General features: G+C 30.1%; 5 protein-coding genes and 1 pseudogene across 7 annotated transcripts; 3 read left to right on the forward strand and 3 right to left on the reverse strand.

Moving 5' to 3' along the window:
- Positions 1-12,634: 12,634 nt before the first annotated feature.
- Positions 12,635-15,333, forward strand: LOC118046296 (loganic acid O-methyltransferase-like; annotated as a pseudogene).
- A 3,173-nt stretch (positions 15,334-18,506) lies between these two features.
- LOC118046297 (uncharacterized) lies at positions 18,507-20,899 on the forward strand. 2 transcript variants are annotated; one of them, XM_035055134.2, is made up of 4 exons: positions 18,507-18,922; positions 19,145-19,327; positions 19,404-19,460; positions 20,373-20,899. In XM_035055134.2, the coding sequence occupies exons 1-4, from the start codon at positions 18,632-18,634 to the stop codon at positions 20,658-20,660; spliced, it is 819 nt and encodes a 272-aa protein (XP_034911025.1). In that variant the 5' UTR covers positions 18,507-18,631; the 3' UTR covers positions 20,661-20,899. The 2 variants fall into 2 exon arrangements, with proteins under 2 accessions (XP_034911025.1, XP_034911024.1); XM_035055133.2 differs by having other exon boundaries at positions 18,515-18,922; positions 19,401-19,460.
- A 2,148-nt stretch (positions 20,900-23,047) lies between these two features.
- LOC118046298 (probable glutathione S-transferase) lies at positions 23,048-24,597 on the reverse strand. The gene is made up of 2 exons (XM_035055135.2): positions 24,036-24,597; positions 23,048-23,811 (listed from the first exon to the last, which is right to left on the reverse strand). Exons 1-2 carry the CDS (start codon positions 24,354-24,356, stop codon positions 23,443-23,445), a joined length of 690 nt encoding a protein of 229 aa, XP_034911026.1. The 5' UTR covers positions 24,357-24,597; the 3' UTR covers positions 23,048-23,442.
- A 5,337-nt stretch (positions 24,598-29,934) lies between these two features.
- LOC118046299 (cyclin-dependent kinase D-3) lies at positions 29,935-35,589 on the forward strand. The gene is made up of 7 exons (XM_035055136.2): positions 29,935-30,273; positions 30,569-30,867; positions 30,953-31,061; positions 31,529-31,654; positions 33,309-33,544; positions 33,619-33,936; positions 35,038-35,589. Exons 1-7 carry the CDS (start codon positions 30,169-30,171, stop codon positions 35,093-35,095), a joined length of 1,251 nt encoding a protein of 416 aa, XP_034911027.1. The 5' UTR covers positions 29,935-30,168; the 3' UTR covers positions 35,096-35,589.
- Positions 35,590-37,739: 2,150 nt separating this feature from the next.
- Positions 37,740-40,433, reverse strand: LOC118046300 (AP-1 complex subunit sigma-1). The gene is made up of 7 exons (XM_035055137.2): positions 40,183-40,433; positions 39,035-39,121; positions 38,708-38,799; positions 38,489-38,597; positions 38,335-38,370; positions 38,028-38,114; positions 37,740-37,944 (listed from the first exon to the last, which is right to left on the reverse strand). Exons 1-7 carry the CDS (start codon positions 40,183-40,185, stop codon positions 37,873-37,875), a joined length of 486 nt encoding a protein of 161 aa, XP_034911028.1. The 5' UTR covers positions 40,186-40,433; the 3' UTR covers positions 37,740-37,872.
- A 6,474-nt stretch (positions 40,434-46,907) lies between these two features.
- On the reverse strand, positions 46,908-51,462 carry LOC118046301 (protein DETOXIFICATION 16). Of its 2 annotated transcripts, XM_073412884.1 has the most exons (9): positions 51,334-51,462; positions 50,868-51,198; positions 48,427-48,971; positions 48,235-48,321; positions 48,064-48,120; positions 47,714-47,952; positions 47,488-47,606; positions 47,286-47,372; positions 46,908-47,146 (listed from the first exon to the last, which is right to left on the reverse strand). In XM_073412884.1, the coding sequence occupies exons 2-9, from the start codon at positions 51,150-51,152 to the stop codon at positions 47,087-47,089; spliced, it is 1,479 nt and encodes a 492-aa protein (XP_073268985.1). In that variant the 5' UTR covers positions 51,153-51,198; positions 51,334-51,462; the 3' UTR covers positions 46,908-47,086. The 2 variants fall into 2 exon arrangements, with proteins under 2 accessions (XP_073268985.1, XP_034911029.1); XM_035055138.2 differs by lacking the exon at positions 51,334-51,462 and having other exon boundaries at positions 50,868-51,237.
- Between the last annotated feature and the right edge of the window lie 10,949 nt (positions 51,463-62,411).

A 62,411-nucleotide genomic window follows, 5' to 3' on the forward strand; every position in this document is an offset into this window, starting at 1 on the left:
AGCATATAAAATATTTAAAAAAATAATACAATTCCACGAGCTGTGAGTCTCAGATACAACTTGTGATTCTCATATTATATTCACAACACGCAAATTTCATGCAAAAGATGTGAATTCAAATGATTTTTAACATTATTTCTATTTAAGTATTTTAGGGTTCTTTTCACAAGTATGAATGAAAATATGTATTCATGTATTTTAAGCTCATGAAGATATATAATAGAATATAAATCCCTTATAAAGATAAAATATGTGTTGAATGAGAATGGTGTTTGGACTCCTAAGGATAATAGAGAAGCACAAGTTGAGGAAGAGCATGATGTTAATGAATAAGAATATGATGTTGATGAGGAACATAATATTAGTAGTGACGATGAGTTTAAAGCGATATTTGAGACACCACCAACAGCTTCCTCACCGAAAAAGGTTGTTACGAGTATTTGGACATCTAGGATGAAAAACCTCAAAACACTAATTGAGATGAATGTGCATCATCTTATAAATACTCAATTTTATATATTAGCTATTCAAAAGGAAATGGTAGGTGACTTAAAGGACATCAAAAGCATGATGGATAATTTTTCTCTCATTATCCACCATCCTAGATTGTATACTAGAGCATATGCATTGTGTTTTTATGTTTTATCCTTTTTTTAAAATTTTCTTCTTGCAATGGATAATGTATTATTTTAAAGATTATACAATGAACTTCTTATTATTTTTTATTTTCATTACCTCTCCATTATATGTTTCTTTTATATAACAAAGAGGGAGAGAAATGTAACTTGCATGTGTGCATTCCGTTGCAAAAAAAGGAAGAAGGAAATTAAATTTTTAAAAAATACATTTACAACCACGTTTCCAAATGTTCAATTTTTGGTACCAATATATACTATTACCCAAACCATTTCTTTTGCTATTATTATCATTATTATTTTGTCATTTCTATAACCAATTTTATAACCATTATTGCTATTTATTGTTTAACCAAAAAAAAATAGTAATATATATTTGAAGTTTGTGCATGTATTAAATGATAAAATTATAAATATATATGTTTGTGTGTTTTATATCAATATTGAAATATGTATATATTATACTGAATTAAAAAAATATAAATATTCTACATGTATATTTATACAATATAAATATATATCTCAAAATTAGGGTTGGGTTGAATTTCGGGTTGTATTTAATAATATTTATATAATATTCATTATTCATTGAATAAAACAGTTATAACTATCCATTAAAAAAAAAAAAACCTATCAATATTTCAGGTTGGTTCAGATTAATTTTATCAAGTTCAAAATAAATTAACATTCTAAATTGCAATCATTTTAAAGCTATTAATAGAAAATAGCTTATGTTACGGAAATTATTCATCTTTAACACATTATAATAATAAAATTAACTATTTGTTATTTAAAAATGCAGTAATTAGGAATTAAAATAAAAGGATCCTTGATACCTGAAAGTTGGGACGGAATACATCTAATTAATTTAACCCCTAAAAAATATTATCTGACTTCACGTATTAGGTCATTCGTTAGAATTGTTCAGTCATCCAAGGTGATATTCCTCCTCTTCTTCTTCTTCTTCTTCTTTCTTTTCAACGAGTAAAATCTAGATCCAATACATTGAATCATTAGTGGTTGCCTTTGTTAAAAAGAAATAGAAAGCTAATTATGAAAACCAATTATGAACACAATTTCAATAGAAACATAAAATAATAAAAAAAGAAATAGAAAGCTAATTACAAACTCAATTTCAAAGTTAAAATTTCCTTCTAATTTTTTTAAAATAAAAAAAATATTATTTTGATATATTTCTAAGTGAAAAATACTTTGAAAAAATATCCGCAACCATACTTCCAAACAGACTTTAGAACATGTTGCAGTTACTTTTCAAAATATTTTTTACTTAGAAATATATTAAATTATTTTTTTTTATTTTTTTTAAAATCAACGCATCAGAAATGATCTAAAAACACCCAAAATATTAATTTGAAGTAAAGAAAACAAATATAAAATTTTTAATTTTTTTAAAAATACGTTTTTAAAACACAAAAATAAACAGGAACATAACCAACACAAATTATTGGTTATGGAACTCCGTATATGCATATCTTTCCAGTTAAAAATATTAAAAACTTGATTGATATTATAGTAGTAGTTATTTTTTATTTAAAAATAATATATATATATATATATTAATTTTTTTTAAATTTATTTTTAATATCAATACATTAAAATAATTTTAAAAACAAAAAAATAATTCAAAACAATTTTTATTTTATTTAAAAAAAAACATTTTTCAACCACAAATGACCTAAATCTAATATTTAATTCCATGCTCTTGTAATTAATATTAACGTGATCACGGTAGAATATTTTTCACTTATCAATCCTTTTACTCTTGAATTGTTAAAATATCATTCTCCTTCCACCATAATTGACAACTATGGTAACGTGTTTTTATTTTGCTGCAAACAGAGGATGGGCCTGTTAAATAATAAAAGAATTGTTTTAAAAATGAAGACAACAACAAAACACTAAAATAAAAAGAAATTAGAAAATATTAAAAAAATATATCAAATGAGCGTTCTATTTAAGTTTTTTTTTAATGATTTTAATGCATTGATATATCATAAATTTTAAAAAATTTAAAAATTATTTTAATATATTTTTAATTAATTTTTTTTAAAAAAAAAACTTTACACAATAAGTTTTAGACCCGACCCAGTTCAAGGCCCAGGTTCTAGGTTTTGACTAGATCATTCGGATCAATTTTTTTTTTTTAAATCAAAATGATGTCGTTCTAGTAAAAAAATAAAAATTTACAAGTTTTAACTGGATTTTTAACCGAGTCTTATCGGGTCAACCCGTCAGGTCAGCCAGGTTATACCAAATATTTACTTCCCTTATTTTTTTTTCAACCCAACGTAATTTTAGCTACAGATTAGCCTGATCCCGGATTAATATGCTGGCTAGACAGTTTTCAAAATTATGCTTTACACTGTATTAATACATGCAGCATCATTGTGCAAAATGTAAAATTAATGTCCATGTTATGTTAGGTATCACAACTTCAAAAATTCTTTCTGTCTCACTTTTCTCTCTCTTTTTAGAAAAGGGAAGATGAGATCTTATTTTTATTTTTATTATTGTAATTTTGATGTATTTGATTTTCAATAAGATTCTATTTGATCAGCTAAAGTTAAATGGGATTTTTTTTTCAATATTTTTATTTTCTTTCACCCAATACAATATTTATTATTAGAAATATATGGTGCTACTTTTCTTATGTTGACAATTGTCTTGATTATATGGAAAATCAACATCATGTACCACTCTCTTAATGATTCAAGAGTGCTATGATGAATCATGAATTAAAAATGGGGGGACCATATTATAAGAAATACAGCCACTAAATTTTCAATTTACAAAAGGTAGTTATAACTTCTAGAAGATGACGATAGTAGGAATATGAATAACATATTTTTTATATTATTTTATTTTATGTTAAAAAATTATTTTAAAAATAAAATTACTTTATATTTTTATTTTTTCAATTATATATATATATATATATATTTAAATTTATCTCGTTGACATAAACTATATTAAAGTATATATATGTGGTAATGCATTGCATACTATTTTTATAAAAATATTTTTTAATTAAAAATATATTAAAATAATATTTATTTTTAAAATTTTAACATTAACCCATCAAAACATTTAAAAAATACTTAAAAAATTAATTTAATAATTTTTTAAAAATAAAATAAATAACATTTTTTAAGACAGATTTAATTTAACTGTAAGAACGAACGCACCGGTAACATTATATTCCACACGATATTCAACAAAGAAGCGCGAGTGAGAATTGCCGAGATAGTGGGTTTGGTTCGTTCAACGACCTGGAACAGAAGATGGGCGATATTCAATGGTATTGGCCACGTGTCGGTTAAAAGTGAATGAATGGTAGGTGTTGAAAGCAGGATTTTGATTAGACAAAAGGGACGTTGATGTGACGGAAAAGAGACTGGGGTCCACCACCCATCATATCCTCAGTCCCACGCTAACCTACCCTACCTAGCTGGCTTGGCGCTGCGCCCGTGCCTTTGCTAACGTGCGCTTACTGTTCATGTGGTGGTGATCTTATGGAGTCGATCGTATTGCATTATAGTGCGTCAGCTAGCAGTTTATTTGCCACGTGATTTTGGTTATTAGTCAAAGAAAACATTCAAATACACGAGAATAGTCAGTCAATTAACAAAATTTCTAATGGGTGGAAAAATGAACTCAAAAGTGGGTCTGTGTTCCAACGGCTTTATAGAAATTTGATTTTATTTTTTTTTAATTTATTGATATTAAAAATAATTTTTTTAAAATATAAATATTATTTTAATGTATTTTTGAAAAAAAAAACTTTGACAAAATAATGGTGTCAAAAAATATTTTCAAATCATAACTTAAATTTTTAGATAAAGTTTCAGTATATGAGTTATATATTTTTTAACACATCCCTTTAAGTAAAAGCCATTTAAACTTGAAACTTGTATAAACCCATATTATTTTGTGTTTAATTTTTATTAAATAAATAGAGATGGTGAGATTCAAACTTATGACTGCTTAATTATCAAGATTCTGATATTATATCAAAGAACTAATCCAACCCAAAAAATTTAAGCTAGATCAAGATATAATTTATATTATTTTTTAACAACTAAAACCACATTTGAAAATGCTCTTTCTTCTCCCCTTTATTGTTTTGAAAACAAGGATAAAGAACATATTGATCCCTCAATTATTATGAGATTATCAACTAGGTCACCAAACAAAAAAAAAAATCCAATTGAATATCCTACCATTAGACCTTTTATAAATATCTCACATAATTAAATTAATCATCAAAACGATACCGTTTTTTCTTTTTAAGATAAATGGTCCTTATTTATTATGATTTCAGGGAAAAAAAAAATCCCAAGGAGAATTTTAATTAGGATATCAATGTTATTTTCTTGCTTGTTGGGTAAATGGATTTTTACAAAGTAACCTAGGGCTTCCAATTTAAAATATAAGGCGCTTGAGCAGCCATATGTAATTGGAGAAAAAAACTTTTTATTGTTAAAAGATTTTTATTTTACATAAAATAAGGATTTTCTTAATTATGATTAAGACTAAATAACTTTAAAACGCATATTTACCGAATATAAAATGTCTTTACATAAAACGCATCCTAAAACGGAAAAGAAAAGGGGAAAGAAACGAAAGGCAAAGTAACTGAGGCCTAAAGGAAGGTAGAGGAACGGAGTCTCAAAATCTAGGCTAGATCTTAATTTGTACAGAGGATATGATCTCTTGTCTCCGAGTGCCTTATCTAAGAATAATTAGGCAGACAAAACAAAAGTCAGGAGGCCACGCGATTGGGTAATAATCGTCTAAGGCCCGCACTATAGTATGCATCGGGTAAAAATAAATTTTATATAATAAAACGAATGTACACTGGTTGTTAATATTTAGTAATGCTAAAATATATTTTGCCGTAACGTGAAACTATACAAAATTTATGAACAGTGGAGTCATTTTCTGCTACTCTGGCCGGATCGGGTCTAATTCAAAATTAAATGTATTGAATCAGATCTAATTCAATTAAAAAAAAAATTTAATTTTAATTTTTAATTATATTTTATTCGAAAAATTAGAAGGAGATCGCTTGATGATGTAGCATTCGCAGAATTTAATCGTAATCTCAATTTTGTTCATGATGATATTTTACCTAATGTTGTTGTCCACATAAGAAACCAAGAAAACTGTAGTCCTTGTCGGATGGATTTCATACATGATGAAATTATTGATAATTTAATTAAATAATAAAAAATATTTCATACAAGTATTATTTATTTCATGATATATTAGTAGTAGTTTAATTTACCACCACCATAAGAGATGAAATATTTTTTTACCATGAACTCATCAAAGTGTAATGTTTTAACATAATAAATTAGGATTAAAGATATTAATTAATGGTGATGATATTTTTTTAATATAAACTAAAAATTAAGTTAAGAAATTAAAAAAAGAATGCAGATTAATATCTTTTATTTTTGTCTTTAATTATATAAAAATATATTTTTTTTAAATACCAATTTAAATTTCATTAAAACAAAATGATTGGTTAGAGTAATTTCTTCTTTCCTTTTTTTTTTTTTAAAAAAAATATTACTCTTTCTATGTTTTTTATTTAATAAAAATCAAAAAGTAATTAAATAAATCTTGATGATTTCAAATGGGGGTAAGAAAAAAAAAATCTAATTAAAACCATTTTACCTAACTTACGCAATACATTTTTCGCTTGGTATTTTTCTTGCCATAATATATGTTTTTTATATAAATTTTAACAAGATAAAAATGAAGTTCATATGGCTTGTTTGAGGTATTATTGATAGTCATTTTTTATTTGTATTTATGTTTATAAATATAGTGATGAGGTTTGGAATGTTTTAAAAGTAGTGCTGTATTTTTTCTTTTCTTGTTATGATTTTATGATTTGATGTTGCTTCTGAAGTATTTTTTGGATATATTTAATGTTTTTGATCTAATAAAAACTTTCTAATTAGAATGTTTTTGATATATTTTTTTTTTTAGTTTTTTGTTAGTTTAGTTAATGCATTGTGAAGTACTATTATTAATCCTGAGTTTACAAGATTTATTCATGACTAATATATGTTTAAAAAATCAATTTTGAATCCAAATTACATAAGTATATAGGCCGCTAGGTTTTGGAAGATTTTAAAGTTTAAATATCTAGCATGATTTTGATGGTTTGATATTATTTGTTATTTTTTTAATTTAAATATATTTATTTATGGTAGTGTGACTTGTTGGAATGAAGAAAACATGTTTTAGATGTCGTAAATGCCAGTTTGGAGAACTTGACAACGTGTTGGGTACCAAGAATTTTATAGGTCGTTAGGCACTAATCTTTGTTTTTTGAGAAAAAAAATTGTCTTGGCTCTATAATTTGAACAAGTTTTGATTCATTTATTTGCACTGGACACTTTGTTAGACTTGATTGGTGAATAATTTAAGGTTTATTTGCATTAATAACAAGTTTTTAATGAGTTTTAATCTTAGGGTTTCGGTTTTGAACTAAAACCTATTTTGACCAAATCATGTTGAGTCTTTGATAATTGAAGTGAATGGGCGCCAAATTATTGATTATTGCATAATTTCCAATGTGTATGTGTCCTTGGTTTGATTGTATCTGGCCTGGGTTAGGGTTCACGTTGTTGGGTTTGGGGTTAAATGTTCTTCGTGTTTTTTTTTTGTGTCCGATCCATTTTGACCAAGAAAAGTTGTGTTTTTGTGTTTTTTTTTTGGCAAGTTTAATATGTTTGTGGCATTGGTTTTATTTTTGGAATCTTTGGTTTGATTTATGGTCAAAATAAAAAATTTCATGTCAATCTGGTCAGGTTCAAATCGGGTCAAAGGGTTAAGACTTGTTTCACTTGCAATCCTTTTGCAAAAGGGTTTTTTGGTTTAAGAGTGTGTTTGAGAAACATGCCTTTAGGCTATGTTTTGACAGTTTTATTTAAAGAAAAAAAATGAGTTTTTAACCAAACAAAGCCTAAAAAATAATACAAAATATTTTTTTTTCTTGCATATGGAAAAAAATCCTAAAATTATTTAAGAAATTTTTTTAGGACAAAAAAAATCTAAAATGCTTTAGTATGTTTTAAAAAAGATATTGCTTGGATACAACAAGTTTGTAAAAATTTCAAAGAATTGTGGCCTATATTTAAAAATTATTAAAAAAATGTTTTTACCAAGAAAATAAATCATTCACTTTTATTATAAGCATAAAAACTTTAAAAATGATTAATATCCAAAATATTTTCAAAGATAATAACATTGTATGACTCACTTTAATATAAGAATAAAAATACTATAAGGATAATATTCAAAATATTATTGGGAATAATAAAACTCATTCATTTCTAATATAAGGATATAAACCGCAAGAAATCTTATCTGAAATATTATTTGGAATGACACGGTAGCTAAAATTTCAAATTTATCCTGAAATAAGCCTCAACGATAATTGATGACATTTCACCATTCTAGACCAAGTTCTTGACCTAGAAAAGCAGAGTTCGTTTACCATAGAAAACATGTCATAGTAGGCTGATAAAAATAGAAATGCTATCAAACCATAGTAAACAAAGAAAAACAATGCAACTTGCCTCAAGTAAGGCATATGAGAGGTGGTAATATATTTTCTTTACGCAACCAATCATTTACTTAAAATCTCTAAACGACCAATTGGAATTTCTAATAACCATAATTTTAGGTGCCAACTTCTTAACCAATCAAAAACCTTTTTGAACACATTCAGAAAGAACCGCTGCAACGTTGTGCTTATGTGAGGGGGGTACGATATTTAAAATCAAATATTATCAAAAACTTAGTTTCTTTAATTATTTTGTAAATTATAATTCAAATATTGTCAAAAACTTTAAATTCTATTTAATCCTAAACAAAACATAAATAGTGTGTAAATTGTTGAACTTAAATGACTAGTAGGATGTAAAATGAAAAAAAAAAAGATAAAAAAGAGATCAAAGGTTTATATCTAAAACCTAATTGTAAAAAAGAAAAGAAAAAAGAGAGTCATGAATACAATAAAATTAAATTGCATCTTTTCCTTAATAGTTAGGTTTCATTTCATTGTTTCGAGGGTTATAAAGTAAGACAAAAAATAAAAGTTATTAGTTAGAAAAACAAACAAAAAGGGAAAGTCTTGCCTTTTAGAAGTCTTCAAACCTAATTTTGCACAGACAAAATCATAATTCACTTTTTTTTAGAGGGGCTTAGTGCTCGTTTAGCACTGTGACAGCAGCAGGAAGCAAACACTGAATTAAAGTATTTGGTTAATGCAAACTACATTTTTTTTCACATGGATCCCACCTAAAAACTAAGTGATTGTTTGGTATTGTGGTTGGAACTGTGTTTTGTTCCAACCACAAAAAATAGTTGTTTGGTAAATATTTTGAACACAGATTTTGGAGATGGGTCCCACCAAAAATTGAGTTTGTGCCGCTAGTTTTGATGAAGCAGAAAATTACTGCTTTTCACTTTTCATTACCGGTATGTTGCCATATGTTGCACTGTTTACTTCTTAAGCTTTCTTTCCTCTACAAAATAGTTTCTTTTCTTAACAACATCACAACAAGAACACTTCAAATCCTCCTTTCACCATTTTCATTTAGCTTACCACCCCTTAAATCTTGAAGGTCACGGAGTTGCTTCATCCAAGGAAAAAAAGCAAACTTGTTCAAGGATTCACAATGAGATGAGGAGGGGCAGTCCTCACACATATCTTGCGATTCAGCTAGTTTTCTATGATTCGACCAATACGCTAGTTTGGAAATCTCTTTAGCATAATCATCACACACAAGAGATCTATAAGAATTCTGGAAATTTGTAGGCTCAAAGAAGAGATCAAGCCTAGAACACCAAAGACAAGGTCTCTTAAGGCCAAGGTAAGCAACAAATTTGATGATTAACTAAGAAAAATGAGAATTTAAGAGCAGTAGAATGATTAGAATCCATTCAAGGATTGCATAGACTAGGATAAAAGTGATCTTGTTCTTGCTATGTACAAGGAAAGAGCTGGAGTTGGGTAAAATATCAAAATATAATTTATCAAAGGTGAAGCTAAATGGCTTTAAGACAGAGAAAAGAAGGACATTGAATGTTAATTCACTTGGCACTGTTCACATGAACAGTGCCACTTGAATTAATTCACGGGTCACTGTTCATGTGAACAATAACTCTACTGTTCATTGAATTGAGTTCAACCTGAAAAAAAAAATTTAGTTTTTTTTTTTAATTGTGTTTTACTCAAAAACTAGTATTTAATATTATTTAATAACACTACATAAATTAAAAAAAGATCGCTTGATGACGTAGCATTTGCAGAATTTAATCGCATTTCCAATTTTATTCCTGATGATATTTTACCTGATGTTGTTGCGCGCTTAAGAAACCAAAGAAACTGTTAAATATTATTTATTTCATGATGTAATAACAGTAGTTAAATCTATAATATTTAAATTTAAAACCATCAATATATATATATAACCTCAATTTGAAAATCATTTTTAACCAAACAAATTAAATTACTTTTTGTTCAACCACAGTTTTAACCAAACATATATTTTTCCAAACCAACCTCAACTAAAAGTACTTTTTATAAAAAATAACTTTTTTCAAACTACAAAAGCTACCATAATACCAAACACACTTACTAAACCTCAGTTTATGAGAAGTAATTTTTATCTGCTTCTCCTGTGTTCTTCTCCTGTGGAGAGTGAACTCTCCACTTAGGTGAAAAGTGGAGAGTTTCTCTACTGTTCACTTGAACAGTGGAGAATGAACCCGGTCCAAAGCTATAAAAATATATTGAACCAGGTATGACCCAAAAAAAAATATTTTTTTATTTTTAATTGTGTTTTATTTGGAAAATTAGTGTTTCACATTATTCAATAACACTATATAAATTAGAAGGAGATCGCTTGATAACGTAACATTTGTAGAATTTGGTCGCAATCCTAATTTTATTTCTGATGATATTTTACCTAATGTTGTTGCATGATTACAAAACCAATGAAACTGTAGTCTTTTTAGATGTATTTCATACGTGATGAAATTGTAGATAGTTTAATGAAACAATAAAAAAATATTTTATATTAAGTATTATTCATTTCATGATGTAATAGCAGTAGTTAAATCTATAATATTTAAATTAAAAACTATTAATACATATACATACATATATATATATATATATAATAAATTATTTTATAACCTCAATTTGAAAAGCATTCTTAACAAAAACACATTAAACTATTTTTTGTTCGATTTCAATTTCAACGTACTACAATTTTAACCAAACATATATTTTTCCAAACCAACCTAAACTAAAAGTATTTTTTATAAAAACAACTTTTTTAAAATTACAACCATAATAGTTATCACAATACCAAACACACTTAGCTAGTGTCCTTTTATCATTTTTTAAAATTTGAAATAGTTTTTTTTTTAATTCCTTTTTAATTCTCAAAAATAAAATAACAATTTTTTTTTTAAATAAGACACGGATTCCAATTTTGATTGTATATCCAGGAAACTCTGACCAATAATGTCTCTCAAAAGTATCTCAAATGAAAAATAATAATTAAAAAAAAAACATTTGACAAAACTGTCGGCAAAAACCAGCTCAATTAATATTGTTTGCCCAAAAGAACTGCAAGATCTACCACATCAAAGGCTTGTTACTACCTTGCACAGTGCCTGGGAGCTCGCTTATTCCCCTAAGCCGACACTTCTCCTTTGTTGTCCAAACACATTAGAAAGGAAAGATCAACACTAATTAAGTCCATCTTATATAAATATCCTTTTTAAAATTTCTAGTCATTATCAATTTAACAAAATTACAAATATCTCGTGGTTCCCATCATATATATGGAAGAAAAAACTATTTTTTGGTAACGTATTTATCACAAAAACAATTAAAAAAACTTTCAAATGTAATTATTTTGGGGAACCATCACATATACGAAGAAGAAATAGTTCTTTTTTGCATTTGAGGTCTTGGCCCAGCGGTTAAAGGGATTTGTTCCCTTCCTCTGCATTATGGGTTCAAACCTCACCGTGCACGCCTGTCACCCCCGCGGTGTCTTACATGCTCACTGGGTTTGCAGGATGTTCAGTGAGCCGTGGGATTAGTCGTGGTGCGCGCAAGCTGGCCCGGACACCCACGTAAATAATAATAAAAAAAGAAATAGTTCTTTCTTGTAAGCATATATGTCAAAACAATTATAAAAAATACCAGCTGAAAATGTATTTTGAGGGGACCATCACACATGAAAAGTGATATAACTATTTTTTTTTGTGACATATATAACATCACAACAATAAAAGAAGTTTTTAAGTTTTTGGGACCATTTATAATTGCCTCCATTCACAAGCAAGGGCAAGGTTCTTATTTGTCATCGACAAAATGCCTTGGCTCAGCTGCTGGTCCATGAAACATTCAAAGGGTACAGCAGATTGGTTGAGTATTAGCTCATTTGTTTTTATAAAAAAAATGATTGGGTTGAGAATTAATGTAATTTACTCGTGTCACAACCAGGAAATGAGAAAAAAAATAAATAAATACTAATGGAGCCAATCTTACTACTCAAATTTTCTGGTCTAGGCATGAAACACAATTGTTGTTGTCATATAATTTATTTATTTTTATGAATTAAAAAGGTACGTAGCTCCTGGGTTTTTCCCATAGGAGAACTAGCCATTGTAAGACCAAGAGACATTATATGCATCTAAAGTTTCCAGAAATAAACTACAATTTTCTTCGAAAATATAATTCAGTATAGCCCCATCTGAGTCTTCGGTCTTTTATTTTCTTATTTTAAGGTGAAGCAAATTAATCTTTATTTTTGTATTTTATAATTTTGCTGATCGAGCTATGGTTACCAATGATGTATATAAAGGACCGTATTGTACACGGATGTTATAGTAAGATAAACCGTTGCGAAGAGACAGAGAGATCTTGAGAGATGGCCGGAGCTGTGCAGAGTGGTAATTTTTCCAAGGCACTTCCGATGAACGGCGGGCATGGCCTGTACAGCTATAGCAAGAACTCCACCTACCAGGTATTATAAACTCTTAATTTTGATACTTTGACATTAATCACAGTGATCAGAGCACCCTTTTCATGTTGAGAAAGAAAAGGATTAAAAAACAAATTTGATCCAGCAGGATCTTGTTTCACAATGCGTGCCTTGTTTATCAACCTTGAAATATTTACATGCTGTCCGAACATGCGAGCGATAATTGTTCGATTCACAGGCACTTTTGGCTTGAGTGTTCAAATTCTTTTGCCTCGAGCTGAGAATATTTGTGGCTAGATATTATACTTTGGTCATGATTTTGATAAGAGATATTGAGGTTTGGAAGTGTGAAGAGAGAGAGGAGGGTGAAAGAACAAGCCAAATTAAGAATATGTATACACAATCCAATTTCACCCCCCACCCCCCCAAAAAAAAAAAAAAAAATTGTAATTAATTCTAAGGTAAAAAACCTTCAAGCTCATTGGAGAAACCTTCCGTAAGTGTGAATGGAAAGTTGGGAGGATAGGGGAATGCTCAAGAATGACACAGAGGGAGTAAATTAAGAAAGTGTTTCGCACTGTATTTTAAAAATGTTTTTAAAAAAAATTAAAATTTTTTTATCTTAAATTAATATGTTTTTTATGTTTTTAAATCATTTTAATATGTTGATCTTAAAAAATAATTTTTTAAAAAATAAAAAAAAATTTATTGACATATATTTTAAGTGAAATCACTTTAAAAAATAACCATAATCACATTTACAAACACGCATTAAGGATACAAAAAAATGAGAATTTTCTCTCATTACTAAAATTTAAGACCATGATAAGATTACATATATATAAAAAAAACTTTATATGATGCGGATATGTAAAAGTAAATGTTTTTACTAGTTTTATATATGTGTTGTGGTGGGTGTGTTGGCGGGGGTGGGTTAAAAAAATAAATATGTTTCTTAAGAATTTTGAAGTAAGTTTTTTATGTTTTAAAAACTTGTTAATTTGTTAAAGAGATAGACACAAAATAAATCTATTTTCAGATAATTTTGTTAATATAGTAATTTTAAATTGAATTTCTATACTTACACAATAAATCTATTTCTAGATAATTTTGGAGTAAATTTTTAAAATATAAAATATAAAAAGGCTTGTACTATTTATCTTTACCATCCTCATTTTTTATCTCAAAATAATAATAAAATATTATATTTGCATGCATATCATGAAATTTGATGTGAAATATTCACATCGTTTTTTTTTAAGGTAATAAAAATATATTGTCATTCCTATAAAGGATTCTACTAAATGGTAGTTTTGTATGTGATTCTATTCTTTAATTTTCTTAGCACTAGCGCGTGCATTTCACCTTTCTATTCACAAACATTACCAAATATACATGCAACTTTCATTGAAGACGAGTAATTAAAATTTTGATTTACAGAAACAGGTTATAGTTGCAGTCAAGGATCTTATCACTGAGGCAATTGCTGAGAAGCTCGACATCTGTGTCCTATCTTCATAGAACACCATTTGTGTCTCAGACATGGGATGTTCTGTTGGACCTAACACCTTTGTTGCAGTTCAAAACATAGTTGAAGCGGTGCTGAACAAGTATCAAAGCCAAGAACATGATCATTCTAGCCTGCCGGAGCTCCAAGTTTTCCTCAACGATCACGCTTTGAATGATTTTAACACGCTCTTCAAGTCCCTTCCTCCCAACAGGAACTACTACGTCGCCGGCATGCCGGGTTCCTTCCACGGTCGTTTATTCCCGACTGACTCTCTTCACATTGTACACACCTCCTATGCTCTCCAATGGCTTTCTCAGGTGCCAAAGGAGGTCGAGGACGTAAGCTCTCCTGCTTGGAACAAGGGAAGGATACATTATTCCAGTTCTGCAGATCAAACTGTCAAGGCTTACGCTGACCAATTCGCCGGGGACTTGGATTGCTTCTTGCATGCCAGGGCACAAGAGGTTGTCCGCGGAGGGTTGATCATACTCATGGTCCCAGGCCGCACGGATTCAAGCCCTCATACTCGAGTTTTTTTCCAACATTTCATATGACATCTTGGGATCTTGCCTTGTGGACTTGGCTAAGTTGGTATGGATTCTCAAACCACCATGAAAAAACATTATTAAACTTTGGAATTGCTTAACTTTCTTCTTCATTGTGTATATATATGTATATATATATAACTGATGAATTTTCCGGGGCAGGGAATCATAAGTGAAGAGAAAGTGGACTCCTTCAACATACCTATATATTTCTCCTCCCCGCAAGAAGTAGAGGCGACTGTAGAACGAAATGGTTATTTTAACCTAGAAAGAATAGAGTGCCTCCCCCTGGAAAAGAGTCAAGACACTATTCCACAGAAATCAAGAGCAGTATCATATCACATCAGAGCTGGTTTGGAGTACCTTTTGAAGGAGCACTTTGGACATGAGATCCTGGATGAGCTTTTCGACTCGTTCAATAAAAAGCTCGAAAAATCTCAAGTCTTTCAGCTGGGGCTAACATATAGTTTGCTTGCAGTACTTAAACGCAAGGAAACATGATTGGCGTTGGAAGATAAACTTGTATTTTAATAATGGTTAATGAAAACTTTTAATTGAGTTCATGCATTAGCCGCCTCATCATTTTATATTTGGTTCAGTGTTTGTATTATAAGTTATCATTGTAAGGGTTGTGCTTGTATCAAGATTTCTATGAATATTTATATAATTAATGTTTGTTCTTGTAGGTTTTTTTTTTTTTTTTTTTTTAATCATAGAATATGCCAATTTTCGAAAACTTATTGGCTATGAAAACTAGAATTCAACAAATAAGAATAGATTAAACAAAAAATATAATCTTCTAGAATCTTTTGGTTGATGTCAAATAGAAACCTCTAATCTTTCCCGGGCTTTTAATTACTCTCTTACTTCTTGTTGTAGGGGTTTGATAAGCTTTGAGGTTGGCTTCTATCTACTAAGAGGATTATCTTTCTCTTAATACAGATATTAGCTATCAACTTTCGTTGAAAAACTAATTTATGACTTTCAAAACAATTGAAACTAGCTTATGAATTCATATAAAAAAAATAGATGGACTAACTTGTAATTCACTCTCTATAAACTTCAAAGCTCGTGATAATATTTTTTTTTTTAAAAAAAAACCCTCATAGCTTGTTATTTTTGCACGGCCTGTCAATGGCTGATCTCCAAAAATAATAATTGAATTAACTCTTAATATGGATAGGAATAAAATGAAATAATATATATGGCTTGTTTGTTTTTGGGTTTCAAAATTGTTTTTGAAAAATTTGAAAATTTTATTTTTTTCTTTACTTCAAATTAATATTTTTTTTAATTTTTTAAAATTATTTTGATATACTGATATCAAAAATAATTTTTTAAAAATAAAAAAAATATTATTTTGATATATTTATAAATAAAAAATATTTTAAAAACAATCACAATTATATTTCTACTCGCATGATACACCAAATCATTTTTTTTTTGATAGTACAGTTGTTCCTTATAAACAATAAAATCATTGCTGATATTTTCTAAGTCAAACAAAAACCAAATCTATACGAATCGCTATAATATATAATATAGACATAAAAAAGATAAACATTAGATAGCCACAAAAGCATACAATTGAAAATTGTGAGGTTAGCAAATATATCCGAATCATGAGATCATTTGGACATTGCCATTTTGCTCTTTTTAATTTAATCAATTCTTGATCACCTAATGTGTCTTTCTGCTTATTGAATTATTCCAGATTTCGGATTATGTATAAAATTAAGTATACAATTCTTTATTTTATTGATTTATTTTTGACAGAATCCACTTTAGCCTTTTTCAACAGCATCCCGTGAGTTTGTCCATGACTACCTAGATTTATCTGTATTTTGTTTTTCTTAATTTATATTGTTTTTTCTGCAATAATTTTTACTATAATTAATTTTTAGTACATTCCTTATTAAAAAAATAATTCTTTAGTTTCAAATTTAGGATTTTTATCCAACAATCATGTTGTTATGTAACATAATAAAGAATTTTAGCCTGCAAATTTTGATATTAAATTTTTTGGATTTTTTTTTTACTCCCGAAAGAATTTATATTTGAAACACAAAATTATCATACCATTGGAATACGTATAACCAAAATTGTTCATTTGGTTGCTAATATTCCATTATTATTTTTCACTCTTATAATAAATCTATAATTAACATGATTGGTTGGTCTTTATAAAAAAACCAAAAGAGAAATGAAAAACTTAATAATCTCTTAACATCACACATATCAGCTCAGTCTATTAAAGGAGATAATGAATCTTTTTTATTTTTAACAAATTAACTCAGTTGATTTTTTTAAATAGATAATAAAGGAAATATAAGTATTTTTTTAATATTTAATATACAAAATTTATATATTCAATTACTCAAAATTCAGTTATAATAAAAACCATTACTCTAATTCTCACAAATAATATACAATCTCGCAATGATATATATAAAAACTTAAAGTTATGCTAAAATCTCCCTACGGCTTTCTTGGTTTTCTAGATTTTGGTGTTGTTTTCAAGGTTTTCTAGGTTTTGGTGTTTTTTCATAGATGCTAGGTGCTAGGAGGTGTTATTGCTCGCTAATCCGGAATTTTGTTTTGTTGCCTTGTCTCCTGCAACTTCTTGGTTGTTCAGGAGTTTCTTAAAAACCTTTTCGATTTATCAAAACTTAAATTAAATAAAAAATATAAAAATATAAAATTCTTACGATTCCTGGATTTCTATCTAGATAGTCTATTTTTACCAGGAGGTTGATTTAGTCTCTAATACGTTACCTTGTTTCTAATTGTGTCCATCATTTCTTTATATAATATCAAATTCTTCAACATATTTCTCCCTCAGATTTTGCAATCTAAGTTGACATAATTATATATTTTATATCGAGAACGCCCTTGCAGTTTTCAATTATAAAACAATAAAAAAATTTAAATTAATCAGAATTTAAATTTTTTAATTTTTCAAAATTTTAATGGTTGAGTAATTTTTTAAAGTTTTTATTTTTTAAAAAAATTTAAAGCAATTTTATAAATATTCTCTACACTTCAGTTTTCAAGACCGATTATTTCAATAACTTGTAGGTAAATAGTTTTAGTTTGATTTTATTTTTATAAAAAAAAATAATTAAATTGTTTTTTTTTTAAATTAGAACCGATTCAAATCGACTGGTTTTGGTTCGATTTAGTTATAACAAAAACCAGTTCAAACTGATTGGTTCTAATTTAACTCGGTTATTTTTATTTGACTCAACTTTTTTTTGATTTGGCTTGTTTTATTTTTTTATTTGGCATTAAAAAATTTAAAAAGAATATTTCTCTAAATTGACATTAAAAAATTATGTTGTAATTAAAAGTTAAAGTTGAAAAAAATCGTAATTTTTACAAGAGAATTTAGAGGTAGAAGTAGAACACTTTTCCAATGTCAATAAGCAAATTGCGGACGGGCAACGAAGGACACATGGGCCTTGGAAGAAGATAATTGTCATTGTGAAGAGGATTTATATTATGAGAGCGGAGCTATGCAAACTTCCAGAGATTTTTGCCATATGCCTTAGGCAAATCACGGTTAGTGATAAGCTGTGGCCAATGAAACAGTTTGGTTTTGCCGGTGTCTTGACAAAATAAGCTGAGTCGAACTGAAAATAATCGGTTTGAATGAATTTCTAGTTTGCTTCGGTTCGATTCTAATTCTAGAAAAAGTAATTTAGTTATTTTTTTAAATGAAAATCAAACTGAAAACGCTCACCCTGCTTCCTAGATCCCATTTTATGTGGATACAATTCGTTCTTGAATATAGAGGATTTTTCTTAATCTACAGTATCTTTCAAGAGAGGGAGAAAATCAGAAAATGGGCATCTTCAAGATGAAAACTCATCAAAAGAAGCATAAGCAATGGGCTCACAAGTAGCAGCAGCTTCCTATTTATCTTGCATAAACCGGGTGGCTCTGAATTCGTCTCAGATATCATCCTTGAACCCTTCGTTTCTCCCTCTCAAAACCGAAACCTGTCACTTTCCTCTTCATTCTGATATAAAGCAGGACGCCTCTTCTCTCAGATACCCAAACCTTCATCTCCTTAAACTCCGAAATGTAAGAACTAGAGCTACCCTTGATGAGAGCGCTCCTGCCCCGCTTCGTGCCCAGGAAGATGAAGATGAAGGACGGCAGCCTCAACCCAGCGAAGTATGTCTTTTGGTTCTGTGAAAACTTTTATTCGGTTCATTTTTGTAGATGCTCATGAATCTTTTAGTTTTGTCTCTGAGTTTGGTCAATGCCCTGCTTGGTTTCCGATGAAATGAGAAAATAAAGAACACGAAAGTGCTATTCATTTATGGGTAACAGTAATTCAGTGTGCTTATTTAACGCAACTGCTTAGCTTATAATCTTGTTTTCTTTGTGATTTAGGAAGTTGAGGAGAGTGTGAAAGTGCTCAAGAATGCTGCAAAGACAAGAAAGGTTGCAGCAGAGGTGGTTTTGTCAGCTCTAACAGTGATTGAGAAGGCCAAACTTGACCCCTCAGGGTTTCTTAAGACACTTGGTGGGTCGGACTCCCCTGGCAGAACTTGGATGCTTATTTTCACGGCTGAGGTTAGTTTACTTGTACCTCTTGTTTTGGGCGGGCTTCTTCTTTTATGGTTAACAACTGCTTCCTTTTGTGCAGAAGAAATTGGATCGTGGACGGTACTTCCCCCTTACTGCTATTCAGAGGTTCGATGCTGCTGTAAGCTCCATTCTGCCCCTCATTGTTCTTTTTATTCATATCTTTGTGATTATAATTGTGGTGCAAATGGGGGAGAAGAGAGTTTTTTGTGCATGTAGGATGCTTATGCTTAGCTTTTAAGTACTTGATTGTAATGACCACTCAAAATGATGTCCTCATTTTGGATGTTCTTCTGTTGAAGGAAACAAAAATGGTTCTTTTTTCAACTTCCTGATAACCAGAGTAATTTTCCACCAAAGCATGAAATGCTTGCAACTTTAGAAACAAGATAGTGAAGATGCCAGAAGCAATTTTGTCATAGTTTGAGTGACAGGATGGATTGGAATCCTTTGGATGAAGCGTCTGCTGCTTTTAGAAACATGACACTGTTAAGTTTCTTTCAGAGATAGAATGGTCATTTTAGTTTTAAAGTGTGATGAAACTTCGCCTATTATGTTACTTGGACACAAATCCTTAATTCCAGGACTTGTTTCCCGGGTTTCTCTTTGTTTGTAACGTAAAAGCTACTGCAACATTTGTGGACTGCATATTCTTAATTTTATGATGTGAATTAGATTTCACAGATTTTATTGATTAGATCCTACAATGATTTGCAAGTTCTTAAAACTGAAATAAATGAAAGGTTGCAATATGTGAAGAGGCTCTTGACACATTTTTGTTAAGTAGATGACTGGTTATCATCTTCTCTGAATTCCCCCTTATTTCCCTCTTTCTTAGTCCCTATGACAAGTTCAATCACATATATAATATTGTTTTTGTGTATTGTCTTCTATGCTAAAATTGGAGGAAGAATTTGATTAGGTTCTTCTTGTTATGAAAATTATTGGATTGCTTTTACCATCCAATTGATGACAAGACAAATTCTTTACTCTGTCACTTTGGGATACTAAATAATCTTCTTTGGATTGTCAGGGCAAGAGGATTGAAAATGGAGTATATCTTGGACCAATTGGATTCTTGACGTTTGAAGGCAGATTATCATGGAAGAACAGAATACTGGCCTTCATCTTTGAGCGCATGCGCATAAAAATTGGACCTTTGAACCCTTTTGAGATCAGTCTTGGCCAAAAGGAAGACAGAGAACCAAGCACGAAGGACCCTTTCTTCATCTGGTTTTATATCGATGAGGAGCTAGCAGTTGCTCGAGGCAGAAGTGGGGGGACTGCATTTTGGTGCCGTTGTCGCCGTGTTGCCACTTGATTCGTTCTCAACTTTTGTGGCTTATCGAGGCATTGTGCTCCTTCTGAAGATGGTAATATTCACTAATGAATGCAAGTGTTCTCTTATGCTTGTAAAAAGTAGACTGATGACTTGCAAGTGCATCGTATCTCACACATTTCTGTTTCACCAGAGTTGATGTTATGAAACATTCCATGGGTTCTTGAATGGCCTATGTTCATATTATTGAAGCAATATGATAAAACATAATTTTAGACCTAGTTATTTGTTGTATTAATATATATGTGTGTGTGTGTAACAAACATTTATATAATGAATGATGAGAAAAATACATCAAAGGATATCTGAATTTCTTTGTAGCTCCAAGAATCTTTTTTCTCTTCTTCTTTTCGTTGGTTTTCTCTCCTATTTTATTATATAGATCATAGTTGAGAAATAGCTAGACCATGGTTTTTAAAAAACATGTTCGACCCTGGAAAATGCACAGCAAAATGCTGGACAACCCAGCTATTAGTTAAAAAAAAACTGTAGAATTATGACGCAGTTGGCATAAGTTTTTTTCCCATGCAAATTATGTTATCATAAGGTGTTATATTATATTAGACTATTGAGGTATCAATAATTAAAGCATACAAAACATAAAATATTATTGAGGTGAGCTTATAGTGCATACAATTTAAAATCTATAAACATACAAATAAAAATTAAAGACAAACATGCTTTCAACATAAATATATAACAAAATATTAACAAGTATGCTAAACATATATTCAAATTTACAATATATATAAAGATCAAAATCCTAGCATGTATACTAGTAATAAAAATAAAAATGTTTAAATTAAAATAAAAAAAATACTTGTTGAATTACTTTAAAAAAATGAAATTTATGTTGTTGTCAATGATGAATTATTTTTCTTTAAGGTTTTATTTCTCCTTACTTGTTGAATCACTTTAAATTAATGAAACTATGATATTTATAATATGTCTCTCGAAGATTCTTATAACATCATTTTAGTTAAATGCACTGTTAAATAAGGTCTTTGAATCAAAATAGAAGAACTCAAATATCTCTAAAAAAAAATATGAACCTAACTCTAGATTTGGAAGAAAAAAAATCAAAGCATAAAAGAGAATGAATATTTTAAAAATGAGTTAAGAAAGAGTGAAAAATATAAAAAATTCAAGTTAGAAATTCTTCCTTCACCAGTCCCTCTCTTTTATAGTGAATTTTAGAAGTTAAAAAGTTAAATAATTAATAAGAGTTAATTGTCACTATTATCATTATTTGATTAGCCACTATAAATTAAGAATTAAATATAAAAAAAAATCAAGGGTTCTTCAAAATTAATTACTGATTAACCTATAATTTTTTTTAAATCATATTAATTAAATGAATTTTCAATAAATTCAGTTATCATGCCTTCGATTAGTTTTAGTATAAGACTTTCTCTAAATCAAGATGCAAACATTTTATTCAAAGATTTGATAGCTAAACGACAAATAAATATTATACAACCAAATGAAAGAGAAAGTAAATGGAAACCATAACTCAATATATAAAGCTTTAGGGCTATATGGTTATCCAGAAAATTGGATTCAAGATCAACTAATGATTTCTACATTGGTTATCCAGAAAAACCTAATGGGTATTGATTTTATTAACCTGATCATAGTACAAGAATTATTAAAACTAAAAATGCTAAGTTTAATGAGAATGATGAAGTTAGTAGGAGTGAAATATCATGCAATGTAGAAGTTAGGGTACAAGTATTCTAAAGTTGTTGTTCCTAGAATTGTTGAATAGTTTAGCAACTATAATGAATGATTATATACCCCATGATAAAGATATTATTAATGAATCTACTATAATGAATAGATTAACCATAAGAGATAGTATTAAAAAGGTCTCAAAGGCAAAGAAAGTCTACTATTTTGAATGATAATATGGTATATTTATAAGAGTTGGAATTTGACTTTGGAATTGATGATGATCCAATTTCATTTTCACATATCATTGATAGTGGTAATTCTAATAAATGGATAGATATCATAAAAAATGAGCTAAAATTAATGGGAAAAATAAAGTTTGAAAACTTTTTGAAATATATAAAGGTTCCAAAAGAATCGGATGTGGATAGGTTTTGAAAACTAAATGAGACTTGAGTTGCAATATTAAACGATACAAGACCAGATTTGTTGTCAATGATTTTACTTAGAAAGATGGCACTAATTAAAAAGAGATCTTTTTAACTAATCTCTAGCAAAGATTTATATAAAATTATCATGGTTCTGATTACTCATTATGATTTTGAATTACATCAAATGAACATGAAAACTGCCTTTCTTTCTAAATATGGATTTAGCTATGAAATCTCTGTACATAGTTCATAGTCGTGATGTAGCTAGACCAAGGTTTTAAAACACCATGTTATATCCTGGAAAATGCACTGTAAAATGCTGGACAACCCATATATATGTCAAATAACTGCAGAATTGTGACCCAATGTGCACAAGTTTTTTCCACTGCAAATTCAGCTATCATGGCTTCGATTAGCTTTAGTAGAAGACTTTCTCTAAATCAAGATGTAAACATTTTATTCAAAGATTTGACAGCTGAACGGAAAACACATATTATACAACCAAATGAAAGAGATAAAATGGAAACAACTCAATATATAAAGCTGCTATGGTAATGGAAAACAAAGCTTGTTTTCGAGGAAAATTCTCCATGAAGGCTGGAAAATATGATTTCAATTTCAAATAAATAAAGCTCTAACTGGTAACTAGAAAATGCATAGTTTTACTGCTTGGCTGCTGCCATGGAACGAATATAGCTCAAACTGAAGTTGAAGTAGTTGACGAGCGCATCTCTAGGTGGAAGGCATTCTTTGATGAGAGGGATTTCAATGAAGTTTTGAGTCCATTCATGAAGAAATGGGAACTTTTGAGCATCCATCAGTTTCATCCCTCCAGCTTCTTCCATAACATTCAGCCAGAGAGGAATCCAACCCATTACTAGATCCAAATAGCCTATCTTATCGTCCCCACTGAAAAATTTCTTCCCTTGAATCTGCTTCTCAAGAAATGTAAATGATTCTAGGGCAGACTCTATGGCCTTCTCCTTTTCTTCCCCCTCTTTCCAGAAAGCCGCAAATGCACCCATCACACACTGTCCCATGACACAGAAAAGGAGGAGATCAAACCATAAGAATAAAAATATAAAGTCATGATTTACAATTACATGTTATGTCCAATTGATCCTGAAAACATTTTCACAAAGGGGAAGAAAATATAGGAACTACAAGAATAAAAATATAAATTCATGCCAGATGCAATCAATATAGGAAACAAAATACTAGAGAATAAAAGATTTAAGTTCGTGACACTATGTACCTTCTCATCAGCAAATTTAGCCCAGAAACGAGCCATGGCTCTGTCATATGGATCTTCAGGAAGCAAAGGATGATCTTTCCATGTCTCATCTATGTATTCAAGGATGACAAGTGACTCAGCAATTGGTTTGTCACCATGGACAAGCGCAGGGACCTTCTTGTGAACAGGGTTGTGCTTAAGAAGAAGGGGACTCTTGTTCAATAAATCTTCTTCTAAGTACTCGTATTCCACTCCTTTAAGCTTCAAACCCCATTCAACCCTTGCGCAGAATAGGCTCTTAGAAGATCCAATCACTTTCACTTCTCCCATGGTGTTTTGCATAGCTTGAACTCAACTCAATATCTGAAGGATAGTTGTTGCAGCAGAAGCAGCTAGTGTACAAGGATAGGTTTTCTCTCTTCTTTTATACAGAAAATGGAAGGATCCCATCTTCGTTTGAAGAATATAATAATAATAATAATTGCAGCAGCAGCAGCAGCCGCCGGGGATAAGCTCGTCTCAGAGAAGCTACGTGTTTTTGACTTGTAAAAGCTTTGGTTGAAATAAAGACGGCAAATGCAGACTGGAGGAACACTTGTTTCCAATCAATGTTGATATATATAATTTATATTTTTCAGAGCAATATAACATCTGGTTTGAATATTCTTCTTGTCATTCATATTTCACCTACTGTCAAACACATGGTGTTTCCTAGACTTTTCTCAGGTATTGCTGATTTGAGGAAGAAATTGTCACGACATTAGTGTTTTACTGTGTTAACTTTTAGATCAGTCACTAAACTAATCCTTGATTAGGTCATTTGGACGTTTCATATTTGAAGGCAGATATTTTACTTGATTAACCTTCTTGTTCATCCAAATGTAAAGATATTAATGCGAAAAACAAAAAATTCATATTTGAAGGCAGATATTTTACTTGATTAACCTTCTTGTTCATCCAAATGTAAAGATATTAATGGGAAAAAAAACAAGATGCAGTCAAAAGACATAGAAGCTTTACTTCTTCTCGTTCCTCCAAATAGTTGCAGCTTACTTCTAGTTGGAACGCCGGTAGATCACAAATTATATTGAAGTAATCGGCTAGCGCATCTCTTGGTAGAAGACATTCTTTGATGATGAGTAGGATTTCATTAAATTTCTGAGCCCATTCAAGAAGAGAAGGAAACTTCTCAGCTTCAACCAGTATTTTCATTTTCTTTCTATTATAATGTTTTCTTCTTATTACTAGAGTTGTGTGGTCAGCAGCTAAGTTGACTTGAATTTTATTTTTTTTTACATGTTTTTTAAATTGAATATTTTTTCTAGTTTTCTCCTGCATTCTTTTATTGATTGGTAATGTATTTTATATCCTTATATAAATTAAAAATGTATTTTAAATCTTATTTTATTAAATTTCATTAATTTTTAAAATTATTAAAATCTTTTCAGATTATCAACAAGTATATTTTTTGTGCAGGTCATTATAATCAATTTTTTTTTAATTTAGTTGATTTATGGTGGTTTTATTTTTTTGTTATTATATGATTTAATAAAATGAGATTATTAAATTCAATCAAATTTATAACTCAAATTATAAATTTTATTACTTATAAAAAAATTATAAAAATATTAGTAGTGTCTAATTATATTTTTATGTTAAAAGATATTTTAATCTAGCTATATGCCACTAATCTAGTTATAACTAAAATTAAAGGAAACATGTATGACAACATCTATGATAGGACTAAGGTTGTGTTTGTGTTTTACCTGTTTTTGTGTTTATGGTGAAACAAACACAACATGGTGTTTGGTAATAAACTAAACTATGTTTTGTAATGTGGGATTCACTAAAAAAATAAGTCTGAAATGCGATTTTTATGAAGTAGTTTTTACATATTTTTTTAAACTGAGTTTTATAAAACTTTGTTTGTTTTTACGTTTTAAAAGTATTTTTTGAAAAAATTTAAAAATTTTATATTTTTTTTTCTTTGCTTCAAATTAATATATTTTTTGTATTTTCAAATTATTTTAATGGGTTGATATCAAAAAATAATTTTTTTAAAATAAAAAAAATATTATTTTAATGTATTTATAAGTAAAAAATATTTTGAAAACGCAACTGTAACCACAACTATACTTCCACTAAAGATTTTATATATATATATATATTATATATATACTCCAACAATAATTTTTACCAAACATGTAATTAAATTTAGCTAATTACAACTAATTATATTTTTTAAAAGTTCTATTTTTCTAAAACACGATTACAAAAATTATCTAAAAAAACAAACTCTTATAGTAAAAGATCTACGGGTTTAGCTTAAACTTCAAATTACAATGATGACATGGTTGGACAGGGCATTCATCTAATGAGTTAATTAATTTCAAGATATTAGTTGACTGCGACAAATTAATGTTATGCAAATAGTGTATTTCATATGAATCGTTTCTTGAAAGTCAAATAAAAAAAAATAGCTATTTTTGGAGAATTTATACTTTTGGTGCAAGCAGATTATTTGAAGAATATATAAATTTAAAAAAAATAAAAAAGCTATAGAGATGTTTTTACTAACAGCATCAATAATAATAATAATATCGCTAACATGTAGAGTGGTAGCAATGATGGAAGAAAAAAGTGGAAATGGTTGAAGAGTAAAATAATAATAATAATAATAATAATTTGTTTTTTAAAATATTATTGCCACCATCAATTATAATGGCGATCATAGTGGTTAAGATGGTTACGGTGAAAAAAATACTTAATATATAAATAAATAAAAATAATAGATTGTTCTTTTTTTTTTATTCTTGTATTCTCATAAAATTCTTTTGAGGAACTCTATGGAACTGTTTCTATAATTGTTGAGGAAAAAAAATTTGTTTAATTTTATTTTTTAATTGTCAGTTTTCATTTTCCTTTTCATTTCATTTAATTTCTTTTAATCAAACACCTCTAAAATCCTAATAAAATTTCATGGGGCATTAGACTCTAAAGTAATATTTAGTTACTGTCCATTATAAAAGAGATGAAAAAATTGAAAATAAAAATGTGTTTGATTGAAGAGATAAAGATATAATATAAAAAATAGTTTTTTTTATTAGCATAAATTTAGGGAGAATTTTTATACTTTTTAAACAAGAGGTACAAACGGGATATATTTTTTAAATTCAATATATTCTATTTTTTATCTCTAAAATATTTATATAAAAAACTCTTAATTCAAAACTTATTTAACTAAGACATATAAGGATATGACTTATTCATGATGTCGTGAAACATCTTGAAATTATATTAAAGGTGAATACTATAAAATAAAATTTTAGTTTATAACTTCAAAAAAAATCAAAACAACAAGGATGAAAGTTAACACTACAGAAATAAACCCCTTTTTTAGGAGTGAAAAAGCTTCAATTTAGTCCCTAAATTTTTTATTTTTTAAAAAAACCTGATCCATATTATTTTAGTTTTATTTGTTTTAGATCTAAACTTTATTTTTATAATGTTTCAATTCCTGAGTTTTAAGAGAAAAATAGAAACATCACTGAAAAGAAGAAGAAAAGAGAAAATGGTTTGATTAATCACATTACAATAATAAAAAGTCAATTTTAAAACTAGAGGATGTTTTAAGGTTGGAAATGAATTTATTAAGATTTCTTGAAAGTTTTAGAAGTTGTTTTTATACAAAAATAAGTTCAAAGTTAGGTTTTTAGAGTTTTAAAACTAAAATCTGAATCTGAACTAGAAGGTGACGCTTCTTTATACTCAAACAAGTGATGCTTGTCTAATCCATGTCATTATCTCATTGGACAAAGAAAAAAAAAAAAAAAAAAAACTAGGCGTGATGTCTCACCCTTCCAAGCCCATATGCTAATGGTTTTTTTTAAAAAGGGAAAACTTAGTCACAATTAATTTTTTTTTTAAATATCCACTAACAATTTTTCCCTTTCAACCTTTTTAATAAAATTATTTGATGAAATACATGGAATAATTATAGATGAAAATTTTATTATTTTGGGTTACAATGACTTTTTAGTATTTAAAATGAATATAATAATAAATTTATAAGTAATTAGATATTTTTTGTTGATTTAATTTTTTAGAGGATGTTAGTTATTAGTGAGTGCACGGAGTTCATAATATAAAGTGAAATTTCTCAAGTTACGAGAAAGTAAAAACCCAAGCAAATCTTAAGATTTGTTTTTAATAGTTATCCCTTTTTACTATTTATATAATTAAATAAAAAATATATATTAACTACTTTCAGCATTACAACTCCTCACCAATATGTATGAACAAGACTTGAGCCCATGCTAAGTTGTTGGTCCATATTATGTTGTCAATTTGTATTTTGTTTTTGTTAAAAAATATGTTTAAAGTGATGCAAGCATGTTTTTAAAAAATAAGTAAAATCAATTAATCAAGTTATAGCCTTGGTTGAGTTTAATAAATTAATTTTATTTTAACCATACACTAAAAAAATAGGTGACAATAATAAATCGATAAAAAAACAAATCATAATAACTTGGAAAAAAAATATGAAAGTATGAAATTAGATTAAAAAAAAAAAATTGGCTCAATTCAACATGAAATAACATGATAGATATGTAATCTAAGTAATAAGAGGCAAGTCGATCCAGATTAATTTGCATAACTCATGGTCCATGCCATGACATTGAAATAATCTGATAGAAAAGAAATTGAAGAAAATCACAGAGATACTTTCTTAAAAAAAATAATGTCAAATAATGAAATTAGAAAAAAAAAACAAGTAAAAAAAAGATGTCGACCTGCGTTAACTTTTTAAACTCGTGACTCAAGTAATTAGACTGAAAGCACCATATATAAAAAACCGCAAAACACAATCCTCAATAAATCGAACATTGAATGATGAAATTGATAAAAAAAAAAAATCAATTATATAAAAGGATAAAAAAAAACAGCATTCAGAGGAAAACAAGCTTTAACAAAAGAACAAAAAGAAAACCAAAAAAATGAGGATGATATTGAAAAAAAATAATATATCATAAAATTAAATTGAGGGATGAAATTGAAACTAATAAAAATTACATAAAAGGATGAAGAAAAAAAAAGAGAAATTAAAAGCATAAGGATGAATGTGGAAAAAATAACATATACTAAATTGAAATTAAATGATGAAATTGAAAAAAAATCAAAACTTTTCTAAAAAAAATCAAAATCAAATCCTAAAATTAAAAAAATTGAGGGGAAGCTTTGAAAAGACAGGTGAGAAAAAAATAAAAGGCTTCCAACACTAAACTAGAGGTACATTTAGGACATGCATCATCTAGACATAAAGGGATCGACTAGATGTTGTCTTGGAAGTTGCTATTTGACCATCGAGCAATGCTGCATGTGCTCTTTAAGGACTATAATAATCTTTAACATGCTAATACATGCAACACATCTATTTACCTATTTATTTTAATATTTATTAAATACTAAAATATAATTATGCCCCTGCTTGTAACTAATAATAACAAAAAAACCAAGGTTAAAAAGACAAAAAAATATCATTGACCAAAGCTATTTTTTTTCTAAGAGAATTTAAATAATTTAATTATATCTTAAAGTTGAAAAGGAAAAAATACCTCTTTAAAGAAAATAAAAAACCAACTATCATTTGGGCCAAATTTTTATTTTAAAGTATTTTTTTTTTTTGGAACATATTAAAATATATTTTTTTATTAATATATCAAAATAATTCAAAAACCTAAAAAATATTTAAAAAAAAAAAATAAAAAAAAATAATAATTTTTTTTAAAATTATTTTTAATACAGTATATCAAAATAATTTAAAAATTTTAAAAAAAATTAAAAAAATAACAATTTAACCAAAACTCCAATGAGTTTCCAACTACGGATTTTTTTATTTAAAAAGACACTCTGTTAAACTTTGCCTTTGTATATTCCTTTTTCAGGCGCTCCTCGTCTAGCATCCTACGCGTTGTAAACTGAACTAATCACTAGTGTGCTAAAAAGAAAAGGAGCAAATCCCTCTATTCTTGCCTGAAATTCAATTATTTTCTCAGGAAATCCGAAATTCTAAACCCTAACCCTAAATTAATAACGGAACAGAGATTGTATAAAGCTGAACGAAAATAGAGAGATATAAAATAAATCGAGGAGAATGTCAGAGAATGATGTCGAGAAGAAAGTAGCGGATAGATATCTAAAGCGAGAGATTCTTGGTGAAGGTACTTATGGTGTTGTCTACAAAGCTATTGATACTAAGGTAATCAATTTTTAGGTTCTGTTTTGTTTATTTAAGAGAAAAAAAAATGGAGAAATTTTGAATAGTTTTGGGTCTGTTTTGTTTGATTTTTGAGAAATTAAGGGAACAAAAAGAAAAGAAATTGAAAGAAAGCAACTTTTAACTTTGGTTTTCTGGGAGTTAATTTAGTTAGGAAAAATATAAATTTGGTTTTACTTAATTTGATCAGATTTTAAGTGGGTATCTGTAGGGTAACTGTTTGAAGGGATTATAGTGTTTTTTTTTTTTGTTAATTCATAGTGTTGGGATGTTGCAGACAGGACAGACGGTTGCAATAAAAAAAATTCGGCTCGGAAAACAAAAGGAAGGAGTAAATTTTACAGCACTTAGAGAGATTAAACTGCTTAAAGAGCTTAAAGACCCGAATATAATTGAGTTGATCGATGCTTTCCCTCATAAAGGGAACTTGCATCTTGTGTTTGAGTTCATGGAGACTGATCTCGAAGCGGTTATTCGTGATCCAAATATATTTCTTTCTCCCGGGGACATAAAATCATACTTTCAGATGACTTTGAAAGGACTACTGGTTTGCCATAAAAAATGGGTTTTGCATAGGTATTGGATTTTTATTGAGGAGCTGGTTTGTGAGGTTAATTGCTGCTTGATTTGGTTTGAAATGCGTAGTGCTTGTGCTTTGCAGGGATATGAAGCCAAATAACTTGTTGATAGGATCTAATGGACAGCTCAAACTTGCAGATTTTGGTTTAGCGCGTATTTTTGGAAGCCCGGGTCGCAAATTCACGCACCAAGTAAGTGTGCATGTTCAAGCATTTTTTATTCAAAGGATTTGTACAAGTAAGGTCTGATATGATGTTTTGTTTAAGAAATAAGCTTAGCTAGCAGCGATGGTAGCTGATCATATGACGGTTGACTGGTTTGGAACCAGTTCGAACCTTTGTTTATGTTCCTGTTCCTGTACGTAGCGTATCAGGAGTGATGCTGAGATGATGGATAAATCTTCTTCTGTTTCTGTTTTTTTTTTTTTTTCCTTCCCTTCATAACTTTTGCAATTTGGTATTTTGTCATCTTTTCCGTTGATTCTAATGCAGAAGCCAGATTATATATATATATATATATATATATATATATATATATATATATGCTTATCTCATATTTGGGCTTTGCTTTGAAGATTTTCCTTACTTTTGTGCTGTATCACAAGTTTTTGATTCTCTTCATAAATCTGAACCGGCAAGTTTCGAATACCAATGTATAGGTCTTTGCTCGATGGTATAGAGCACCTGAACTTTTGTTTGGTGCCAAGCAGTATGGTGCTGGTGTTGATGTATGGGCTGCTGGTTGTATATTTGCTGAGCTACTTAACCGCAGACCATTCCTGCAGGTGAGTAGATTTTCATGCTTGATTTATCTTTGTGGTTCTCATGCTTGAAAATGCTTCATAGTTTTAGCAATCATGTTAGTTATGCAGTTGGCCTATTCTTTTTCCTCTGGAGTTCTATGTGGATTAAAGTGTATTTGTAAACATTGTTTGCAATTGGATCTCTAGTCATGAAATTGTTTGCTTGAGTTCTTAAACATGTCTTGCAATTGGATCTCTAGTTTAGTGCGTTGCTATGGTGGCTACCAGCAACCTTTCAGATTAACTCATTACTTTCTCCTTAATTTTGGATTTCACAAATATGATCTAGGTACTGCATTTTTGTGATTGTTTGCAAAATTTGAACTCAATTCAATGCCTTACCTCAATGTTAAGACACACTTGAGCCAGAGGTCAAGGGGGTCAATTTTAATAACGATCAAAGAGGACACCTTTTGTGATGAATGTGTTTCTCATGCTTTGAAATCTTTTCTTGAAAATGCTTTAACTGTATCACATGCATTTATGCTTTGTTTTTGTGCCATGGCAATGTGAACTTCATTGTTGGTGTCCTGGCATCAAAAGATGTGGAATAGAAATTCTAAGATGTGTGATTAAAAATGGGCCTAAAGTGATATTGGATGACAATGGAATGTTATATTTTTTATCTTTCATTTCTAACCTTAGTCCATTACATTTGAATTTTTGCAATTCCCCTATGTCAAAACTGTATGTGGAAAGCCCAGGTATTCTTGAAGGTTGAATCTGTTATTTTGTTGGTGGTTCTCAATAAGATGAACCTTATCCAATCTTTTACAGGTTTTTGTGCCACACGATGTCCCATATCCTGAAATTTTCATTTTTTCCCCATAACAATGGGCAGAAACAGAGTCATCCTTTTCTTTTTCATTTTCCAGTAGCTTGTGATAGGTCCAAGTTCCATGAAGTTGTGGCGTGCTCATAATTGTTTGGTCTTGGTTGGTGTGGGGTTGAAGAATCCTTGTGGATCTTTCAACCTGGAGACTGGTGCACAATAGATCCCCCCCCTCCATCCCTCCATGCACACCATTGCTTTTTGGGCTAGTGGTGGAGCCTGCTTTAGCTGACATTCAATGGAATCATTTAATCCTATCATCTTCTTTTTTTCTTCCTCTGAGGATACCCTTTTTTCCTCAATTGTAATTTTTTGTTTGGTTCCATCAAGGAATATTATTATTCTTCTATTTAATAAAGGCACGGGGTGCAAGGGACCATTACATTTAAATTAGTTTCTTAACAGTAGAACCAGGTACAATTTCAAGGTTATTTCTTTGATATTCAACATCAGTGGGAATTCTTTTTTTCCTTGAGAGATGTTTACCTTAATTTTTTTTATCTTTTAACAAACAAGGTTCAAACTGACAATTTTCGATTGGGCTACTGGGGTTCTGTCTTCAATTGTGAATCAATAAGCATACTCTACCTAGGTGCATTATCGAAAACATGTGGATATCTTTCCTTCCTTTGCTATCCTTTCTAAGAACTTGATGAATCGTAAATACAAATAGATTTGGATAAAGCTTATTTTATTGTAACAACATCTTGTTAATCATTTTGATGCTTATCAATTGTATGCCCATGGGGTATTTTGCAATCACCACCTACTTGCAGAAACAGTTTAACTTTGAATGTCTGACAGGGGGATAGCGACATTGATCAACTTGGAAAGATCTTTCAGAAGCTGGGGACTCCAACTCCTTCGCAGTGGCCTGATTTGGAATGGCTTCCTGATTTTGTAGAATATTCATCTCAGACTGCACAACCTTGGCGAAAATTGTGTCCTACAGCTAGTGATGATGCTTTAGATCTGTTATCTAAGCTGTTTACATATGACCCAAAAACTAGAATTACAGTGCAGCAAGCATTGGAGCACAGGTTTGCAAAATCTTTCAATTTGAAAAATATACATTATCATTGGTTTCCTGCTCTCATTTTTGTTTTCCTTCTAGGTACTTTACATCTGTACCTCTGCCCACAGATCCGGCTAAGCTTCCCAGACCAGCCCCTAAGAGAGAATCTCACAACCCAAGGACTTCAGATTTACATGAGGGTCCTACTGTCTTGTCACCAAAAAAGAAGGCAAGAAGAGTGATGCCAGATCGTGAAGTGTTTGATGGAAATGCATACCATGTTGATAAGATTGATCAACACGGTGGTGAGATCAGATGGGCCGCTGGGGATAACACAAGCAGGAATGAACAGGTGCCGATGTCGGTTGATTTTTCGATCTTCGGAGCAAAACCAATGAGCAGACCTACAATTAACAGGTAAAACTACTTCTATGAAGTTACTTCAAAATGGTTAAAACAATGTCTATTTCCCTTAAAATATGATAGCAAATAAGGTTGCAGCCCGTTATACTTGAAGTTGGAGTTTAGATTCATATTCAAAGTGTCATTTAGATTCATATTCAAAGTGTCATGAATTTTCATAAGTTCCGTATGTGACCCAGAGATAAGGCTTGTTTTCAAATTAAATGAGCTTAAACTTCAAAATTTAAATAGTAGCCTTTGGGGCCCTTTCCATCTTTTTTATTCTCTCTTTCTTGGGGATTATGGGGGAGGATGAATTGTTGTGTTAAATTGAATTTGACTATAAGTGTTACACTTACGTTGGGAATGTACAAGACAGGCTCCATGAGGACTAAAAAATGTGACATCAGATTAAAGGAACAAAAGCTAACCTGATGAACTAGGTTGATGGATGAACTTAGGATCATATCTGCCATTCAGATTATTTCATGACAGGTAGTTAGAGAAACCTTTTCTTTTTCCTTTCTAAAAGGGCCTTGGGGTTGCTGGAGATGGAAAGGAGGCTGAGGTTTGGCTAGTTTAAGTTTTATAAAGAACAACATTATTATTATAAACAGTTAACTATATTTTTGGGTCCATATTTTTGGAACTAAAATTGAGTTTGTATGAATGAGTTGGAATACTATTTCTGATAGGGAAGCCATGAGAAAAAAAAAAACAGGTGAGGGCTTTGAATTCTAGAGTCTCAGCCGAATGCCAGTTAACGATTTTTTAGTCTGAGGTTAGACTGTGTATTAATGAGGCCACATGTTCTGATGACTAGATGTGAGATTGTTGGAATTTGTGGTTATCCATTTCAAATCGTCTGAGTTTCCAGATAGATTGTAAATTTTTCAATTTCGATTTATGGGTCTTAAATATTGCAGATTGTTTTACTAGTTGAATGTCAGATAATTGCTGCATTTTATTATGCAATTTAGAAGTTCTTTTTGTAATTACTAGAAGCAAAATTTGGACTTAAGCATATCTTCCTCATTAAGTTAGACATGCGAGAATTTGCCATATCTGTTCATGTAGAGGATGTGCTGTAACGACATGTTTTTTCCCCATGCGCAGTGCTGACAGATCTCATCTAAAGAGGAAACTGGATCTTGAATTCCAGCATCCCGAATAAGAATATTTACCTTAATCTTACTGGATTTGGAAATTTCTATAGAGGATATATTATTTCTGGACCTGCATAAATGAGGCATGCTGTGAGTCTCTCAAGCTGGTTGTAATTATATGGCAGTGTGTTGCCTTTCTCATGATGGCTTGCCAGACCCTTCAGCTGGCTATTTTCTGCCCAGAGATCAAAAGGAAGCATCTGTACTGCTGATCATTGCTTTTTTTTTTTGCCCCGCTTCTTTGAAGCTGTGGCCTTAAGTCATAAATAGTTGTCAAACAAAAAAGAGAGAAATATGACATTTTTTCACCTTTTCAGATAATCTACACTGGTCGGAACACATTTTTACTATAGTCTATGCTTGAGAGAAGTTGGACACGGTAATTAATTTCCTATATAAGTTGTGTTTATTGTTGAGTGTACTTTGTTTTCTCTCGGTGAGCTGCATAAGAAAAGATTTACAAGCACCTAAGAAATTTCATTTATATTTTTTTTTCCAATAATTGTTCTATGGTCACAAGTTATTCGATCTCTGTATTGAGTGCGGGGCCTGTATCTACCTTTACCGTTTCAGGTAAGCAGTCATTAGACATTGTTGTACGATTAGGTGCCTGTGATTTGCAGTTTATATGAATTTCTAGCTTCGTGTTCTGGGGAACTGTGTTGACCTGTGGATTTTTGGAGGACAAGAAACATGATTGAATGTAATAACTGGCATGCTATTTTAATGCATTGTTGGTTTGGTAGTTTCTAAGTTGTATAGTCTGTATGTTTTTGCATTTAAAAATATTTTAGAAAAAAATTAAATTTTTTTATATATTTTTTTCTTTAAATTAATATATTTTTTATTGTTTTTATATTATTTTGATGTGTTAATATTAAAAATAATTTTTTTAAAATTAAAAAAATTGATTTAATGTATTTCATAATGAAAATTATTTTGAAAAGCACGAGGGTTAAATTTGATATAAAAATTAAATGAAATTAAATAATAAGGGATGAAATTAAAAAATAAAATAAATTAAGATAAGAATTAAAAATAGCAATTAAAAGAATAAGATTTGTATATAATAGATTTTAAAATTTAAGAAGGATGAAATTAAAAAAATTTTTATAAATTATTTTAAATAAAATAAATAGTAATGAAAAGAATAGGAATAAAATTTCAAGGGAAAAAAATTAAGTGGTTGGTTTGAAATATTGCAGGGGGATGACATGGAAATCAAGGATGAGAGAGAAGCAAGAACAAGGGATTCTGATGCCAAATCGGTGGTCCATTGATTACACCTTCAAATGACACCTTTGAAGACATTATTAGGTTATTGGAAGATGCCCCGTGCATCATTTAAATGGGATGGGCGTCTCTTACCTGTTGGCATTGTGGGCGTTAACCATTTTTTTTTAATTATATTTTTTCTTTATTAAAATACTAAATCACTCATTTCAACTTAATTATAATAAAAAAAATTAAGTTGAAAACACAAAAAAAGCTCTTGAAACGCCAACTTAATAATATTTTGTTTTAAGACTAAACCTGTCATTTTACGATGCTTAAAAAAAAAAATAAACCTTTTGATACTTGTTTTTCTTTAAAGGATTTATAATTAATTTTATTGTATTAATAAGAAATATAAAAAGATCGAATTATCCCGATTATTTTGATAGTGATCATTCCATCAAGTAGAAAAAACCAATTTGTTCTAATCATTTTGATAATAATCAATGAATTATTTGAAAAAAAAAACTTTACTATTGCCATCAACAAGGTCATTAAATTTTGTAAGAAAAAAAAAAAAAATCATTACATTAGCATTACCTTGGTAAGGAATTTACACTCATGTAGCATGACTTGTGTGTAGCACCATTCTAGTAAGTTTTTAGTATTTATGAATTGTTTTTATATATTGATATTAAAAATAAATTTTAAAAAATTAAAAAATATATTATTTTAATTCATTTCCTAACATAAAACATTTTAAAAAATAATTATCAAAAACTACCAAAATCATAACATAATCATATGTTTATTCTGATACTCTTAGGACTGAAATCAACAATCTTTCAAAATGCTCTCATCCCTTTAACCAACTTCTGTACCTAATTTTGTTAGTTTCAAATTTCTGACCCAAAAAAAAAATAAAATTCGTACTTGTAATTTGTAATTGTGGCTCAACCTCAAACCCATGACCCTATATCTTTAACGGTTTGATGACTGAGTCAGTTTTGAAAACTATGGGTAGATTATGCTTTGCTGCTTTGTTTCATTTCTCGATTGGATTGGTCCAAGACTCCCTGCTACTTGATATCAATAAGGAAATCTATGGATGGATGACAACGTTTTCCTGCTAGAGAAGTAGACAGCAGCCCTACTGCCACTGTCACGACAACTGCAACCAGCCTTAAGGAACCACTGTTAACGCATTAACCAGTCATTGTTACAGACGTATCCATCAGGACCCAACTCAAGTTCAAGCTTCTGAGCACACACAGCATCAAGGTTCAGTTAGAGAATGGCGTGGCGTATGTAGTTTTGTTCACCATCTTCCTTTAACAATGGGGCAGCTTCCATTTGATTAGTTTCTCCTACAGAAACCAAATTGTGGCTGTAACACTCTCGGAACTTTTTTGTTAGTCATCTTCAGTTGATCAGAACTCAATCAGGAAACATATGAGCCACATTTAACATATAGTTCAGCGTACAATCCTCAAGAAAGCATGCATAACATACATTTCAGATCTCAGGAATAAAAGTCAATACAAATGGAGCAACACTCCAATCTTGTATCCTACTTCGTGGCCTGGGCAATAATATTGCTTATCGAACTGGCCTGCTCTTTTGCAGTCTCTACCAATGAGTCCTGCAGTTCAAATAGGGGAGCGCTCAGATATCCTGACAAATCAACAAATGAAGACATTGTACACAGGCCGGGAAGGGCAGTACCTGGGCAGCTATTAGCCTAGCAACTGTTTTCTTGCTGGACTCTTGAAGTTCACCAGCTATCAAAATCTCATCCAATACATAATAGGCCTTCAATGTTTAAAGCAGCAAATAAATAAAAGAATAAGCAAAGAAACTTTCATATCTATGCATGCAACGAGACAGGTAAAACATGTCTTATTTGCAAGGGCGTGTTTGGAACAAACCACTTCTTGCATCAACTATCACTTACAGCATGGTGTAAGCCAGATTTAACTTTCAAATGCTATAAAAACAAAGAATAAGTTGAACTGAAAACAAGCAAGCATACCTTATGGAAGTTGAAGATCAAGTCCAACTCGCAGACCTAGAGGCAAATCAGAATTACTAAACTATCAATAAATGCAAACAATTAAATGGAAAATAGAACACCACACAAAGGACCTTGCAGCCCTTGCGATAAACCACAGTCTATGTTCACTCACACTGCCAAAGTATCGGTCCAAAATCTCAACAAAATGGTGAATTATTTCGAGGACCTCTAATTCATTGTCGTCCTGATCAGTGCACATGCAGAAGTAAAGGCTAGCATATCTGCATGATATATGCACATTGGAACCAACAAAAATTATCAGCTCTAAGATGGATGATGAACATATTCTGGAGATACACTGAAAAACACTCAAATCATATTTTATCTTTACCTTTTATAAACAACTTTCTGTCCTCTCCATTCAACAAAATTACAAAGCTTGGGTCCTCGAGTCAAAATTACTCCACTGAGCTCACGGATTACCTTCTCAAGGCACGTTAAAATACACAAATAAGTATCAATGATGTAAGAAAATGCACATTAATTCTAGAGAAGTATCAATAGATAATGTTCAAGATACAATTGAAGTATTGAACAGTAAAACAGGTATTACATGGGTCAAAAACTCATCAACAACATAGAAAATCAAAAACATATGCAACATCAAGGTGATGATCTACAACACAACAATCTCAAAGACAAGAAATATTGGCACTACCTTACTTCTTTCCTTCTGTGTATAAGGTGAATACCATTTTGTCAATCTCACTTTTCCTTGTCGACTAATGAGAAGTACAAATTGAATCTGAAATATGCAGGTAGATAAACATTAAAACCACCACTAACATAGTAACTTTACACTTTGTATTCAATTCACAATTGCTGAAACAAATTAATTGATTGATCACCACATCCTGCAGATAAAAGCAATTATTTGGAAAATTTGCATGAGATTCAATGGTTTATATTCATCTCAAGCTCTACATGCATAAAAACTATGCAATAATTACTACCTTGTTCACCAGTTCTTCCTGCCCCTTTCACTTCAGAGAACCAGAAAGTTCCTTCCAATCTAAGTTTTCATCTATGACATATATGTTCCGAAACAAAGCATGATAATCTTGCTCTTCGACAATTAATTACAAGTTGAACTTTTTAACATTGTATCTAATCAGTTGAAATTTTCAGTAATTAGTATTACCACTGATCTTGTAATGTACAGAAATGACACATCAAGTGTCAAATAGGTCTATTTTCCTGTCCAAGTGGCCTACAAGTTCCAGTAGTTTTGTATGGTAAGAAAAATAGGCATATTATGCCTGCCATTCCAAAATCACATAGCAGATCACACTTCATCCAAAGCACCTTATGCATCGCATGCTTATCCAACTACAGCAATTTCATCAAACGAATTCATCACCCTAAAACTACAACCATTAGATTTCTAATACTCTAATTACATAGCATGTTCATCGAAATTCTGAGTTTACAGACAAAACCTCATTTCCCGCCAATTATAAAACCAGTATAACCAATTACTCAAACCATTGAAGATCCTCAATAACCAATCATTGTTTCACAACATGACTGCACATTGAAAAGAAACCCTTGATCCCACATACGCTAAAACCCGAGAGGGGAGGAAAAAATCCCATCAGATCTAAACTCCCATACATGTTATAAGATGAATATTAAATAATTCAGCACCATATCCCCATCATAGGTATTGATCCCTTTAACATAACAAATACAGCATCTGAAAATAAATTCCACAACATATAAAGAGGAAAACAAAATGGGAATTCTCTAAGACCAAAATTAACTCAAAATATTCAAAAGAAGATGGGTTTTCATTCTAAAAGTTACCATTTTGTTTGTGTTGACCGGTTTGGTGAGCGACCCCTAATCGATAATCTCCACAAAAAGAGAAAATCAGAGAGGATTGAGCTGGATTCAGCAGATGGGTCTACTGGTAATTAGAGTCGTCGCTCTTTGGTTGCTTGCTTTTACGTTGAAAGTTTCTGATGATCTGGGCGAACACGAGAAGGAAAAGGAAGGGAGCTGTGGGTATGTTATCGAGCTGGACCGAGCTTAAGAAATTTGTTTCTTAATAGATCTTCTTGGAGCTATAAAGTGCTGTATAGCCCATATCAGTTCAGACAAGATCCTTGTTTTTTTGAATCTACATCCATACAGCTTTATGGGCTTGATCGATCGAGCTAATTCATCAATCAATTATTTTTATTAAAAATATATAGTTTTTTTTTAAAGAATTTAATGTTAATTAAATCGAATTGGACGAGATCAATCGAGTTTCACAAAATTAATTCCTTCTCTGATTTAAAAAAAATATAAATAATTATCATGGTTGGTTTCACTTTTATAAAAATGAGAGAGCATTGCTATATAATAATCTTACTCATTACAAATATGAGGTTCTGCAAAAAATCTATCTTAGCTATTTATAACATTTTACTCCATGGCAGCGATTGGTTCAAAATCTTTTCCTCCAATTTTACTTTTATTGATAAAAACACATTTATGAATGTAATATTTAATATTATATTAATTTAATAAAGTCATACATATAATTGTTGATTATATATATATATATATATATATATATATATATAGTTTATTATGTTAGGATATAAAACATTAATCTATTATGTTAGTAGGATTGAGTAGCACCAAAATGATGCATTAGAAATACCGATTGAGCTTATTACAAAGTTTAAAATTAAAAAGATTTGATAAAAATTGATTAAGCTGATTCATAATATTTAAGTTAAAAAATTACAAATTTATCAAATTAGATATTTATATATTGTTTGGTTTATATGTTATCTGAAGCTATATATAAAATTTTATTGTGATTTAAGCTAAGATGGAAACTAGACTTCTTAAATTTTTTATCCATATATAATATGTTTTGTAACTCATTTAGAAAAGACAAAATAATATATTTGAAGCCATACTTCAAATCTATTAGCAAACAATCTTTATCATGTAAGGATTCTTATGTATAATTCTTCTTCTACAGGAAAAGATTTTAGTAATCTTAATAGCATTGGAAGTACTATTTTTGTAAGGAGGCAATTGCTTGGGAGTTTGTTTTGCATGGAATCCTTAATTTTCAAGGATACCAAGTTAGTAGTTTGGACACAAAGATGCTATTTTGAGAGTTTTTTTTTTTTTTTTATTATGTATAATTTTACACTAACAAGCATAAATTTTGATTTTATTGTTGGATAGAGCTTAAATTTTTTCAAATGATTTTAGAAGCCTTACTTTATACAGGGTTACAATTTTGTAGTGATTAGATACCATGAAAGCCTTGTGATAAAGACAAGAAGATACTATGTGAAAATTATATTAGTTTTCTAATAGATTTTTTCAATTTATGTTAGAAATTTTTTGCTATTTCTATATTATTGTTTAAGATATTTTTACTTGTTATAAATAAATTTTATTTAGCTTGTATTTAGATTTTTTTTTAGAAGACTTGGATTTTGGCAATTAGTATCATATATATGAGGTTGCTTATACTTTTAATTCTTCAATGAACTTTTCTTGAATTTATTAAAGATCATCTATCTTTGTGGGGTTTTATTCTTATACCTACAATTCTTGGTTCATTGTAATCAACGGGTTGGAGTTTTCTCTTTATATCTATAGTTCTTGGATCGTTATAATAAACAAGTCAAAATTTTGTATCCAGTAGTTTCGGTCTCTTGGTTCAGGTAATTATTAGATCGAGTTTTTACCACAAGTTGTTTTTTTTTTTTTTTTTATGTGTGGGTTCAAAAGTTCTTACCCTTTGGTTCCTATCAAGGATATCCAATGTAGAATAAAAATAATTTTATACTTGATGTTGTTAAAAAATACACCATAATATAGAACATGTTATATTATATGATTATGGTATATTACATCATATAATATTTCACATATATATATATATATATATATATATATATAAGATAATACAGAAAAGAATTTTCAATGCACATCATCAAAGGCTGAGAAATATTTTTGAATTTATTTTTTTATGAAAATACAAAGATCAAAGTTAATTCATAATCTGCAAAAAATCATTTTTCATGACATTTATTTTCTAAAAAGAATTTATATGGCATACAACAAGGCCTAATAACAAATAGCAAATATTTAATACTATAATGAGCTAGCTTTCAGGGAAAGAAAAGAGATTTTTTAAGTGGTAAAGAACGATAACAGAAAGGAAAAAAAAAATCCCTAAAATGCCAAAGGTGTTCTTAAACTTCACGGTATAGACTAGAGTTGATTAATGTGACAAAATGTTTCACATATTAATAAAAATAATTGAAAAAACTAGTTTATCTATAATATTTGTATTATCTAACCCAACTTAATTTATCAAAGTTAGATAATATGAATATTATATATGATAATGGATAAAAAAAAACATAATAAATGAATATCATGGGTTGAGTGAGAGTTGAGATTTTTGAAACTCACCCAACCCAACCCAATTCATATAACCCAATGTAAGTAGCTCGAATTCTTGGTATAAATAATATTTTCCCTTCTCTCTCTTAATTTATTCCCTTTATTGCCTTCACACTCACAAAAGTTATAGTTGTTTCTTTTAAAATTTAATATACAATTTCAATATTTTCTATTTGATAACTAAGAGATTATGATAAAACAAATGAAAATTTCAAGAATTCTAATTGAGCTTTTATTTTCTTAGTCAAACCACAAACCAAAAAATACTTTATACTCTCTTCCTGCTAGTTTTTCCTTATATCATATTGCACCCTAGCTATAGGATAAAATGCTTGATTGTGATTTTTGTTTTATTTTGTTTTTATATGAAAATTATGATAGTTTTTATATTGTCCCTAATATATACATTTTATGGGTTTTATGTAGTTCTAATAATTAAAACTCAATATTTTTTTAGGATCGTCATAGAATAAGAAAATTAATATGCTCAATTTGCATACATCTATAATAACCATAAATAAATTAGCATAACTTGATATATTCAACCCGCTCGAATAAAAAATAAAATGAATGGGTCAGCTTTGAGATGAGTTATTTTAATGACAAACAAAAACAAAGAATCTTCTTATGTGAAAATCCAAATTGCATCCAATGAAATCCAAAATCACACCCAATAAAATCCAAAACTACATTTTAAATCTAGTCCAATCAATTACATAAAATAACCCATCTCAAACCTAGAACAAGACAAGACACTCTAAATAAAAATAAAGTAACAATATCACTAGCAGACTATTTCCTTACAACCATTGTTTCAACATTCAAACTGTTAGCTCTTTTAAGTACATCAATTTCTTTTTAAAGATCAAACTCTCATATTTCTTCTTCAACTCCTTAATACACTTAACCAACAACCAACCAAATTCCTTCTCTTTCTCTAACAACTTCTCTACATGGTATTCAACATCATTTTTATAACTAACAACCCAAATAATCCTCCAAGAACATAAACGATAACACAATGAAAGGATCCATGATTTCTAACAAGATTTCGATCCTTTAGCTTCAAAACGGTCTTAGATGATGAATTGAAGAGATGAAGCAAATAAATGAACAAGAAAAGAAAGAAAAATATTGAAGAAAAAAAAGTGGCTAAAGAAGAAAGATGGTGAAACGTGAAACAAACCCTAAATTTTTAATTTTTATATGCTTGATAAAAATGTAGTTTTTTTCAAATTCTAAAAATATTTTATATTAATGTGGTTTAGGTTGCGCATGACATTATAAATACCCTACCTGAACCTCAATTTTTGACTTCATGTATTGCTCAAACTTGACTTGACCTTGAATGGGTAAAAACATTTCCTACCTGTTCGAGTTAGTATCCATTGGGTTTAGGTGAAATTGCTTTCTATATTCTTGTATGCATGAGAGACAACTAGTCATTTTCCAATGCAACCATTTTTTTTTAAAATTAATAATGCATTAATAAATAAATTTTAAAAAATAATGCACACATTTAATTAAATAAATTATAGCATTAACAAATATATAAAAAGTTATTAACACTAATTAAAGACTAAACTAGAAAGTTGAGCGATAGATATAACTCTTAACATAGACTATGAACAACAAGTAAGCTAGTAGCTCAACTAGCAATACTCAAGTGGTAAGAAGTCGACAAGGGAGAGAGGTCATCTCTAGTTCAAATAATACCACATGCATTTCATAACCCTCATGTAAGTGTGAGATCGACTAGGCCCCTCAAGTTGACGAGCTCTCCACCGTGGTTTGGTTCTTAGAAGTGGTTACCTATAATGAGGTCATGTCTAAGAGTGTGTCCATGATATAAAAAAAGTCATGAACCCGATTGTGTTTAATAACTTTAATTCTTAAAATCAATTATTTATTTAGTTAAATGATAACAAAAATAAACATGTATAGGGAAGTAATTGAATAAAATTAAATAGTGTTTCAAAAATAGAGGCGTCTATTATTATTATTAGAAAAAAATGTTTGTAAACTTATTTGAAAACCAAGTAAAAATAAACAATATTTTATTAAAAAATATCACAAAATAATTTTTAGTTAATTTCAATTGGAATTGAATACTCGCCAGTTAGGCATCCACATATATATATATATATATATATATATATTTAATTAATCTAAATTTAAATCAAAGAAAAAAAATATTCAAGTAAAAAAAGTTGCAAGATGCCTAGGTTAGTAAAAGAAAAGGCCATGGAAAAGTCAACTTTTGTTTTGTTTTTTTATTAAATGTATTTTTTTTTTAATAAAAAACAATGCATTGTTTACTTGTACATTTTTCAACCATCAAAGAGGTGGTTGGAAAATCGGATTGGGTTTTTTGGCCTAAAAATTTATTTTTTTCCAATATGTTTTTCACCTAAAAACATCTAACAAAAATCTTTTTAATGTCAATAAACTAATAAATCAACTCAAAACACTCTTAAATCTTTCTAAAAATAAAAATTAAACTAGAAAAAAAAATCTCTCTCAACCCCAATCTATATTTTTTGGCAAGATGAGGCCATATAATATTTCAATTGAACTTCTCTCATAAAACAAAAAACTTGTTTACATAAAGATAGACTTTTTTTTCATGGCCAAAATATGGTCAACAAACAACTTTATCTTTCCCATGTTGTTTTCCATTGATTCTCTCTCATCTCAAACTTAGGGACCAAAAAATAAATAAAATAAAGTTTTGGACCGGAAGTAAAATTTCAAAAATGAAAGAAACAAAAAATAAATACACAAAAAATAGGGGGACTAAAGTGAACTTTATAAGGAGAATTTGTAATTGTCCACTTGATTTCCCCGTGTTTTACACTTTGTTCCTTGTTTCTTGATTCCCCCCCCCTTTATTTAACAAATTCCATGGTCATTAAATTGACAAAAAAGGATGCAATCTAAAAAAGGTTTGATGTAAAAAAAACCCAATAAATAAATAGTTTTCAACGAGTGAGTGCATATTGAATGAATAGTAATGCATATTATGTTTTAATTTTTTAATGGAGAATGTATCAAAATAATATATTTTTTAATTTATTAAAATAGCATATTAAAGCCATTGAAAAATACCTAAAAAGCATCAATCTGATGTTTTTTCAAGAAAACTTTTTTTTTTTTTTAAATAATTTTGAAAAGCATGTTAAACTGCATTTTCAAATAAACCATTAAAAGTTGCGTTACCACTTAGAGTCAATCAGTTTACATGCAAGTCTCCGTGTTTCTAATCAACCAAACAATTACCTCAGTTGGGGGGGGGGAGCTAAAAAGCATTGACATTCGTGTTGAGCAATGCCGTACGTATCTACGAGATATAGAGTGTGTTTGGTATTGCGGTAACTGTTGTGGTTGTGGTTTGAAAAAAGTTATTTTTATAAAAAGTACTTTTAGTTGAGGTTGGTTTGAAAAAATAGGTGTTTGGTTAAAACTGTGTTTGAAATTGAGGTTGAAGAAAAAATAGTTTAATGTGTTTGGTTAAGAATGTTTTTGAAATTGAGGTTATAAAATAATTTAAAAATATATATTAATATTAATGGTTTTAAATTTAAATATTATAGAATTAATTACTCCTATTACATCATAAAATAAAAAATACTTTATAAAAAATACTTTTTATTATTCCATTAAACTATTTATAATTTCATTACATACAAAATTCATCCGATAAGAACTACAGTTTTCATAATTTTTTGAGCATAGATAAAATATTATCAGGTATAAAATTGATATTACAGTGCGATAAATTCACTTTATACTAATGTTTTTTTTTAAATGTTAAAAAATTAACACTGAAAAAAAAAAAATTTCACGTGAACAATGCAATTCTTGCACTGTTTACATACTCCACTGTTCAGTGAACAGTGCAGGTGCATGATACACTTATGAACAGTGTATCATGGTTGGATTTCCCGAAAGCAGCATTTTTATACTTTTTATCTTCCTGCATTTCTCACGCGATTTGGATGTGGGACCATGCACAGTAAGCAGCTTTTTTTGTTAACCAAACATTTGCTTCCTGTGTTTTTGAAAAAACGCAACTTCTAACGCGTAGCCAAACGGGCTCATAATCATTCTATTCTCGCACATTTTATTTCTGTACATCCACAGACATGGATGTATTTGATAGACTTCTAATGGTAGAATTATGGTGGTTCTTGTCACATAAATTTCTGTCAAGAACAGCATGCATCCACAGCTAAATGCAAATGTTTCCAACATTTTTTGTTGCAGGAAACGAGCAGCTTCATGATACTGTATCCACTGGAATTACTTCATCATATACTCTTTCAGTAGCCTTCTTTGCCTAAATCAAACGAGCAAATTTGGAAAAATGAACAAGATATGAGTATAAGATTGAGGTAGCACTTCACAGTTGGGGGGATGATAAATAAAAAAAGGAAAAGAAAAATGTAAGAGAAGCACACAGAAGAAGGCTATCTTACTTCTTGCTCCCAATTTGTACGAATAGTAATAGTGGCAAGAGAAAAAACTTGCACGATGAGTGCACATATTATCCCCAGCCAAAGGCCCTAGTGAACATTTTTAGCAGAGAACAAAATATAACGAAAATAAGTTGCTTTCAATTCAGCGAACATGATGAATAAAATTCAAGAGAAGGAAAAAAAGAAGAAAAAGAATCTATACCTTTCCTCCAACATGAAAGACAAAAGCTAATAAAATTGCAATGGGGATTCCCACCAAATAATATGATCCAAGATTGATGTATGCACCGATCTTCTGCCAACCACATCCTCTGGCAATGCCTAAATGTTCATAAACAGAGTTTATTACAAATTATCCGCGTGATCCTAAGCATAAGCTCTAAAAAACAATGCTCTTACTGCTAGTAAATTGTGACAAAGTGCAGAACCTGAAAGAACACATTGGAGTCCATCCAAGAAGTTGGATGTCGCAACAACAGGCAACATGACTGCTACGTAGTTAACAACTTCTATGTCATTGCTATAGGCGTAGCCCCAAACATTGCGAATCAATATCAAGACTATTCCCACCAAAATGCCTTCAGCAACAGCGATTGTGATGACAACGCAGACTGCTAATCGTGCAAGGTATGGATGCTGTGCTCCTAACTCATTTGAGACTCGGGTGCTACAAAGAAGACAATCAAATCGTTCTAAAAATTATCTAAACAGTGCAACAAGGCAGGGATCAGAGTGATGAAACTTGTCAAATTACTATTTCCAGTTCAGTATAACTTGCCTGGCAGCACCACTTAGTCCGTAAGGGATCATCCAAACAGTTGCAGCTGTATTAAGGCTGAGAGCACAGATTCTTTAAATTAACAAAATTGCAAATCATCTATGACATGTATCCTCTAAGGATTCGCAGGTTTTCAGGAAAAAAAATGGTCATTGAAGGCTTTAAACAAACCTAATAGAAAGAACTGAAGTCTCCAATTCTGGATTAGGGAGCAGACCAGACATAAGAACCATCGATTCAAAAGACCACATTTCCAAGCTGTGTTTAAAGTCAGCAAAAAAAATCATAATCTAGTGATTAGGGTTAGATATGTGATTGTTTCTATTGAATACAAAATGAAATATGTTTAGGAAGAAAATTTACCAAACCATAACAGCTGAAGGAATTGCAAGCCTCATAAAATTAACAATATCGTGGAAGGCCTCCTTTGAAAAGCCTGTCCAAGTTTTTGAACATGAAGAAGAGAACTTGACATAAAGTACCAAAAGTAATACATTGATCCAATAAGAGAATGAACTAGCCAATGCAGCTCCTATGTATCCAAGGCCAGATTTGAAAACCAGAACCCAACACACAAGGATGTGAAGTAAAGTCGTGATTCCTGCGCACAGCATCATCGGAAGTACTATGTTCTGAGTCTGTAAGAATTTGACCAGGCATTGAAGAAGACCATATGCAAAAAGGCTTGGGATCATGAAACGAGCATACAGTCCAGCTTCCTCTGCTATGTCTTTTTGTTGGCCACAGGCAATTAGGATAGGTCTTGTGTTTGCCCAGACGACGGCAAGTGGTATGCTAACAAGTAAAAGAACAACCATGGCTCTCTGCATGTGTATGCTGAGCATATGAAACTGCCTTGCTCCATATGACTGCCCGCAAAATGTATCAAGCGCACTTGCCATTCCCAACTATTTAGAAAGCAAATCAAGACCAGAGGTAAGAACTTCGTAAAAGAATCCAATCAGAATCAGACACTCCGGAAAAAAAACAAAGCATGAAGATATTGTCTTACGAATCATTTAGTGAGACAATGTATAGTGGAGAAGCAATGAAGCATTCAAAAGCATTTCAATCTGAGAGTATTGAACAATTTAACTGTTTAGCTTTTTCCCGATGGTTATGGACACCAAATATATCCAACATGTTGCAAAATGATGGAGCTTATGAATGAAGCTCTCCATCAGTGTCCCTTTAAACAAAAAAGTTAAATCTTCAGACTTTAATTGATGCAACAGCTAACTTATAATCTGATAGAAGCCATTCGAGGCTTCAAGCACTTAGAGGCTTCAATTTCCCACAATACATCAACAGCAAGTCCTCAACCCCGCAAACCAGATTATCAGCTCTCAATGCACTACTCCTATAAAACACTCACTTTCATGTTTTAAGAGCTGTATTAATGATTATGAAACAAGTTTTGGTCATGCTTTTGAGCAAAAATAACGATACTCCTGTGATTTCAGCACAATCAAGACTTCAGTATATATAGCAAACCAGATTTATGTTTTTGCTTCATGGCCTTTGTGGGTTATTCATCATTACATTATTAAAAAACTAATTGTTTGTGGCCTAGTTGGATTATTCATCTCATCAAACCCTAACTACAGCCTAATCATTCAAAAAGAAAACACAAAACCAAAAGAAAACAGTACTTTTACACTACAAGTGAAGCATATAAAAACAAAAAATAGGCCTACAGTTTTTTTATGTTCTGTTTAACTTGGCAGAGAGGGCCTCTTTAGCACGTTACACCTCGATTTCTTGCACAATCAAATATTTTATCCCTCATTCCCCTTGATAACATTAAAGATTTCCCTCTCCTTTAATTGTTAACAAGGAAAGAGACAAATTGTCACACGCAGATAGCCTTTATAATAATAAAAATATTATTATCACATGTCTTATATGGAACGACTGACAGAAAATATATATTAGTTAATAATTAGGATGCCAAATGACTCTTTTTTTTTTCAATTCAGGCGGCGATAATGCTCCAAAGCAAGCCATGCCCTTTGGACTGTATGGCATAACTTTCCAGTAGACCAAAAACAAGACAAGGACAAGACAAAAATGAAAAATATATAAAACAAAATACTCAGAAGACTTGATAGAAAAGGGGAATCAGCCCCTATCAGACAGTCTGGGAAATCACACTAATAAAATTGAAGGAAACTGGTTTAGGTTGGTTCGTAGCCAGAAATTTCCAGTTCCTATGCTTGCTATCTTTTAGTGAGAAGAACATCTTATGCAAAATATGATCACGAGTATCTACGTTGCAAACGCCTGATCAAACATCTTAAGAATTTCAAGGCATCTGTTTGCCAAGGCAGACAGCTGCAGAAGTGCCCTCGAACATCCTACACATGTTACCAATTAAAATCTTACGAAGTTACATAGCAACCTAACAGTATTGTAGTTGGATGAAACCATTATAAACCATTGTTCTTCTTTACTGCCATCAAAATCCATCTTTGTAGCCTGTAGGTATTTAATTCTTCCTTACAAAAATGTGAAGGTGCTTCTACAAACAGCTGTAACACGGTTAAGTAAAAATTGCATAGCTTGAATCCTTTTAACTCAGAAGACAATCAATGCTAAAGATTACTATATTTTTCACTAAAATCTTACAAAAAGGGAAGTCATCGAGCACTTGCTCATCACATTTTTCAGTGAGCATCCATCACATACTGTTATATCAATTGATCAAACAGTTCTAGTAGAAGTGTCACTGTCCCTGGTATTATTTACAAACATTTTGATTTTGAAAAAAAGGGGGAAATAAAAAGAAAAAGAAGCAAACTTACCAACAAGCTGAAACCAGTGACACTCGCAAAGGAAGTGGCCATTGAAGCACCAGACAAGCTTAACTCACCAAGATGACCCACAAACATCACAGAAATCATTTGTATACAATATTGCAACAGACTCACAGATATTAAAGGACCTGCTAGCCATAGCTGCTTTTTCACCTCTTCAAGAATCTCCTTCTTGCTGATTCCCCTTTCTTGGTTTCTTTCTTCGTAAAGTCCGACACCGTTTCCTTCACATAAAGGTGTATTAAGAGACAAACTTTGCTGCTCTCTCTCCATTTTCTTTCAAGTGGGAGATTTACAAAGTGGAAGATAAATGTTCTCGCTATAGAAGACAAGTGGTCTTGAATCAGTATGTGTCGATGATTAAAGTTATAAAGTAAAAAAAAAAAACTATCATTATAATAAGATAAATAAATTAAATTCCATCAGTACGTATGACAAAATGACCATAACTTACACGAAGACAAAAACTTTAACGCAAATGGCGGTCAATTTTGGAGGATGTAATTGTCTACTGAACCAGACAAATTACTCGGTGGATAGAAATTAAGCGGTCTTGTGCTTCCTTTCAATTCTAATCATTTGAAGTTTCTACAAGGGTTTTTTCAAAAGGCACATGTGAATTGTGATCTCCCTTGCCATTAATCATAAAACCCTTCAATTATTGCATCATGTAGATATTTCTCTCTAATTCTCTACGCATGAATGTGTGGCATGTCTCGATCGTAACTAAAGATAATAGAATTTTAATAGAATTATGCCTAACTATAGAACAAAAAGAAAAAAAAAAAAAAACCTTGTTGAAGTCAACACCGGTCACATGTCTATATCCATCTAAAACCAGCCAAGTTTGGAATGCATCTTCTATCACAGGGATACCATCCTTTTTCTATAGATCCAGTTACGTGCAGCCACCTATCTTCTTTCCTTTAAGAGGTCGAACAAGCTGCCAAGTTTGATTCTTATGTAGTGATTCCATCTCTATATGCAAGACAACAAACATTCTATAGTTAGCACTAATAATGGCATCCATATACGAAGAAGGCTCATCAACATCACATCACATATATCTTGTGCCATAGAAATTCATAAGCAGCATAATTAGTACTGTAAAACTAAGCACGATTTGATGTTTTCTTGATCTTTGTACCCTTTTCTTTAACAATATTATGTTGTACCTCTTCCTCGTTATCATCAACTTGAATATATATCCTATACCTCTTTAAGAACCTCCACCTAATTTAAATCATGATGATCATGAGTAATATCTTGCACAGGACTGTAATTACTATCACTTAACTCCACCTATTTGAGCTTTTTTTTTTTTTTTGTATATCCAAGTGGTCCATCAATTCAACTTAAAACTAGATTTGATAATTTTAAACCTTGTGAATCTTGAATAGATTAAATTCATATAAATTATGTAGTGCATAAAATGTGAAGTGTGTAAATTCATTTTAATTTGTGTTATTAAGTAAGATATATAAATTTACATAATTTGCACTAAAATAAATCCTTAAAAACTAAATCTTCACTTACTTTGCATCTTGAACTTATTAATTAATAATAATAGATATAAAAGAAAAGGGATCCTTTTTATATTTTGCAAAATAGTGCCCCTTGGAGACTTTAACAATTGACAACAATCTATACATATGTTGTTCCCCCTTAATCATATAATCACTTGTTTTATATCTATTCTTTATTTTTGTTAATTCTTTCCCCTTTGGTCATCAATGAAAAGGAAAAAGGAAGCGTAACAAGCCATAGAGAAATTGAATATGAAAACATGCCATAATGTTCAAAATGTAATTATCCATTATAAATTCAAAAAGAAATTAAAAAAAAAACATAAAGAAAATTAAATACATAAAAACATGAAAATGCTTATGGCATAATCGTCTAAGGTGGTGAATATTGAGAGAGTAGATTTTTCATCATAGTCTTGATATTGTGCAAGTCACTTGCCATATGATCTTTAGCTATAATATGAGCTTTAAAGTCTCGAAGATGACTTACATCTGTCTCATTATGAGCTATGTGATCTTTCATCTTAGATCTCTATTAATGAGTACCAGCATCTTTAGAAAAAAGAAGTTATAAGTGGCATCTCAAACATATTAACAAACTCATCATCACCATCAACATGTAATTCTTTCTTCTTTTTTTCATCATGCTCTTTGCCAACATAAGCTTCCACTTGGGTTTTAGCAACCCAAACACCTTCCTCATTCAATACAAATTTTATTTTGATCAGGGTTATATTATTTATTTTCATTGCTTGCAAATATGGTTCCTTATCTGTACCCATTAATAAAATACCACAATGCTCAAATATAAATGTCAAGGCTTGACCATAGGGAAGAGGCTTTTGCTTTTGATCATGAGCCATGATTATATTTTAAATCATAATATATGGTAGATTAATAGGCTTATTTTTAACCATTCAATCAATAAAGCACATGTTCATCAATGTGACCTCATCATAATACCCTTTTTTGGGTAGAATATTAAGTAATACCACTCCTAGACCTCCTAATATAAGACTTAATCCTAGAAAGACTAAAAGAAAATCATGTATTGGTCCATGTAAATTCATTGTACGTAAAATAAAAGATAAAAAAATCAAATTCTTTTTTTTTCATGACTTTATTGACCCGACCAGGAAAAACTTATTTAGAATGGGTTCCTAATTGAATTAAATCCTAAAAGGTTTAAATTACTGTAGTACCGCTATCGGACTAATCTCATTCTTTCTCGAAAAAATAAAAATTGACACTTTAATTTTTATTTCTATTTCGAAATAGAAATAATTATGGTTTATGATCCTATGCAGTAATCTAGGTCATAAGAGCAGGTCTTGACTCTTAATCTTTGCTCTTGGAGAAAAATCATTCCTACATGTTTGTAATTTATTTTTATTTTCATTTTCTTTTATTTTTTTTCATTCCATTCAAGATGTTTATGACATGAAATTTTAGGTTATTAATTCTTATTCTATATACTAAATCAAATGGGAGAAATGAGAGAGAGAGGAAGGTTGAAATTTTTGGATTTTTTTAGAAGAAAAGTAAGGAACTAATTAAGAGGAAAGAGGGAGCTTGAGATTTCTTGTACGAAAAATGAGTCCAATTGACTAAATTAGTCATGGTAAGTGGCTCCAATTAATATATTTCATTGTTAAGGGATTTTTATGTTTGAATTGAAATTTTTTTCAATTCATGAATTTCAGGATTATGATGTTTTTGTTTAAAAATGTTAAATTGATTAGTTATTATTGTTGTTGGGTTATTGAAATGCATAAGAATGGTTTAGGGTTGTTGAATAAAATGGGGGGGGGATGTGATAAGTTGTAAATTTATTACTTTGGCTTGAAATGGATATTAGATAAGTAAAATGTTTTGAATAATTGATTAAAAGACAATGGGTAATTATTAATATAGAGCCAACCTTGAGGAGAATTGATGTGTATATGTAAGAAATTGGATGTTGATTAAATTTTGGGTTTGATTATGAAAAATTACATGTGTAAGAAATATGAATTTCATATTAAAAAAGAGGTAAATTGGTTTAAAACTGGTGAGAAAACATGTCCGTTAGATATATAGATGTGATTAATTTTGTTTGGAAAGGATTTTGGTAGCATATATAAATTTCACGTTATATGTATGTTTGGGTAAAGTGGTGAACGTTAGGTAGTGAGTGATTTTTAGTAATTTCAGGTGTTTATGAATGATGGTAAAATCCTTAGAAATTGGAATGGAAATAGATTTATTGATTAAATGGATGCTTAACATGTTAGGATTTATGGTTGGAAAGTGTTGGGATGAGATTTGGAAACCTTGATGTTGATTCATAAATTTAAGTTGATTGTGACTCTTGTAAATAAGTTAGTGTGTGATTGGACTATTGTTGAGTTAAATTGAGAAGGATGTGTATGTCCAAATGCCAAGTTTATAAGAATTTAAATTAATACCCACCATGTGTTTCATAAAATATAGATATTAAATTTGTCGATGAAAAATTTATGTTTTGGACATTGAAATTTATCGATGAAAAATTATTCACTTGGACATTAAAATAATGTGTGAACATTAAGATGAATAACTATATATATATATATATGTGTGTGTGTGTGTGTTAAAACTCTAAATTGATAAAGTAAATATTAGTTGTGATTTGTATTGAATTAAACATGAAATTGAAATATAATGAATAATAGGGATTCAATGGTTAAATTTGAATTAGTAGTTTGAACAATAATTTCTTGATTTGATTAGCTTTCTTGGACAAGGGGAAAAGCTAATAATGCCAAGGTATCCATCTTTACATTGGCATGATCCATAAAGTTTATGATTAGCTAAATAGGGAAACGGTAGCTAATGATGCTAGTGAGTTGGTATTGATATTTTATTGATTAACCATTCATTAGGCGATGATTAATGATATCAAGTTGAAATTGATATTGACATTAAGGAAATTGTCTAGGTTATGGATAATAGTATGATAATGTTAATGTGTGAGAAGTTAAATTAAAAAAAAAAAAAAAGAATCATTGTATGATAAAAGATGGTTTTTTATTTTTGAGTTAAAATAAAAGAAAAAAACTATTTAGTGATACATTTCATAATATTAGTTATCTAAATAATTATATTTGAATGTTGTAATTTCATGATTATCTCACTTATACTTGGTATAATCTTACTTTATCTCACTTTTGTTAATACAAAATTAGTATGTTATGTATATTTTAGGATTTTAATGTATTCGTTCAATTTTAAATAACTAATGTACGAGTATAATTGTTTCTCTTTACATTTATATTTTTATAAATTTACAAATATATGTTGGTTTTTATTTTCTTTTAAAACTTTTATAATTGATATTGTGTTATATCATATAGATTAATATGATGTGATGAGTATAATTGATGAGATTAATATCCTTGATAAATGGATTGAAAATTGAAAATGTAAATAAAAGTAAAACAGCTCTTAGGCCCGTTTGTTTGCTGGAAAGTAGTTTTTTTTTTAAAAGTAAATTCTAGGAAAGTGAATTCCTAGAAAGTATTTTTCGATTTTTGGTAGTGTAATGGAAAATAAGTTGGAAAACACTTTCCAATGTTTGGTTATGTCATGGAAAATGAGGTGAAAAATAACGTATTAATATTTTATTTTTCTCAAGTTTATTAAAATAATGAGAAACAAATCTTACAAATTAAAAAGTTGAGAGAGAATGAAATTGAAAAAAATAAAATATAATTTCATAAATTATCTCAAATAAAATAAATAATAATCAAAATAATAGAGATCAAATCTAAAAAATTAAAAAAAAATAAAAGATGAAGAAATTAAAATAATAATAATCAACATTTCATAAATTATTTCAAATAAAATAAGTAACAATCAAAAGAATGAGGATCAAATTTGATAGATAAAAAATTTCAATAAAAAAATAATAAGAAAAAAAGCAAATAGCAATTATAAAAATAAGGACCGAAGTTAATATAAAAATAAAATTTTAAGAGATGAAATTGAAAAATAAATATTCAAAACAAAATATATATAGCAATCAAAAGTTTGAGGATCAAATTTGATATAATCAGTAAATAATGATATTTCTAAATTTTTCATAACTTCTGGAAAGTGTTTTCTCCCCAAATTTTTCAGGAAAACACTTTCCTGAAAACCAAGCCAAATTTTCCTTTTACTGGAAAGTGTTTTCCATTGACCAACTTTCCTAATGGCTAACAAACACAAGAAAGTTTGAAAAGTGATTTCTTGAAAACCACTTTCCGGAAAACAAACACAGTTAAAGGAAAAACACTTTTCTGAAAACCAAGCTAAATTTTTCTTTGACTGAAATTGACTGAAAAGTTTTTTTCGTTGACCGAAAAGTGTTTTTCATTGACTAGAAAGTGTTTTCCGTTGACCGGAAAGTCTTTTCTGTTGACTAACTTTTCTAATGACAAACAAACACAAGAAAGTTTGGAAAATGGTTTCCTGGAAACTACTTTCCGAGAAACAAACATGGCCTTAGTCGATAACTTAAAATCTTCCAAGAGAGGCTCTTGTAAAACCACTTTCCGGAAAACAAACACAGCTAAAGGGAAAACACTTTCCTGAAAACCAAGCCAAATTTTTCTTTGACTGAAAAGTGTTTTTCGTTGACCGGAAAATGTTTTTCATTGACTAGAAAGTGTTTTCCGTTGACCGAAAATTCTTTTCCATTGACTAACTTTTCTAATGACAAACAAACACAAGAAAGTTTGGAAAATAGTTTCCTGAAAACTACTTTCCGAGAAACAAACATGGCCTTAATCGATAACTTAAAATCTTCCAAGAGAGGCTCTTGTAAAATTTTAGTAGAAATTACAGTAAAACTTAAAAATAAATTGTTGAAATTACAGTGAAGTATATCCAGTTTGTCATCAAATCATAAAAATACTAATGAAAAGTATATTTAAGAGTTAGGTTGTTACAAAAGATGACTTTGGCAGCGGGTTTATCTTGCAAGGAAAGAGACAAGATTGAAAGTGGTGGAACAATGGCGGCCTTGTTGTGATTTAGGTTTTGGTGTTGGTGGGAGAGGATGGTTGAGTTGATCGACAATGATGGTGTTGGTGGCCAGATTGGTTTTGTCGTCTGTTAGGGTGGAGATGGAGAAGATGGGTTTAGCGTTTTGGAATGAAGAAGAAAGAGGTTTTTTTTTTTTTTTTTTTTTTGAATTTCAGATTCGCTTGATTATTCAAGAAATGGGTCTAAACTTACTATTTGTCCCCTTTTTTATGTTTATCATTTCTTTTGAAAAATCTTATTTTCGAAAATATGTTTGGAAAAGGGGTGAAAATTAAGTAATGAAGGGTGCCAGTGAACCATGCCAGAATGAATTGATCCTTTTTTCGTCGTAGTTGGGACGTAGGACTAACAACTGTAGCATTTCCCTCTGCATTAACAATGAATTGAGGGAAAACATCAGACCCATCAACAATGCTCATAAGATCATAGCTTCGCAAAACATGTAGGATTTATGAATTCCAATTGAGATAGTTGTTTCCATCAAGTTTCACAAAACAAGTGCAGTGATGTTAGGCCTGAAAAAAATGGAAGAATGTATGACTGTGGAAGACATGGATGATTTGTAAGTGTGAGCAGATACCAAGTTGAAATTTTGAAGAGAAGGTTGATTTAAAATTCCGAGTTCAGTCCTGACTCTCTATTCAATTTATAAGCAAAATTTCAAGTACAAGGATGTTGATAAAATATAATCACAACTGAAGATGGTATCATAATCTTTTTTTTTTTTTGAAAGATGCGTATATTATTTAAGCGTCAAAGTCTGGCGGTAGTAGTACAGAAGCTACACATTATCTTACTATGGCAAAAAAACAATGTATAGGATAAAGTGCAGACTAAGATAAACAAAAGCAGAGAAGACTATAGAATATTCATCCGAATGAGCTCAAGCTAAACATTCCTCAACAATACAAAATAGAAATAACTCAAAGACATAATGGGAGAAGACACAATAGCAAGGCCATAAAAAAATGGTGGAGTCAAAGCCAGGCAACAAATTCACTTGATCTCCGCACTCCTTGTTTAGCCATGCAATTACTTTCACGAAAGATATGGGAGAAGGTGATTGAACCAAATTATGCTTTTAGTCTATTAACAAAGGAGAAAAAATTATGATGCTTCCAGGGACGGCTGTGAGGCTTATTCATCCAGCTAATAACATTGACGGAGTCAGATTCGATGATGAGATGTTGATGGTGTAAGAGGCAATTAGATGCTGATAGTTCAATGACTTTGACAATAGCCCATAACTCAGCAATATTAGAGTCTAAAATACCAACTGGAACAGAGAACATACCGAGAAGATGGCCATGATGATTTCGCAGAACATCACCTATTCCAGAGGGGCCTGGCTTACCAAGAGAAGAGCCATCCACATTCCATTTGAGGCTATTAATAATAGGAGGAGACATAGATGGTATCATAATCTCGCTTCTTTTTTTAGAATTAAACAGATGAGCAACAATTTGATCTTGTACAATAGCAACATCTTTATCTTTATCTTTATCTTTTTCCCTTTCAATAGCAAAATCCTTACTAACAGACACTGAGCTAGAGCTGTACATCGAAGCTGTGTTGTTTGATGCAGAAACTGAAACTATAGGTGTAGCAGAAGCTAAAGCTAGAGTATTAGCAGAATGGTGTCTGACACGAGTTGGCAAGATCTAGAATTTTGTTAAATTAGGTAATACACATGCATGCCATCTGCTTTTGCCCTAATGGGACATTTCATTAGATTAGCAATAATTTATTTATGTATATGATGGAATATAACGATTATCAAAACAAAAAAGTCAATTGCTACGAGTCAACAACCATCTATAATCTCATGAACTAAAGCTGCTTTGGAACTAGTTCTAATAAGGATTATTTGCAAAGGTTTGCTTATATTAGTGAGAATGATACAATGGCAGAAGCTTTAGCAAGCATATGACCGAAAGAAGTTGGGGTATGGGGCTTTGGCTGCTTGCTTGCTCATTAGATTGAGTTTTTTCACCATCTTTAACACTTATTTGGGCCCTCTACCACTTTACAGGTCCTCCCTTATTTCTTGCACTTCAGCTATCAAAGTTGAGAAGGTGCTTATGCATCGATTTCATCAGACTTCGCAGTTGTTTCGTTATGACCACATTTAGCTGAATGTTTAGAATATCTGATGCATTTTTTTCGAACTTCCATTGATTTTCCAGTGAATATCGGTGGGGGCTGATAGGAAAATATATGTTGTAAATGACACAAGCAGCTCTTTGCAAATAGCTAAAGGTAAGGTTTGATCATGAATTCTTACATAAAAATGTGTCTAGGTACCCAAGGACTAGCTCTTTTCAGTTGAAATATCTATGATTGGCTATTATGCCAAATAAAATGATTATATCTAATTTAATCAGCTCACTGCAATTTTTCATTTTGAAGATGCAGAAATTGTTACAAACAATACATTCGTCATCAATGGTGCCATCACCTTAGGAAGCAGTAGTTAGGGGTAATTTCAAAGATTAGAAAATCTCAAGGAAGTATATATTACTATCATTTATCAAAGCCTTGATAACAAATTTTGAATATGCATATAAGAAAACGATTGGGATGATACAGGCAGCTCCAGGAAAACAGTCGATGTTAAGTTACTGCATAATGGCTAGCTCAAACTGTGTCATTTATGCTATCTCTGTGTTGAACTGAAGAAAGTATGTAATTTTGTATGTTATTTATTTGATGTTTTTTTTCTGAATATGCAGAAATTATAATAAAGGATCCACTGATGGTCATTGATAGAAACAGCTCTCAGCAAATAGCTACAGGTGAGTTGAACCTCAGCCTTTGAATTGATGACCTGTTCATAAATCCCTGACTTGGCTCCTGTCGATTTTCCTAAACGCAGGCAGATGTTGAGACGAACAAGGAAGCTGAGCTGCTATGCAATATCATGGGAAGATCAGAGTTCTGTGAGATAAAAGGGGATATCAGGATTGATAGAAATTCTTCCACCGTCTGAAGATATCTTGGCAGCAGAAAACACCAGGGGAAAAGTTAGTAAAACTTGTAGCTGATCACCCAGATATTGCTCCATGCACTTTGCTGCAATCATTTTCTCTATTGGAGGATATTCAGGAAACTATTTCCACGCCTTCACTGATATAATTGTTTCGCTAGACTCAACTGCTAGACCCTTTAATCGAGATGAACAATTTCTCATTACCAACACTAAGAGCCCGTTTGGCTCTGCGGCTGCGGCTGCGTTTCATGAAAACGCAGCGCGTAGCCGTTTGGTTAAAGAAAAAAGCACTTTACTGTTCACTGGGCTCCACTTAAATTTTACGTTTTTAACGCAGGAAACGAAAAGCAGCAATTTCATGCTTTTTTTACTATTCATGTTAATTGCAACTGCACTGCACTGTTCACTCAAAAAACCAGTGAACAATGCAATTCTCTTGCACTGTTCACTTGCCTGCGTCTTTTTTTTTTTTTTTAGTGTGTTATTTTTTTAACATTTTAAAAAAAATAAATTAGTTTAGAGTTAAATTTATACCTGATAATATTTTATCTAATTTTATTACATGCTAAAAAATATTATAAAAAATATAGTTTTTGTTTGATGTATTTCGTATGTAATGAAATTATAAATGGTTTTATGGAATAATAAAAAATATTTTATATAAAGTATGATTTATTTCATGATAAAATAGCAATAGTTAAATCTACAATATTTAAATTAAAAATGATAAGTACTAATATATATTTTTAAAATTATTTTATAACCTCAATTTTAAAATCATTTTTAACCAAACACATTAAACTACTTTTTCTTCAACTTCAATTTCAACCACAGTTTTAACTAAATACCTATTTTTTCAAACCAAACTCAACTAAAAGTACTTTTTATAAAACAACTTTTTTTAAAACCACAACCACAACAGTTACCGCAATGTCAAGCACACTCTAAATCTTGGTAGATTGTGATGTGTACACTGAACCTGAAATATTATTTATGTATGTGAATGATCATAGACAATGAAGAATAACCAAAACAATTGAGAGATTGGACTTTAACTTATGTTTTGGGTTTAATTTATATGAATTTTTAGATGATTTTTATTAATTTGACTTTATTTATTGGGCTTGATTTAGTTATTGTTGGGTATTTTATTTAGTGAGCCATAAGCCCAATCGCTTATTCTAGTTAGGATTTTAGTATTAATACCCTTCTTTTTTAAATGTTAATAAACTTTTGATAATTAATGAAAATTTATAGATTTTACATATTTTCAATCTTCTTTTTTGTTTTAGCTTTTTTTTTTTTTTTTACTTTAATTCTTATTATTTATTACTCTGCGTCAGATTGCAAATTAAGTTTAAAACATCATTGGAGGCACTGTCTAGATACGAGCTCACAGACATTGATGACAGACATGGTATCCTTCGCTTCAGAAGCCTAACAAATGGCCTTAAAGGTCTAACCGGCGGAGAGCTCAGTAATGATCCTTCCGCCTCCATGCTCTATCAAGAACTTCAGGCGATTTTTAATAAGTTACTATTCCTTGAAGAAAATAACAGCAGCCAAAATCAGGGATGGTGATCAGAGAACGCCTCAGCTTCTCATCATTTCAAGAAAGAGATCAGTGAATACATTTTCTTCCACGATGCAAAGTCTCCCTTGCATCATTACCTCATTATCTTCTTACAATTTTCTATCCTCCATAATTAGCTACAAAATCTGGCTAGCTGTAAGCGGGAAATTTGCTAAGAAAACAATTATTGTTATTATTTATTTTGCTATAGAACATTAGTTTTTCCATCAACAAAAATTGCTAAAAAGAAACCAGTAGTTTAAGGTCAAGAGAGTTGACTTCAAGGATTCTTACCGAGGATAAGAATAAACTCCTTGGTAATAAGCTTCGTTAAAATGAGAATTAATCTCTTGAAAATTAATCTTGTCATCCTTTTTGTGAACATGAAAGATAAC

The sequence above is a fragment of the Populus alba genome, chromosome 12 (genome assembly GCF_005239225.2).
Source record: "Populus alba chromosome 12, ASM523922v2, whole genome shotgun sequence".
Classification (NCBI taxonomy): Eukaryota; Viridiplantae; Streptophyta; class Magnoliopsida; order Malpighiales; family Salicaceae; genus Populus; species Populus alba.

What these genes read in the sequence shown, in the direction of transcription:
- LOC118046297 (XM_035055133.2), top strand. Translation starts at nt 18,632, where the DNA reads ATGGGCTCACAAGTAGCAGCAGCTTCCTATTTATCTTGCATAAACCGG. An exon ending in GGCAGCCTCAACCCAGCGAA is followed by an intron (nt 18,923 to 19,144) that starts GTATGTCTTTTG and finishes TTTGTGATTTAG; the next exon opens with GAAGTTGAGGAGAGTGTGAA. An exon ending in TTCAGAGGTTCGATGCTGCT is followed by an intron (nt 19,461 to 20,372) that starts GTAAGCTCCATT and finishes TTGGATTGTCAG; the next exon opens with GGCAAGAGGATTGAAAATGG.
- LOC118046299 (XM_035055136.2), top strand. Translation starts at nt 30,169, where the DNA reads ATGTCAGAGAATGATGTCGAGAAGAAAGTAGCGGATAGATATCTAAAG. An exon ending in AAAAAATGGGTTTTGCATAG is followed by an intron (nt 30,868 to 30,952) that starts GTATTGGATTTT and finishes TGTGCTTTGCAG; the next exon opens with GGATATGAAGCCAAATAACT. An exon ending in GTCGCAAATTCACGCACCAA is followed by an intron (nt 31,062 to 31,528) that starts GTAAGTGTGCAT and finishes ACCAATGTATAG; the next exon opens with GTCTTTGCTCGATGGTATAG.
- LOC118046300 (XM_035055137.2), bottom strand. An exon ending in CAGAAAGTTGTTTATAAAAG is followed by an intron (nt 38,598 to 38,707) that starts GTAAAGATAAAA and finishes TATATCATGCAG; the next exon opens with ATATGCTAGCCTTTACTTCT. An exon ending in TGGACCGATACTTTGGCAGT is followed by an intron (nt 38,371 to 38,488) that starts GTGAGTGAACAT and finishes ATTTGCCTCTAG; the next exon opens with GTCTGCGAGTTGGACTTGAT.
- LOC118046298 (XM_035055135.2), bottom strand. Translation starts at nt 24,356, where the DNA reads ATGCAAAACACCATGGGAGAAGTGAAAGTGATTGGATCTTCTAAGAGC. An exon ending in CTAAATTTGCTGATGAGAAG is followed by an intron (nt 23,812 to 24,035) that starts GTACATAGTGTC and finishes GTCATGGGACAG; the next exon opens with TGTGTGATGGGTGCATTTGC.
- LOC118046301 (XM_073412884.1), bottom strand. Translation starts at nt 51,152, where the DNA reads ATGGAGAGAGAGCAGCAAAGTTTGTCTCTTAATACACCTTTATGTGAA. An exon ending in ACTTCAGTTCTTTCTATTAG is followed by an intron (nt 48,121 to 48,234) that starts GTTTGTTTAAAG and finishes CTGTGCTCTCAG; the next exon opens with CCTTAATACAGCTGCAACTG. An exon ending in GTACAAATTGGGAGCAAGAA is followed by an intron (nt 47,147 to 47,285) that starts GTAAGATAGCCT and finishes CGTTTGATTTAG; the next exon opens with GCAAAGAAGGCTACTGAAAG.